At 39.8% G+C, this 72,089-nt stretch overlaps 1 protein-coding gene across 2 annotated transcripts; it reads left to right on the top strand.

Annotated features, from left to right (window-relative positions):
* Nucleotides 1–20,719: 20,719 nt before the first annotated feature.
* Nucleotides 20,720–44,210, top strand: ZBBX (zinc finger B-box domain containing). 2 transcript variants are annotated; one of them, XM_064457935.1, is made up of 18 exons: nt 20,720–20,803; nt 21,386–21,499; nt 23,080–23,173; nt 25,508–25,556; nt 25,690–25,799; nt 30,838–31,005; nt 31,471–31,597; nt 32,519–32,639; nt 33,184–33,308; nt 33,525–33,625; nt 33,925–34,031; nt 34,974–35,005; nt 36,306–36,529; nt 37,377–37,536; nt 38,069–38,224; nt 39,187–39,423; nt 40,989–41,124; nt 42,497–44,210. In XM_064457935.1, the coding sequence occupies exons 1-18, from the start codon at nt 20,736–20,738 to the stop codon at nt 42,570–42,572; spliced, it is 2,205 nt and encodes a 734-aa protein (XP_064314005.1). In that variant the 5' UTR covers nt 20,720–20,735; the 3' UTR covers nt 42,573–44,210. The 2 variants fall into 2 exon arrangements, with proteins under 2 accessions (XP_064314005.1, XP_064314004.1); XM_064457934.1 differs by having other exon boundaries at nt 36,306–36,550.
* The last annotated feature ends 27,879 nt before the right edge of the window (nt 44,211–72,089 follow it).

Here is a 72,089-nt window from a genome sequence, read left to right as displayed (position 1 = left end):
ATTGTGACTTTCACTTACATCGATTTTTGCATGATTAGCTCTGACATTCATCCAGATGCAGAAGTTTGTTTTAGCGGCTGATATACAGAAAGACCTGGTACAGGTCAGAGATAATGCTCCCGAAAGAAGTGCACAAGTTTCTTACATATGAGCTAAAGGCACTGAGCAATAAAACTTCAGAAAAGTCAGTACTGTTTTATCTAATTTTCTCAGACAAGTGTAGTACCCTGAAGATAAGTCATGTGATTTCAGTAATTTAATTGATTTCAACCATTTGGAGGCAAAAAAGTGCAATAAACTGTGCTGTAATGACAAGTGCTTAATAGCAAAGCTCTGCTTTCGCGGTTATTGCAATGTCCCTGGCTTGGAGACTAGCTCTGTCCCTGCGATGCTGAGCGCTGTGCAGCTGGTCCATCAGGCTCTTCATGCTTCTTGGTGTTGCTCTGGTTCTTGAGATGGGGCAGTGGTGGTTGGGGGGACAAGCACTTAAAACAAGCTGTGAGATGGTGGTGAGTATCTCCTGATCTCCTGTTGTCTGTACTGTGTAACAAAGGTATGGATTTTCTGCTACTGGCATAAATTGGACTAAATTCTTAGTTTTAACTATTTTTCATATGATAACAACCACAAATCAATGTAGCAAGTAACACTAAAGAAATGGATTAATTTAAAAGTATGTTGCAGATGACACCAAGTTGGGTGGGAGTGTCGATCTGCTGGAGGGCAGAAGGGCTCTGCAGAGGGACCTGGGCAGGCTGGATCCATGGGCTGAGGCCAGTTGTGTGAGGTTTAACAAGGCCCAGTGCCGGGTCCTGCCCCTGGGTCACGCCAACCCCAGGCAGCGCTCCAGGCCTGGGGCAGAGGGGCTGGGAAGTGCCCGGCGGAGAAGGCCCTGGGGGTGCTGGCTGACAGCCGGCTGGGCATGAGCCAGCAGTGCCCGGGTGGCCAAGGAGGCCACCAGCCCCCGGGCTTGTGTCAGCCCTGGTGTGGGCAGTAGGGGCTGGGCAGGGATGGGGCCCCTGTGCTCGGCCCTGGGGAGGCCCCACCTCGAGTGCTGGGCTCAGGTTTGGGCCCCTCAGGACAAGAAAGGCCTTGAGGGGCTGGAGCGTGTCCAGAGAAGGGCAGCGGGGCTGGGGCAGGGTCTGGAGCACAAGTGTGCTGGGGGGCAGCTGAGGGGGCTGGGGGGGTTTAGCCTGGAGAAGGGGGGGCTGAGGGGAGCCCTTCTCGCTCTCTGCAGCTGCCTGAGAGGGGCTGGAGTGAGGGGGGGGCTGGTCTCTGCTCCCAAGTCACCAGTGACAGGACGAGAGGAAACGGCCTCAGGCTGCGTCAGGGGAGGTTTAGGTTGGATATTAGGAAAAATTTCCTCACTGACAGAGTGGTCAGGCCCTGGCACAGGCTGCCCAGAGAGGTGGGGGAGTCACCATCCCTGGGGGTATTTAAAAGACGTGTAGACGTGGCACTTCAAGTCACAGTTTAGGTAGACTTGGTAGTGTTTGACTGACAGTTGGACTTGATGATCCTAGAAGTCTTTTCCTACTTTAATGGTTCTGTGATTCTATGAATCTATGATTCTATGTTAAAGATACCTGTTAAAATGACCATACTTGACTTCAGAGACAGGCTGATTCTGTAGACGCTTCTGTTGAATACACTGTTAAAGAAACCAGCCAAGAAGCGCCTGGAATGAAATACACAGTGTCTAAGGCTTGATCCTACATCTTGGAAGTCAGAATTTTTTGCCATTGCCTTCGATACAGGCAAAATCAAATTCTTTAGGTGAGGATTTCCTGACGCAGAGTACGAATGTGTTTGGTGCTCTGCAGGCACCCTTCAGCCACAGCCTTGTTGACGGTGGGACTGGGCAGGTGATGGCTGGCGACCTTAGTCCTTGACTGGTGTGCTGCATTTGTTCAGTTCCAGCTTGCACAGGGAAGCTAACCAGAACACCCCAAATGACTTGGTCCTTGGTTATGGCCACATGTGCAACCACAATCTGATATGCAGGGTTACTGTGTGTACAAACTTTACCCATGAGCTCCTCACTAAAATTACTGGGGGAATGAAACGTTAATTTTCTGGTGTCAAATTCTGGTCCTTTGTCAGAAATTGGCTGTAGCTCCATTATCTTCTCAACCTTCCCTAAGTATTTTGAGTATTTCCAATTGTCTTGTTTCACAAAAGAAAGACAGACACTGAAAGTCTGAAAAATACTTCAAAAGTCAATTCTACAGGTTTTAATGCTTTTAAAATGTGCGCAACCTGTAAGGAAAAGATGGATTCATGTTTTTAAAAGCAGGAGTATCTGCATCTCAAAACTTAGAAAGGCGATAAGTCTTTTTTAATTACTTTTTATCATTCTAATACAATCTTAACAAGTACAGTTGCTGCTTTACACTTAGAATAAAAAGTCTGCAGCATATTTAAAGCTGCTTTGAATCACTGTTTCCTACCAGAGCCCCTTCTAGACTCTCAAAAAAATTAACTTACTAAGGGTCAACCTGGCTTTTATCATGTATTCATAGACCAAAGGTCTACGATGCAAATCCATTCACTCAGGCAGGTGATTATGTGCTATTACAATTTGTTCCCCCACCTTTAGAGATACTTAAACAGACAAGTTGCATTAAACTCCATGTCTCTGGCTGCTGCCAAGTGTCCCGCAGTCAGTCACTGGCAGAAAGGTCTCTTTTCAGGCTGCCTATTGATACAACATGGCACGAGCAGAGCACTGACGGTAGGTGGCCACAACACTAAATGAATTTTGTATCCTGCACATGTTGTAAAAACAACATCAGAGGAATAGAATAAGGTGAGTACAAAACTTAAGAGAGGAAAAAATCAGCTGTAATGAACAGAGCTACTGATTGATTGGTATAAAGCAGTTTAGCTGTAGTGCTAGTGACATCAGTAGAGATGCTCTGGAACTGCAGAGATTCAGGCTTCAAAAATAAAAATTAGAATCAAATATGTAATTAATAAGTTGAAGATTTCAAAATATGAGCACTCTCAATAGTGAGAGTCAAACCACACAAGTGACTTAGAAAATCACCTGTATCTGTAACATGCCACCCACACTGAAAAACAATCAGTCAAACACTATATTTTCAGCTCCTGGCTTCAATTTATTAGACAACCAAAAGATCTCATTGGTATGCTATCTTTAAATTGCTTTTTTTCATGTTTTAGTTTTGAAATTAATTTTATTTGGTATTTTGAAGAAACTCGTAAGGTTAACAGACAGATTTGCCATGCTTATGCTGAGCTGTGTTTTAATTTTTTTGAGTAGACCCTGAGCCTGTTTGTGATGTAAAGTGCATTTTAGGGGCGGAATGAATTTGGTTATAAATCACTGCACATGTCTGAGTTGTAGAAGGATAGATTAGGTATTAATGCTGAAGGGGTGGCTTCACTTTATTTTCCACTCTACACAAGCAGGGTCGATACTGGCTTCAGTAGCCATTGGATTGTATTTATAGGAGGGCTCTGAGAGGGGCAGGATATGGAGCATTACTGTGTCTGTCTTTCGGTTGTGCTGTTCATCTTGAGGGTCAGGTCCGGGCTACTTTTAGCTGGAGGTGTGTTGGCATGCAGGCAGAGAGTGCTTGAAAAAATAATGAGGGGGGGAAGAGAAAAAAAAAAGACAGCACTTTGCTATCACATTCTTTTCACAGACTCTTCAGCCTTCATTACTTTGCCTGTACCTGCACGTAGCTTCGACCTGCTGTGGTTTGCCATCAAATGATGAGGATTCCTCTTTTGTGTGAACCTGACAAGGATGTTGCCAGTTTTCACAGACATCTAATTTCCTTACCTATCACCTTTACAAAGATCGCACTAATGGGCTCTTTGGAAGGGGAGATTGTTATTGATCTCTTTCAACTTTCTGTTTCATTAAAACAGACCTCCAGGCATAAGGGCAACGTTCAGAATGTGGCAACCCATTCGCCAAGCAGCATCGGTGGTACTGTACCACGAGTTTCAGGGGATTATGGATGCGTTTTGTGGATGGCTAACAACGCTATTACACAGCTGCTTTATGTTGTTCAAATGAAGATGATACTAGTAACATTTGTGTAGGGGGTGAGGCATTCTCCCGGTTCCAGCCACTTTTGTCTGTCAGACCACCAAAAAAAAAAAAAAGATTTACATTTAATCTTGCCAATGTCCTCTACCTTCAAAAAGGATTCATTGTGAAAGAATGGTATTGCTATAGCAACGAGGATTTTTTTTTCAGACGGCTATAAAACTGGTGAATTTCCAAGACACAAAAGCTTGTTCAGAGCCCAGAAGTACCTGGATAGAAAACAAAACAGATGGTAAATTCTCTACAGCTTTTGCAGAATCATTTTTTGCCAGTTATTCTCCACTTTCCCCTATGTCCTAAATGTTTGTTTTACAATGAATCTGTGATCCGTGACAGATTCAAGACTTTGCTCAGCGGAATTGGAAGTCGGCACCACCATGGCCTGTTCACATGAATGGCTAATCTGTAAAGGGCAGGAAAGCTGCTAAGCTGCTCTGAAAACATCAGTGATCTTCTTTAGATTCTCGGCCATCAGAAGCATTTCTTAATACAGTTATACAGAATGATATTTTCTAAAGCTTAAGGAGTTGCGATATTGGGTACTCACCAAGCAAAAAGTCCCTGTCTTGTAAATGACTTCTGAAGATGCACCTGGCCATTACTGCAACCTCAAGTTTGACTCTTTGCAGGGAAGTTTTGACTATAAATGGTTTTAAACTCCGCAGGACGGTGCGCTACTAATGCACAAACCATAATCTACTTCTCTAAAAGGATATGTACCGCCAGGTATCACAAATTCTTGCCAGAAACACAAATTATTTTCACATGTATCAACGCTTCTGCTCACACAAGCACAGAAATTTTTTCTTCTGATAGGAGTGACAGGCTTCTGTAGGCAGACTCCATGTGGCACATGCTTTTATATTTTAATTCTATTTAAAAGTTAATGGCTGATACCGTTGTGATTTTTCATAGGAAACGTTTGCAAATTTTGTTACCACTCTGGGCAAATAATAATAACAACAACAACAACAATAATAATAATAATAATAATTCTGAGTGCAGATGTTGGTCTGGTTAGGCTTGTTTGTGTGAGTTCCAGTGCCCAGGAGACTGAAACAGTGTCAGCTCAGAGGCTGCTCATAAGCAGCTTGAGTAAGAAAGAGTTCTCCGTGACTGAGGTATCAATGCAGCATTTTCCCAGAGCATGAGAACTGGCGTTTTAATATAAGCAGCAATCTCCACATATATTAATTTTTGCCTTAATCACTTACCAATTACCAGACACAACTTTTTTGCCTTTATTCTAGCCATTTTTCTGACAATCATGAGAACCATCAGATTTTGCAACAGCCACCAAAGAGGAGGAGTTCAGCTTACTCTTAACACTTCTGCATAATGTATAGGAGTGGAAGTGGTAGAAAATAGGTATGACAGTTCAGCTGACTTGAGAATGGCTTACTGAAATTCAGGAGGAAGAGGTAGAAAGGAGTCTTCAGTTAAGCTGACAGAAGACAAGGACCCCTGCTCCGCACGTACCAAGAGCCCTGCTTGCTTGACTTCTGAATATTGCAGACTGGGAGCAAAGAATGCAAATAGTCCTTTGCTGCACAGCACCAGTAAATCCGGGACTGCTGGGCCCTGACCCTTCGCGCTGCTTTTGTATTACACCTTGGGAATGTTAATTTTGCCTTTTAAGTTAATTTCTGCTCTTAGGCTTCTGGTCCTTAAGCTGTTTGTGAACTTGTTTTAACACAGAAAAAGTTATTTACTACATCTAGCAAGGATGGTAATAGGGAAGTGGAGATACCTTGACTTTATTTTTATGATGGAGTTTGCCAGTATCAAATTTTAATTCTTAACCAGCACATTTTCAGTTGTAAACCGCTGTTCTTGAGCATATCTGTTGTGACTTAAATGGGCCATGTTAAGTCTTCCATTTGCCAAATGCCTGCAGGGGAAGTAATAACTTCAGTTAAAACAGAATATAGTTACAATACACCCTGTGCATAAGTTTTAAAATTAAATGCCACTTCTTGAGTGGAAGAAGTTAAAACCACCCGCTATTTTGAGCCAATTACCATCAATGATTATTTGTGCTAGGTCCTTAAAGAAAATGTGTATTACACAGCGTGCATATAAAGCCTGAGGCAGCTTTTCCTCCTTCTAATTGTTCAGTTGCCTTTAACTTGTGATTTAACAAAGTATTTTACTAAGATGGGTCACTATTCTTTGCTGCACAATGAGCTACAACACAGGAGCGATGGGACAGCGGCCTGTGGTGGCAGATTCTGACTCTTGACCATACATCCAACTTACAGGCGAGAAACACAGCCTGATCTTCATGACCCAATGATGCATCTTGGGTAGTTGATTTAAAAAAGGGAAAAATAAAAGTTATTTCTTCATTCAGTGGAGAAGTGACTTATTCTTACAAAAGAACAAATCACAGGCTCCCGTATTAGAATACAGCAGTAGTCTACTAGGTTATTTTCTTTATTACAGCACCATATCATGGCAATCAGCAAATAGGTGCTGAGGGGGAGACAGGAAATTCCCCCCACCCTTTTACACTGCCACTTTTAACAATATGCTTTTACTGAAAAAAAAATAATAATTCTACTGTTTTATGATCTGTGTTGTATTTAAAATGTGAAAACTACGATACCTCTTAAATTATGGGTTTGAATCTATGACAGGTCATTTGTAGGAGATGCAAATGGATGCCATAAAAAGAAGATAAATTCTTGGTTTTAATGATTACACAATTGGTATTTTTATTGGAGTGTCTTCAGAAATGAATTATGGAAAGTCTCGCATAATGACAAGCATTTAGAGAACTATTTAGGTCTCTATGAAAGCAAGCAACTATATGAAGAATGTAGTATCAGTAATTGTACCTTAAGTAGCAGCTCCCTACTGAACAAAAGCTGAATAAGCCCCAACGTGGGGCACAAAAGCAGTCAACTCTCCATCAGCCTGAGAGATTTGCAATAGTAGTTTAACCATAATACACATTATATGTTTAGACTTTTTCTTGTTAAAATAAATAATAAGGGCAGGTAAGGTTAGCTTAATTGGTAAGGAAAATGGAATTGTTAATGTTCTGTGACATTACCTTTCACTGTGTTATTTTCTAATGCCAAGGACATTTAATAGTTGATGAAAAACCAAAGTTCACTGTAAGGATTAGCATTAATTTTTCCTCTCCTTTGAATATGTAGGTTTCATGCTTTTTGGGGGAATGTTGAAAAAGCCTGCTAGATCACAAAGCAGAAGAAATATGGAATAATTATATAAAGATAGAAAAAATTAATTTTCTGACATTACAATCGAGTTATTAATAGTTAAGTACTGTTTTTATTTTTTAAGTGTTAAAAAGATGAGAAAACCTGAATTTCAGAATAAATATTCTGTTTCTCTAGTGGCTCGTTCTTTGCTCATGCAATAATTGGCTATTCATCTTAATACAACTATCACGAAGATGTATTTGAAATCCGTATTGATTAATTCATGCACACTGTGACTTGATATCTAATTCGTTCTTTTGTCAGCTGGCTAGAATTGGAAGAAAGTGTCTGATCTTATTCCTCTGCTGGAATGATTTTTACATGTATTTTCTAACAGTGAGATCTTCACTTGCATTTACTTGCAGAACTAATATTTTAGTCCGTAACTCTGGCATGTCAGCAGAGATGATTAATTTCTATTGCTTTTTGGGACAAAAAAGGATTGCAGTGAAGCTCTTCTACAGTGAAGCTTTTTTTTTTTTGTCCTTTTTTTCTTCTTTTTCTTAATACAACAGCTGTTTTGTGCTTGCTTGTTTATTTGTTGAATTTTTTTAGCCACAACTTGAATCTTTTTCTTCTTTATTTGTGGTATTGTCAGCAATTTCCTGATAGATATTCTGTCTTGTCTTTTCTCAGTAATGATCCAATAACTAGACTACAAAATTTACACTATAAAGACATCTTTGTTTATAGCCAAATATCTACCATACGCTAATTGCTTCATCTAAAATTCTGGTGGAGCCATGACCAAGGTTGTAATTTTAACACAGATGTAGCTAGCAGCCACCCCCTTATGTAGTTGGGAGATAGTAAGTACTTTTTTTGTGGGCTCTACTAGGATTTTACTTGAAGAGAGGGCTCATTTGTAGGGTACCAGTGTTTACAATGATTACATTCAATTATGGCATTTTGTAAATAGGTTTCTGTGAAAAGCACAGCAAGAAATCTATCTAATAAAGACCTTTGGCATCTCTAGCAGTATTCAGGCAGAACTGAGATACTTAAGTCCAAAATCGTAACGTAAAAACATGGAAAACAGATCGTTGATATTGATGCTGAAGTTCCCTAAGCATCACAGTTCAATTTCTGCTCAGAGGTGTCCCAGTCTGATTAGCTTGCTGTTCACAATCGCCTAACATAACTGGGATCCAAAAACCATCTCTTTTTGAAGTTCATAGGCTTAATCTCTTAATCATTATCAAATCAGACACAATTAGGAAAAAAATAAAGATGGTCACTTAAAAAGAGGCCAGCAATGACAGTTCAGAACGAAGCACAGAAACAAAGCCTGAAGGAGACTGGGGAAAACCCACTCGCTAACAGGAGAGCCAAGGATGCTTCTATCTAAATTGCTAATTATGGAATGAGGCTCTGCTGGCAGGTCAAAAAAGTTCATTTGAGACCTCTTTGACTGAGATGATCAAGAGACAAAGCTTTCCCCTTTTTTTGAGAGATATGGAGCAGAGTATTTTAAAGGTGGATATATTTACACTTGTAGTTCCTAAAATGAGAAGAAGAAAGAAATTCTCGCATAGAATGAAGAGATTTGCGCAATCGTTGCTTTAGACCAGCTTCCTGAGATGCTTTTCTCTCCCACCCATTGTGCCCCACGTTTAGAGAGCTTATCCAGAGACACAGATACCGCTCTAGGAGCTACGTGCCTGAAGGGAGTGAAGCATATCTGTTATTAAATTGTTGGAGGAGAGAAATCTTTTCAAAGTTCACATCTTGCAAACTTGTACAGAACTAACAAAAGTCATTTCTCTAGACTTTCTGAATTCTGGAGGCCTGCCGCAAACAATTCAAGAGTTATTTCAACAATTCAAGCTGGAAAAGTTGCAAAGAACTTTTGTAATTAAAAATTTCCCAGAAACTTAAACACAGGATTCAGGCAAGTTCTTTTTTAACGTAACAAATACTTCAATCATGCACAAATCAGTTTTGCTCCATCACCTTTTCTGACCCACCTAGCACCAATTTCAATGTCAATGACTCCAGTAATATTTGTCTGTTGATCACAGTGCTTTCTGCACAGCTTGTTAAAAGTTAGCCAGCAAGTTATAAATGATACCAATATGGCATGTGCTTCTAAGAGCTGGTATCCCTACAAGCCTAGAAAAACAGGATCTGAGCTTTTGATTTTTCTTATTTCAATATGCCATTGCAGTGGTTTAGGAACAAAAGGATTTTAATACTAGCTGACCAAACATCCTCATCCCATTTTGCACATAGTCTACTAAATATACAGGAGCTGGGATAAATGAACAGTAAAAGTCTAGCAGAAGTTGGCACGACTGCAGTCTTGCAAAGCATAGCAAAAGCAAAACTGCAAACTTTTGCTAGATGGACTTATTTTAATGATTATATTTAAAACCTCCTTCTCTGGAGAAGCATCTCTCTCTTTCCCCTACAGACATGCTAAATAAGCAATATTTCCTCACATTTGCAAGCAATTCCAGTGAAAGTTCTTTAAAAGATGATATGTTGGCATTCTGGCTGTAAAACTTGACTGTGATCTGCATTCCCTTTTGTGTCTTATTCTTTCGCTTTTTTATATATGTGAAATAGTTGAGCTATTTCTACTAGGGCTATGGGAAATAATTTGGTATTGCTGTTAAAGCAAATCATTATTCATGTATAAACTGCCCATTTGCTGTTTCTCATATCCAATTTTTGAAGAAAATATTGATGATGACATAGAAATACTTTGGCAAGGCTTTGAAGAAGCTTGACAAAGCTATTAGAGAAATAAATTGCAAAACTGAGGTGCACTCACTAACCATGTCAAGTGAATGTCAATATATAAAGTTCAGTCGAGGATTTCTTAGTTTCAGTCTTTCTAGGAAGTTTGTGCGTGGTGCATGTTATTGCAAACAAAAATAATATATTGTCTCCTGATTCCTCTTTTTTTTTTTCTTTCATTCCAGAATGGAGAGAAACTGAGACACTGCGGTTCTGAAATTTGAAGGAAAAGGTTATTAACCACTTCAAACATCAGAATTGCTCAGTTCTGTTTAGGTAAATGCTGACCTAAACCAGCTAAGACCTATATGAGACCTATATTAATGGAAAGTCATGGAACGGCAGCAACAGTCTTACGACAGCTCTATGATAAGCAGCATTGACAGACTTGGGATATCAGGTAAGAAAAGTAGTGCTGTGAGTCTGAGGAAGAGAGGAATGGATGCAGGGTGAGTTTAGGCTCATATTTGTATAACTTTGGGCACTTAAAAAAGTCTTGTCATAGATCGGTAACTGGGGAGGAGAAGGAGCAAACCAAATTCAGCCTATCCTTCCCTAAAAACCCAACTGCCAATTCCCTGTCTACCCAGAAAAAAATTGCTGTCCATCTGTTTGAATATGGTACTGACATGGTCATCTTCAGGCCTGATGGCTACATCTCATGATGCACATGCTTGGGAAAAGCCATTGCTGGTACTAAACCTGATGGCAAACCTCTCTCAACAATGGATATCGCTGTGCTTATCTTGCCATCCTGCTCTTCGCACCAATTCTCTACTGAAAGCCTTAATGAAAAGGCCTTTCATATCCAAGGTCCCCAGAGGTTTGGGCATAAGAGACCATTTTCACTTAGGATGGTGAAGGTTTTGAGCAAAAGTGAAGTATGATCCTGGGCACAGGTGGAAATTTTAGAGGGCTGAAGTGTGGAATGTCAAGGCAACGCTTGCCACCTGGCCGCACCCTCCGATCAGCGAGTAACTCTCTTGCTTCTTCCACTATAATACCTGCATACAGACAAGAAGTTATGTTTTCTCTTTCCTACAGTTTGGGGAAAAATGCCGTTTCTATTTTTACCTATTTCTAATACCTGAATATGCCTGAATGCTTTGACACTCTTTTATAAGAAGAGCGAAGACTGTCTAACCACCCAGATGAACAAATGATTAGACAAAGGAGAATGGTTGTGTTGTCTTTGGCTATGAAACAGCAACTAAACGGTTTAATTTCTTAAGCCATTTTAATATGTCTATAACTTAATTTGCCTTGTACAGACACCAGCAAAGGCTGCTGTTTTCCTTCTTCTGGTCTTTTATTTTCTTTTATTTTCTTAGGGCTTTGCCATGAAAGCTACTTTAATCTTCACAGATAAATCTTCAGGGTTTGGTTTTTGTTTTTTTTTTAATTTCTCTTAAGACTTCAGCTGTCTTAAGTTTTTCCATTTCATCATGTTTAAATATTTCAGACAATTTGAAGCCCTATTTATAAATGGATATGATTAAGATTAGGCTCTAATAAGTGCTAATCTTTTCATTCAGCCAGGGAGATAAAGCCTGTCTTAGACCTGAATGGCTTAAGACAAGTTCATTTTTTTTTATCCTTACAAAGTGAACAAATAAAACACTCTCCAGCAGCTGTATTCACTGGAAGCACTGAAGATAATCCTTTCCATTTATTACTGCAAAGTGCTTTTCTTTGGAGGTATCAGCCTGCTTTACCTTCAGATACGTAGGCTGCAGATTATAGAGCTGCCTGAAACTTGGTAATGAAACCTGAAGCTCACCTGGTAAAAGTTCAAACTTGGCTCCATGTTTTGATACTTTTGATTGAATTTTGGGTGAAGCAAGGCCAATAAAGGCACTAGTGTTTTTTTCTTCAAGGCATTTGTAAGCACAAATTAATTACCTAGTTTTCACACCACTCAAGGTGAACAATATCTCTTTTTGTCAGGTAAATGCCGATGTTTTCATGTGCATTCCTTTGTGCAGTTTTGAGTTCATTTCTGCATGTGCTTAGCTGGGCCCAAGGTTGAGCCCAAGGTTTTTAATCAAACAAGTAGCTCTGGCTGAGCAAGGAAATCCCTATTCATGAAGAATGCTAAAAAATTATTGAACACGACAATGTAGCCCTGGAGTTCTGGGAAGTGTGAAGGACAGTTTTGACAGTAAACCAAACATGTAATAGGGACTTTGATCTCACGGTTTTTAATGAATGACAGGCTGAAAAGCTGGACTATTTTATGACACGGAGCATGAGCTTCAGCTCACTGACCACAAGGGTCAAGTAAGCTCCTTGGAAAGCTGGCAAGTTTCCACCACCACCTTCCTTGAACGTGCACCCTGCTCGGGTTTGTCTTCCCACCAGACTTAACCAGCCCTCTCCTATCAACCAAAGGGGATTATGCTGTTCAGGGGTTGGCCTGCATTTAAATAGCTTTAATACTGCAGACCATCTTAAATGGGATCTGATGTGACTAAAAGTATAACATGCTTCAAACCTGGTCAATTAGTAGCTTTCATCCCATATATGTACCTGCAGCCAAAAATGGTGGAGGAAGAGGGAAAACAAGGTTCTCGCTGTATGACAAAACAGAGCAAATAATTTCCAACTAACACAGTCTCCTCTTGAAGACTAAAAATACTCTGCTTTTATTGAAAGTGTATTAGTAGTGCATGGTCAGGTAAGTAAAATTATGTTATTTCCATTTCTTGCCTAGTCATAAGAACAAACTGTTCCAGAGCAAATTTGAAGCTCATTTCCTGCAAATATTGGTTTATGAGATTTTAAAACTGGCTTTTGGTAAATGTTCATGAAAGTGGAATTTGAACTGCATGAATGTTTGTGGAAAGTGAACAAAGGGCGCTTCAGAAAAAACAGAATTATATTTTCTGTTCCTTCTTCATTTTTAGTATTAATGTAATTCATAGCTCTCCAACCTCAGAAAGCTTGAAATCTTGGTTCTGGGGCCTCACCTTCACAGGAGGCAGTATCTCCCTATCTATCAGCCTCTGCTGTAGGCACAGCGGTGCTACAGCCCACCGCGGACACACAAAGGATGGGGAGAGTGACTTTTCTGAAGATGAGCCTTCTCTCCTCCGTTGGCAGTGGGCAGCTTTCCCCTACAGCCCACCTCTCCAGACTGGCACGCAGCCGCACCCAGCAGCTCACATCCTCTGGGAACAGCAGGAAGCTGCATGGAAGTAAAACTGGGGAAATCAAGCCTGAGGGCCACAAACTGTCGAATACTCCTCTATCTCACAGGCTGAGCCTTTCAGTATGGAAATGTGGTTGGGATGTGAGGCAGGGAGTTGACTAGGAATGCCCAAATGCCTGGTCTTCACCTCTCTGTAAACTGCCCAGTGCTGAACTCAACAGACCTTCTTACTTTCCCATGCATCTTTCATCTCTGCAATGAGCAGGCTAAGTCCTATGTACCTTACCTAAAGTTAAAGAGGAAATCCGTTTAAAAACATCTTAAGAGTTTCTGAGTTCCTCAGTCCTGGTACAGCAAAAGCTGCACCCAGTTATTCCACAACAGGAATAAACAGCCTTTAATTTTTGTTTGAAACTGAAGCTTGAAGCAAATTTAAGGGATTGCAAATCAAAGCAGGAATATGAGTTGGTACGAAACCCTAAAAGTCAGGCTCGGTAAGGTTCTTGCCTCTGTGCTCAGATGTTCTTTCTAACTGCAGCTTTAAATACAGTTTCAAACCCAGTTTAAATATATTTTAATATGGACTGAATAGACAAAAGGCACCACGTTAACAAATCTGGTTTCCCTTATTGTCAAGAGCCGTATAAGAACAAAGGTAGGTAATGGCAACAGGAATAGCCTTAAGAAACACAGAAGGCTTGTAACTTATAGCACAACTCCACCAGATGGATTTTAGTTGAATTTCAGTTGGTTTTTCTTCCTTATAAACTTTACATTTACTTTCAAGAAACGTGACTGTGGGAGAAATTAGGCATGCACTCCTTTATTTTGCCTGATCTACATTTGTGAAATTTGATTGCAAAAATATGAAATCATGTTTCATTATGAAAATCAGATCTAAGAAAATGAAACAAGGAATAGAACTGAACACCAGAGAAGAAACATAAAATGGCTCAAACTTAAGTAATCAAATTATAAATATGGTGATGTATAGAATGCCAGCAGCAAATCTGCATTACTTCACCTCCCATGTATATAAATCTAACGGCCCAAACCTCTCACAAAACAGGCTCTTGATACTCTTCCAGCTAAAGCACACAAAATCAGTATGAATCATGAAAGTTTTGGAAGTTGAATGCCAATTTTTCTGCAGAAAATTATCTTACATATAAACTGAGAGTCTGGCTTTTTTTCCTAGTGGAAACTTTGTGATTAAAGGTAGTCTTGAGTATTGTAACAATGATTGGGACATAATTTATCTAGAATAATGTATTACTTTTACATTCTTTAAAGATAACAGGTAAGCATCCAATGTACAGTGCCTTTCAGTGAGGCATTATTATGGAATATATGATGTGAAGAACTGTATTTACATGGCTACTAACATTTTCGTACAGGAAATAACATGTTTAAATGCTGCCAAATAAGGCCCAGGCTATTGCTAATGGCATAGTTACGCTGTGGACACTGCTCTGCTCTGTCACAACAAAGACAGGACAGAAGGATGCAAACACTGGGGGTTAGGACGCCATAGCCTCCTCTGTTCAGCTACTGTTTGCCTTTAAAGGTGAGGTTTGTGTAAACATCTTCTAAGGATAATATTTTTTCCTAATGCTGATGTCACTTTTTATTCTGAAGTACTCGTTTACTGCCAGGTAACAGAGCGTAAGCTGGCTCCAGTTTGTGTGGTCTTTGGAATGGCTTTGTTAAAACAGAAAATAATTTATTTCTACCTTTTCGCCAAAACATTTTTTGTCAAACAGAAAGCAACTCCCAATTTGTTTCAAAAACGAGAGCATTAGGACGTATTTTTAGATTGATACACATTATGCAAACTACAGTTCCTTCTCAAGATCAAAAAATCCATATGTGTTTCCACAGGCTCTCAACACAAATTGCCTGTCAGGGTAAAATCTTGAAAACTGTACTGTAACCAGGATGATGAAGGAAAATTACTGCCAGACAGATTATATAGTCAAGAAAAACTGTTTAAGTTATTTTGTGCCTCCTAGCTTGAATACATATGGGACAAATGCAAATTTTCCAAATGAAATACAGCTTAGAGTGCATAAATTTCAAACAGATAATAGTTTGCACTTATTAAAGCTTGGCTTGGATCATAAACAGAGTGCTTTTTTCAGAAATGCCAGCTTTTCTGTAAAGGCTGTTTTTTCCCCTCAAGGACCATCAATTATAAATAATGGTCTAGCCACCAAAATTGGAAGGGCTAGACTCAAAGCAAATACACTGAAAAAATATCATTGATTAAAAAATTATTATCTCACCATGTACTCTAGGTATCCTTTGAGGCAATGTCATGGGAGTTATTGCTTATTGGCGGACACATAAATACCTGGTCTGGAATAGCCAAGAAGCGATGCACAGACCTACAACTGCACATATCTACAGGGTGCGCATCGATAGAGCTTTTCTGAAAAATTAAATGTCATGAGGAAGCCCTATAGCTCTCTGGGTCCTGAGCACTAACTAAAGGTTAGTGTTAGCAGTGGATAATGGGATAACTGGTATGAAAAGCTATTGGAAGCCTCCTTGCACTCAGCTAGGTTGATTTAGATTTACCTGCTTAAAGCATGGCACTAAATCAGCAGGAAGAGTATATTGGTTCCTTCAGAGGGGAAGTTCAAATAAATAATAAGTTAGAATGAAAACACAGAAGAGCCCAGATACAAAGACAAACAAGAGGCACGTTTTGCTGTGGCTTGGGGAATAAAGGTTGAAACGAGATGGGAAGACGCGCAGCAGCAGCAGTATGGGTGCTGGGGAGAGGACAGGGCTGCCTTTTGCAGCACAGCCGCGTACCAGTTGGCTTTATCTACTGAAGGGCAGAGTCACGGCAGTGCTAACTCAGCTGGTACGGGGGGACTGTCCTTGACCAAGGAAAAACCTGTGTCAAAGACAATTTGAGGCAATTCCCCCATTGTCATGCTTTTCAGGGCGTGCCCTACTGCTTCTGCTGGGAGTTCATACAATCATTACCCCACGCGGTAGCATGCAACGCCAGCCACACATTTTTGTTTTTACTGTAAAAATGCCTTTGCGATTATTGTGAGGGAAAAAAACCATGAAGAAAGTACATTCGTGTCCTGGTTTTGGCTGGGATGGAGTTAATTTGCTTCCCAGCAGCTGGTATGGGGCTGTGTTTTGGATTGGTGCTGGAAACAGTGTTGATCTCACAGGGATGTTTCTGTTCCTGCCGAGCAGGGCTTGCACAGAGCCAAGGCCTTTTCTGCCCCTCACCCACCCCACCAGCGAGGGGCTGGGGGGGCACAAGGGGTTGGGAGGGGACACGGCCGGGACAGCTGACCCCAACTGACCCCAGGGATGTCCCACACCACATGGCGTCATGCTCAGCACATAGAGCTGGGGGAAGGAGGAGGAGGGGGGGGACGCTGGGAGTGGTGGTGTTTGTCTTCCCAAGTCACCGTTACCCGTGATGGAGCCCTGCTGTCCTGGGGACAGCTGAGCACCCGCCTGCCCGTGGGAAGGGGTGAATGAATCCCTTGGTTTGCTTTGCTTACGTGTGCAGCTTTTGCTTTACCTTTTAAACTGTCTTTTTCTCAGCCCACAAGCTCTCTCACTTTTCCCCTTCCGATTCTGTCCCCCTTCCCACTGGGGAGGGAGTGAGCGGCTGTGTGGGCCTTGGTGTGGGGCGCTAAACCACGACAGCCCGGAACGCTTGGAAGTCAGGGGGCAGAGGTGCTGTAAGTGCGTTATTGTTTTTGGCGGGTTTTCGGAGGGCCCCGCTCCTGCCTCGCGGCCCGACGGCGGCCGGCGGTGCGCATGCCAGCGGCAGCACCGCGCCCGCTCCATGCAAAGGGACTTTGCGGGGGAGCTTTACCGCCCGTGGGCAGGCGCCGAGGCCCGTCCAGCCGCAGGGGGCCGGCGGGGATGGGGGGCCCCGGCCTTGCTCCTCTTATCGCCCCGGCGGGGGCCTCCCGCCGCCGCCCGGCCCCGCACCCTCCCCCGCAGTGGTCTGTCTCCACAACCCACCCCCACTGCGCCAAATGGACTCTCCTCCCCCCCCCGCCCCAGTGCGTCCGGCCCGGCCGGTGACGCAGGGCGCCGGCGCTGCCATGGCAACGGCGCGCGGCGGCGGCAGCGCTGAGGCGGAGCGGGCCGGGGCCGGGGCCGGGGCCGGGGCCGATCCAGATCCACCCCCGCGGGGTGAGCTCGCCGTTCGGCGGCCGGGGGCAGCCCGGGGAGGAGACCCGAGCCTGTGCCGGGGCGGGGGTGGCGCGGCCGCGCGGCCCGGAGAGCCCCGCCGGCGCCCGGAGGCGGCCCCCTCAGGGTCCCTCCGCGGGAGCTGCCGCCGGCCGAGGCCGGTGCCGAAGGGCTGAGAGAACGCTCGGGGCAGGAGCGGGTGCCCGGGTGCTGCCCGGGACGCCCTCCCCGCCGTCCCCTGGGGTTGCAGTCTGTGTTCCTCCTGTCCGCGTCTCTATTCCCCGCTCCTTACGGCGGTCTGGGTTTAGGTTACAGTTCTAGGCAGTTTCCTCCTTCCCTGTCCTTCCTACCTTTCGTCAGCGTCCGTGAAAAACAGATCCATTGGTAACGAAACAAAAAACAGCACCCATTGCCTTTACAGTGTTAAAAAAGAGGTTTTTTTAATACTTTTTTTTTTTTTTTTTTTTTTTTTTTGTCTGCCTTGTGCGTTGTTCTCTGTTTTCCTAGAGCTGTCGTCTGGACTGGCTGAAACCTAAGCCTTGCTTAGCAGAGAGTAGAGTTTGACAGAAGTATTAAAGGGAAGTACTGGCTTTGCTCCATTTATTCACCTGCGCTTATCCCCACCTGCGTCTTCCTTTGCTCTGCTCGCTCCTGGGCAATGCTTCTGCAGTTCACAGGGCAGCTGCTGCAGGTGTCTAGTGTGGTGACAAGGCATTTATCTCATGAAACATACCTGGGAATGTGATTTCTTTTTTTTTTGGTAGGTTATGTGGAGGGACAGACCATTCAGCTAGTGTCTTTTGTGTTTGAAGTTACTTAAAATATAGTTGAAATCATAATTTTTCGTTAAACAGTGAAGACGCACAACTGGTAGAAATAGGTGTTGACTTGTAGTCATTGCTAGGTATGGGAAAATAATTCAGGGAAAGTATCACTTAACTGTTTTAAACTGGTTTTCATGATGTTACTTTACGCATGTTGTATGACATGAAACATAGAAATGAATAATCTGTTTAAAAACAGAGAGTGAAGTTTGAAATGGCCAATGTCACTTATATTGGGACATGGAGAATATGAGTTTATCCCAAGAGACTACATTAGCATTCCTGACTGCTGGATTTAGAGTAGCTGTTAGGAGCAGATTTACAAGGCAATCAAAGTTTGTGTGATTTTTCTTTTTTTTTTTTTAATGTATCTTTTTTTTAACCAATTAGTGAAATGTTAATAGGAATTATTGGGAAGGACCAGAAGTCTCTGCTGGTCTAATTAACAGCAAATGGGTGGAGATCGGTGCTAGACAAATTCTTCCTTACACTAAGAATTCTTCTTCAAAGGATATAGTTTAGTTTGAATTATTGGTAAGTGGATAGGACTCAATCTAGCATGAAATCCATGTTCATAGTTATGATAATTGGATGTGAGCTATTACATATACGGTAGTATCCCTTTGGATTTTATGGGTTTATTGATGTGAGAAAGCTGTTGGAATTTAGTCTGCTCTCCTTAAACTCTTGTAGTTTGAAATAAACTGTGCCCATCTTCACCTGTCTTTAAGTTATAAAACTATCTTTAAATTGATTAGGAAGAAATTTGAGCTAAGCTGAGATACAGGGTATATGGGATTTGTGTTCATTTAGCTGTACAGGCTTTAAATTGACTTAATTATCTTTCTGCTAAATGAAATTTTTTTGTGCGCCGTATATCCACTAGCAGCACAGAGGAATCTGCTAGAATGAAGAAATTTGAGTACTACTGTGTGTAGAGGACCTTACAGAAAGGATGTGGATAATTAATGCTTGATTTGTTTATGTTGATGAGTTGCTTCACTCTCTGCCTCACTGGAAATTTGCCTCACCTATTAGAAAGAGAAAAGGATTTGTAGGTAAACAAAAAGCACACAGAAAAAAAGAACTCTAGCCTGTATTTCAATTACAAGTCTATTTCCAAGTACAGTTTGTTTCTGAGGCGTTTGGGTTTGCCACTTTAGTACTTGCCTTTGGTGGGCTTACCTGGCAGTCCTGACAGCCCACCTTGCGGGTGTTTGTTTCCTCAAATGGTGTATGTTTAACTTTGAATGTTACAGTCTCAGTGTTTAACAGCTGTTCTGATAAAAACCAGAATTACTTTCTAATAGCTATTAAATGAATTAACGTGTTTTCTCAGAACAATTCAGGTTTTGATCGCCGTCTATGTCCCCTGTTATCTGTAACTTTATGCTTTTTTTCCCCACCTGGTATTACTGTATTCCTGAAACTTTGTAGATGGTTTTATCTGTGATACTATCACACTTTTAAGCTACCTCTTTAAATATTTGCTTCCAGTGGAATAAGTTGAAGTTTATTAAAAATATAAGTTTATTAAAAATATATTTTTCCTTCCTTGAGCCTGGTAAGCTGGCTTCAGATGTTTTCCTCCCTTTTTACTGTTAGGTAGTACTGAACTTTTGCTCCTGAGCTCAGTTATACATTTGATGTGTTTCAAATACTAAGTTTCTCCACATCATTTCAGTTAGGTCCTGCTTTCAGCTGGAATCTGATAGCCAACAGCTGAAGAGCAGTTTCCAAATGTCCTGTCATCTATAAGTCTCGGGACTGTAAAGGCTTTTTTTCCCTTCTTCCATATGCATCCCAGCAGCACGAGTAAATGTGCAGCTTTGGCACTGCGCTTGAAGTCGAGTGTCAGCATGTTTCTTCCAGCAGCCTGCATAGCCCGTACTAGTTATACAGCGAACATTCTTGCACAGGGAGCATGTGGATGTTAAGCTTCAGTTTGGACTCCATGCTGTATGAACTTGCTTGTCGGAAGAGTATTTTACAAGCTGGGGGAAAAACTCGCTTTAAAATACTACTGTTTTGAAGTCGGAGAATAGGGAATAACTCTGCTCTGTGAGTTATTGTATTCTTTTGTATCAATCTGTGTATGTCAGAAGACATCTGTTCAAATCAGTTGAGATGGTTTGAGTTCATAGCCACTGATACAATTTTCTCCTTCTCTGTGCTTTCTATGGGCCTGGTTCAAGAAAGCTGTGTTTTATTTAGTATTAAACTGCTTTCATTGAACTTTAGGGAATTGCCCAAATGAAACAGACAAGTAAATCTTTTCCCTGGTATTATGAATGTAATAAAAAGTTTTTCTTCCATTAAATTTAATTCAGAATTGCTCTAGGATTTTATTGGCACTTCGTATAAACAAGTTCCGTGCTTCATTTCTCTCCTCGTGTACACTAATATTTTTAGATTTGTAACAAGATTTTACTGTTTTAATTTCAATCAAATTCCCATTTCAACATGTTGCTAACTGTAGATAATTGAAATTCCCTTTTTTAGAAGAGATTATACTGGGAATCATGAACATCAATGATTTTGTAATACTCCCAGGCTCAAAAACTGGAACCTCGGTGAGATTAAAAGCAAAGTAAGTGCATTTTATCTGATTGTGATAGAGATGTTTTTGCATTAGTTTTAATAAGTTTTAATGCAACATTAAGTAGAAGAGCTTATTTGTGTAAGAGCAAGAAGAATCATAATGTGTTTCTCGTCTAGTATTTTCCCTACACTTTTATCCTTAAGCCTTTCTTTTCTTAGGCTTTAATCTACTTTCTGAGTAAGTTATAGGTCTTATAACTCTGTATATCTAAGATATATACTTTGTAAACAGGCAATACTAAAGGATTCACTGGGATAGTTTATTTTAATATAATTAAGCAACAAATCTTTCCGAATACAGACACGATTGTACCACTCTAAAGCTTGCATTGAAGTAGCCATATCACTGTCAGCATACCCTTCTGTAATGAGATATTCTTGGGTCCAAGGAGTTCGCACCTGACCTGCCCTAAATTTTCCAGAACTGTTTTCAGTCTTGCTGGGAGGTAGGAGTGACGTACCTTTAATGACAAATTCTTCAACTTTTTTTTTGTTGCTTCTTCAAACCTCAGGTACCTTATTGTCTTTCATGTAATTTCTAATGAATATTTTACTACTTTAACTTCTCCAGAACTGTCAGAGAATTGCAGTTGGAGAAAGTGCAGTTAGAAGCAGAAAACAGAGAGATGGAGAAGAAATTACGGCAACTACAGTCAAACATGAGTAGAGAAAAAGAAGAGAGAAAGTAAGTTAAATATCTGTTTCAAGAAAAGGAATCCAATGAGATGCTCCCTCCACCCCATCCCACCCCCACCCTCCCCAGGTGGGATCTCTTGCAAAGTTTGGAATTCACAATTGCGTTCAGTCTCGCCAGTCTTTCTTCCCAGTGATAGATTTGCTACCTTACGTCTTTCTTATTTTTAAACCCCCATGTGAAATTTTGATTGATTTTTTTTTTTTTATTTTTTTGAAGTAAACAAATCCTTCCTGGCAGGAGTGTTCTTTCAGAGGCAGAGATCCTTTTTGCTCAGTCTCCCTTTTCCCCCTGTCTGATTGGATTTATCACCTTCATTTTAAAGCAGGAGATGGAAAGTATTTTCTCTTGCAATATTTTCATCTTATTTCTGACGTTTCCCAAGAGGATGCTGTTCTTAATATTGCTTTGATCCTGTTTTACATGCATCTGTGTAGCTTCTCAGAAAGGCATTTTGTGTATGATGGCAACACGGCTTGGGAAGTAAGCATAATGTAATGAAGCAAGTGCTAGGGTGGAAGTTTCAGCCTCAGCTCTGTTACTGGCTCACTCTGAATGTTAGCAAATCCCTGCAACATCTGCTTCCGTCTCTTTTGTACTTTTGCCTGACATGTTTTGTCACCGGGGGTACAAGTGCCTTGGATACCTTAGTGCCTTAGTCTTGGTAATGCCAAGGGCCTGCTGTTTGCAGCTCTGTTAACTTTTGCTTGAGCTGTTGAGGCAGTGTTTTCCAGATAGCGCGTGGCACTTTTTCTCTCCGTATTGTTCTCACCTGTGACAAAACTGTTTTTGTATTGCTGTCATGGCCTTGACCTGCAAACCCTGATAATGTTGTTATGGTGAGTTAAATGACAGGAATAATCGCCGTTTGTGCCACTGGTAGGGAGATCATCCCTCCTCTCTCCAACACATTTTCCTTTCCCCTTGTTTGGCATGCTTTAGTTTGTTTTGCACCATGTTTGGTTTTCTGCAAAACAAAGTAGATCAGTCGTTTGAATTCTTGCTAAACACTATGCAGTAGTGCATTATGCAGTGTGCTAAAGCTGAAAATCACTGTTTAATCTCCCTCAGCCTTAAATTCTTCCCCACTATCTACCATGTTTGTCGTAGTAGTTAATATCTAAACTGATATTCACTGAAATTTAATTGTAGGTATCTCTTCCTGGCTTATTAAAATTAAAAGATGCTGCATTTTAGCTGTGCTGGATGAACGCCCTGGAGTAAACTGGGACAATGAAGACTTATCTAAACTGTACTTCTGTTACATTTTTATTCTTCTAAAACCAACCTTAGAGAATTGATGGGATTTTCTATGTTTAAAACCTTAGACCAAATTTGTGTAAAAATAAGTACTTTCTTATAGATCTGATGTTTTTACTACTATTAAAGTAGATGTGAAACAGGTTTCAGTGGAAGAGAGGTGTTTGTGTTTTGGGGAACTGATGATGCTATAGACAAGTACTTTCTTTGTGATACTCTGTTTTTCTTTAAAAACCTGAAGGAAGACCTTTGTGCTTCTTTGGTTTACAGAAGACTTAATTTGTAAGTTCCTTCTTGCTCTTGGTTCATAGGAAATCAAGTGCTTATCACTGGCGATCTGGACAGGCAGGACCAGTGGCCATCCAAGCCCGAGTTTTGTCACAAAGCAAAGCAAACAATAATAAGGTAGTAAGCTATCAGTATATTTGCAGTTAAAGCTATTTAAAACAAAACAGGTTTTAGAACATCTATGCTACAGAACATGGCAATTTTAAAGACTCTAAAAATAAAAGGTTAAACAGCTGCTGAGTAAAATTTCTGATTGTTTATTTTTCCGTGCCAAGCTTGTGTTTCCCTTTGAGCTGGAGGAACATCAGGTTCTGTTTGGTGATCTGTTGTTTTATTTTAATTGCAATAGACAGCAAAATATCATTGCTTCTACAGATTTAATATTGTAAGAGTCTAATTTGGTAGCGATGGAAGTCATCGGGAGCTTGTCTTTCAAATTAATTAGGCCTTGTCTAATGTCCATAATGAATCTGCAATACAAGGCTTCACGTGAAGTTTTGAGTACACGTCCTCTATCTTCCTAGTTAAAAGCTATGAAAAAGGCACACCACATTACAAAAATACTACAGTTAAAGTTTTCTCTTTATCTCAGTCACTGCGTAATGGCATCTGCATTCACAGTAGCACTCCCATATAACTCTGTGGTTCATTCTCTCTGCCCACCCCCACTTCTGCATGTCCTATAACCTTTCTCAGGATGCTTCTGGATTTCCTTCAGTAGTACAGAGGAGACTGAGAACCTGACTTGCCACGTGGTGCACAGTAGCTGGAAAAGTCCTACCTTCATCCTCTACGGACTGCTGCTAGTTGGTCAAGTGTGGGTTAAACATCTTGGAAGCATTCTCTTGGGCAAGGACTGGACTCAGTCCGTTCTCTTGGACTGAGATGGAATGCTTCTCAGTGTTTTAAAATGTGGATTAGGTTTATCAATTGATCTTTGTTCTGTGAGGTCCTTGCTCATAGATAAAAGGAGGGATGTAGAACTTCCCTGCTAAGTCATTGAAATATTTTCTTTTTAATATGTACACAGTGGGGTGTTTTCCTTATTTCCTTTGGAAATGACTAGGGCAGTTTTGCTCAAACTCTCAAAATATTAAGGGTAAGGCAGACGTGTGGGAATGGTAGCAGTCAGTCAAATTTGTAAGTAGCTGAAGACTAGACTCTGTAGGGAGTGTTATGGCTTCCAACTGTAATAACCTAGTCTTAATATTTCATTTTCTGGTGAAATAAATTAATCATTTGAGCAGCTTAGACTGTTGTCCTTGAGCCTTTATACATCGTGGAAGCAAGCATTAGGTGTATCCAGCATCAAATAAGGTTCACGAGTGCTGTTAAAATACGAGTTTCTTTAGCAGAGCTTATGTTCTTTACTTGTTCCATGAATTATTACAAAAAGTCTGTAGGGGATCCCCAAATCTAAACTAATTCAACTTAGAGATACTTCCTCTTTCCTTTAGCAGGCATTGATGGGGCATGCAAATTGGGCTGAGTGGGACATAAAAGGAGGGTTTTCTCTTACAATTTTTTTTTCTGGAAGCCACGCTCCGTAAGCTGTGTTGAAATGAGAGCTGTTAATTAAGAGAGACTATTTGAAACTGGCTGAAACTAAACTTATGTAAGTCTGAAAGAAAAAGAGACAATGACAGCTTCAGACTAAGCTGTGGCAGTTGCTATTTGAAGTCTTTTGAAGCAACAGCAGCTTGGTGTGAAGGTCTCCTCAGCCAACACACTCAGTTTCAGTAAAATTGCCTACTTGCCCATGAGTAGAAGAGAGGATTAGAATGAAAAGATTTTTTTTAACCCACCTCTTTCTCATTCCCCTTCTGTGAGACAAGTAACTCAGAGCTGTTACTACTTCAAAGACTTCAAATCTCAACTGTGAGGGCTGGGGAGAAGATGCATAGGGCACAATTTTCAAAAGGGCAAAATTAAAATGCCTGCAGATGCCAAAGAGTGGCAGGGGAAGTGAGGGTGCAGTGTGGCCTGCTTGCAGGGAAAAACCAAGGAGCAAAAATGTTGCAAATCTGGCACTGGGGTGCTAGATCGTGGGAAGGTAATGAGGAAAAGCAGAAGGAACACAAACTAATGCCTCCCCCCACTCCCAACAAACTGTAGGTAGATATATGTGCAGATTATGTATGCAGTAGACTTGACTGGTTGACGTTTGAGCTTAAGTCACTATGGTTATGAAAGTTCTGAAGGTCAGTGCTTGCGGAAGACACTTGCTGCATACCTGGCTGGGCAAACAAGGGTGGTGTAATTTCATTAATGGGGAGGGATATTGGTCGCAGACTGAATGGCTGTCATGAACAATACATGGAGTTTTCTCTTTAAATACAAGCTTAGCTATTTTCCTAGTAACATCTTAATTCTGTAAAAGTTATGCTTTTATTCATTGTCATTAGCACCTTATATATCTATCTATATATATGTAAATACTCTTCCATATAGGTTTCTTCAGGAAAAGTGAAGTTGCAAATACTCAAAGGACAGAGTCAAGGTAAAAACATCTTTGTTAACTAAATAAAAACTCACAAACTCCTGGTAGAGTACCTGGTTCTTGGAGGTTGCTGCGATTAAGAAATCAGAGACTATAGTACTGCGTTTGGGTTTGTTTTGCTTTGTTTTCCCAGAGCCAGTGAAACAACCACTTAAGCGTGAAATGGCAAATGCTGTAGCTCATGAAAAATCTGTAGTGAAGGGGATAGCATGTGGACTGTGTGAAATTAAGAGTGCGCTGCCGGTAAGTAAATGGTTTAAGAATTACTCTATAGCAACAGAATATAATGTGTATGTATGGTAGCTTTGTGGCAGTGTCTACACATGTATTGTGCAATACAATATGTTGTAAAATGAATTACCATGGGTTTGTCCAGGCTGGAAGCTGTGGTCTGCACAGACAAGCTGTCTGACCTGGAATTCGCTTCCAGGCTCCTTTGTGAAGAGACCTACATATGGAAATATATGTGTGCATCCCTAAAACACAGGTGCAGGTGTCTAACTACGACGTTAGCTTTCTGCGTGTTAGCTTTTCTGTGTAATGGAGTTGTGCTATGGTAGCCTGTGGACATCATTGTTCTAGCTGCCTCCACCCCTTCTGTAAAAAGGAACCTTTTCGATGGCAGTATTGCTGCTTTGAAGTAATAAAGTCAAGGAGCTCATTTGAACTTTTAACCTTACTTTTCTGGTGAATTGAAGATTTCTAATACCTTATTTTTGCAGTTTGTTCTTCTGGGAAAATAAGACTTCTCTAAGATGGTCAGCTTGAGGTGCTATATTGACTATTAGATGTGCAGCAACTTAAAGAGAGGAAAAAATTATTTACATATTTGGGATTAATTTGATCCTACTTTATTTAAATATCTTATCTTGCTGGAATTGGAATTAAAGTAATAGTGTTTTTCACCTGTTTCCCAAAATATATTGGTGATATCCACTTTAGTTCTAGGATTTCTTCCTGTGATAAAGAGCTCATAAGGTAAAAGTGAGGTTTTATGTGCTGATCAGCCTGAATGGCAAGGAGACATTAAATGATTCTGTTATCAGAATTATTCTTTAAAAGGGAGTTACTTTAAGCTGTATTTTTATTAATTTTCCCAGCATGTGCGTGTGACTGAAGGAGGCTGATCTCTTGCTTAACTCAAGAACACTACCATACTATTAAAACACGATGTATGGTTGTAGGCAGATAGGGCAAAATTCAGCAGTCCATGAATATTTTGTAATTTTAAATACTTTGATAAGCACCAGGGCATGTTCCTAATTCTGATTGCTTTCTGAGGGGGTACTTGCTGGTTATGATAGAGTGGAAATTAGTATTATCAAGTATGAGGTGATTTATATCTAATAAAGTGATTTTGCCTTTTAGCAAGTATAAATATGAAACCTAATCTCCAAAACACAATATAGCCACGCACTATTTGGTCTTAGGAGTAACTTATGCAAATAAAGTAGCTCCACTGTTGAATAAGAAAATAGCATTTTAATTCTAAAAAAGTCATGCCTCTCTTAGATTTCCTGCCCCATAACCCGTGCCGTGATATATTTGTATGGCACTCACAGCGAATTAAAACAGTTGGAGCTGCTAACACTCAAAACAGAAGGAACAGATATTGTATTTCTGTGTGTCTGTTTAGTGGTATTCAGTATAAAGTTTTTCAGTTAAAAAAAAGTCTTCATAGAAGCAAATAGCATAGCTGTTCTGTTGCAGTACATACTGAGGAGAAAATCATGCCATCTTTTCTTGTGTCTTGATGGGTTTTATAGTTACGCACGCCTCATGGAAATCTTGAGTTAAATTGAACCAGTGCCAGTGTTACGTGGTTGGAAATATGTGACAAATTGCTGGGTCAGGAGATTTTTTTTACACAGGCTCTTTGAGATACTGTTATTGGTATATTGTTTGAGACTTCTTCCAAATTGCTGGATGTCAGGCATGTTAGGAAAAAATCTGTAAGTATTGAAAGTGGCCAGAGGTGTTTGTTCATTCATCAAAGACAATTACATACCCTTATGAGTATATTTAACAGGCTATGTTACTTGTAATTTAAATATAGTTATAAGTAAGCTTGAAACTCTGAATTCCCACTTTAATTATGCCTGTTTGGTCAGATGCTGCTTTCAGCATTCAAGCATTTCATACTTGGGCTCTACTCACAAAGGAATAAACTGCAATGGAAGTAAAATGTTATACAGTCCTGTGGAGACCGAAGTTGCGTGTAGTTTTATTATTCAGCTCAGTAGTATTCGGTGTCTAACATACAAATTTATGTTGCATATCTGTTATGAAACAATAAAAATTTTATAATTTTATAATAAGGGTAGTAAAGATTCCTCCTAAAATTATTGTATAACACTTAATTGTAACAAGCTTAAGTTCCTCATGCGTTATATTTGATTGTATTTCATAAATGGGTTGTAACAACTCTTTTTTTTTTTTTCTTTTTTTTCTTTGGACCAAGTTGTTAGTGCATTTTAGATTTTATCTTTTGGACAAAACCACTGTTTTTGTTCTCCTAAGGTTATTCCAAATTTGATTTTGATAAATGCCATGATTTGCTTTTTTAAATGCCTTTCTAAATATATATTATTATGGTTGTTCTCATTTTCTTTCATTCCTACACTAAGGATAGCTGCTTGATAGCTGGACTTAGCGAATCAATGACAAGCCATGCCAGGCACTTTTTATGAAAATAAATGTTTAGATTCCTTATGTCATTGTTATGATTACAGAGAATCAAAGTTAGTTTATCGTGAAACTGCAAGCTAACATAAATACAGAAAGTGAAGACAGGGTCTTGATTAAGTGTAAGTTGATTTGACTATTTCAGTTCTACCATATGACGTTTTCCTCAAGGCAAATTGCACTTTTCAGTGATGTCACTGGATATGTCATTCTGTTATCCCACTAAAATTTATTTGATTATCTCATTCTTTCTTTCCAGAAATAGAATCCTTTTAGTACTGCAGTAAATTGTCAAAATTATTGGTCTGATAAATACATCTTTATCAAAATGATCCTTGCTTATAGTATGTCAGTAGGAAGATTACATCATTTGATGAAAAACTTCAGGTTGGAATCTAAGGCGGTTACAGAAGGATGCACCATCCCGTGAGTAACAAAAAGCCAGCAATAAATCATCTTTTTGGGATGATGTGCTATCCTGAGTTATGCAGTCAATAGAAAAGATTTTCCATGGGCTGTTTTGCTCACGTATAAAAATATTTCACCACACACATGTAAATGCAGACTACTTGGGATTTATTTTTTTTTTATAGCCTGTAGCAGATCTTTTAGACCTAGAACTGAAAACTGGGTGGTAACAATAATAAGGCAACAATGATAAATCTTGACATTTGTAATGCATTCTCTTTGATAGATGCATTTTTTTTTTTAAAGGGATAAGCCACTTATTTCACTTTTGGTGGTAAATAAATTCCAAAATGTCAATCCACTTTATTGTGGGGATTCAAGGTCATATACAGCAGCAGTTGACTGGAAGAATACAAGGATTTAAACTGAGAATCATGGCGTGCTGCGATCAATCCATCTGCATCAGGAGAATTCCACCTTAAGTTGCCTTGATTCTTGGCCCCTGCCCCCTTGTCATTGTCTTACTTTCTCCAGTCCTACTACGAAACTAGTTAGAAACTTCCTCTCGTAATAAAGGGAGCTAACAAAAGGGTGCAGAGATGGCCTGTGATGGTTAGGCATCAAAGTAGGAGAAAATTAGCATCTGAGTTCAGCTGCTAGGAAGTTTAACATGAGGCCAAAACAAACAGGCTTTGAAAGTATTCTCTAAACTCGGCTTGGCAATTCTTGTTTAAGTGTTTTGAAGCAATTGAGCAAAATCTCAGTGAAGATGATGTTTGTACAAATAACACAGCAGGGTGAGCCTTTCAAGTATTGATCATCTGCTATTACATACCGGGTGCCAGAGTACTAGAAGGAACCATACGTAGTGCAACTATGCTTGCTCAAAGAGAGCAGGTGTATGAAGCTACATCTCTTGTTCAGAGGAATGCGACTGCTACTGAATTCTCCTGTAATGTTAAGATTATTTTGCTCATGTGGTGAAAAAGAAATCAGTGCAATCTTTAGCTATGTACTTCTGAATGCATGTGCCATAGGAAGCAGAATGAGCTGAGGAGAAGGGCAATTACCGAGAGAAATTCCCCTCTTTAAGTATACATCTCTGTGATCTCCATGTGTGTTGGCAACGTCTTGGTGATGCTGAGGAAAAAAGAATTGCTGTCAGTTACAGACTGCTAGCTTTGAGGAAAAAGGCAACGCATGTGTCTTCATACAGTAAACTTTGAACCTTATTCATCACTGCAGTGTAAGGATCAGGGGAATACTGCAAAGGGAAAAAAGTAACCGCTGTTTGCAGTGGTTAGTCTCCGCACATACTCACTGGCGCGTCACAAGTACCATTTAATGTGCAACCAGCAGCTGCAAAGTCGCTGGGTTGATTATACCGTAGGGCGGGTGGAAAGGAGGAGACATGAGTACATTCTAGTTTTGCAATGGCTGTTTGACAGATTTGACTCTCTTTGGTTCCACTCTCTGCCTGTACCTTCGCTGTTCTTGGGTTTTCGTGGTAAGAACGTGTTCCTTACTTGAGGATTTAGTAGACAAAGGATCTTTCCTTCTGGTCTCTGTGCACAGGGAGGCAACATAGGGAAAGGATGAACATAAATTTTTTGTTTTGGCTTGATAATCATTCAAGAGTTGACAACCAAAACCTTCATATTACATTTCCACAGTAATTGTCTGTGTTCTGATGAAGGTTGGAAATCAGTGAAGTCCCAGTGTGAGTAAAACTGTTATTCTCCTTCAGGAGCTACTTTCAATCAAGCTTATCTAGTTCTTTATAGTTTGGGCTTTCCTGGACTTCTTTTTGTGTGTGAATGGATATTCCAGTTAGTTCCATAAATGAATATTTTTCTCTTGGTGACCCCTACAGATGAACTTCTCTCTACTGAAAAGCTTCAGTAAGCAGAACTTCGTTAATGAAGTACTTAGCTCATAAATTTGTTTAAATGATACATGCTGCATAAAACGCCTCACTTGGTCTGTCCTGTGTAGTATCTAATGGAATATTCAGATTATTGAATTTTTGCTCACACATTCGCACACTATTGATTATTGCAGTTGTTATTTACTTATTTCACCATCACTCTTCAATATGTGGTTACCTACCTGCTTTTAATGGGCTGTTTGCTGGCATGTTTGTGTAGGTTTATAATAAATTAATGGTTTCCTGATGTTTCACTAACAGACAGAAGCCGATATACATGTTGGAAAACTGGAAGTCGTTGATCACTTCATCGAGGAAGTAAATCTGAATGAATCAGAAATTAATCATGCACAGAAGAAAGTAAATAGCAAGCAGCAGATCGCATCAGACAAGCTGTCGTCTCGCCTGGTGTCAGTAGGCAGTGCTGAGGTAGTGTACGGTTCTGGGGGTGGGAAATTCTTTGTTTAGGATGTTTTAGGAAGAACAGCCTTAGGTTTTTCCTCAGCATGCCAAGTGAGGGATCAGGCCCTCAGACTTGCACAGCCTGTTCATGTCTGTCAGCATAATATCCACCCTATACGCAGGATGTGGGCTATCCATGGCTACTGCCTTCTGCCTGCTAAAAGCATGTAAGTTAAATGATTGGGAGGTTTTTGTGTGCTTATACAAAATTTTTAGTTCTTTTTATTTTGCTCTTGATAGAATGTTGCAATTTATTTGTAAGACCCCATAAAAATTGAGTGATCTTGTTTATCAGGGTGGCTAGACTAAGCCCAGAAAACAGGGTGCTGCATTTCCGTAGCTGACACTAGAAGTATTGTTGCTATTGTACGTAACTGGGGAGAGGGTTATCATCAGAAGTGTTGTATTAATTATGTTGCGGCACTAATTTAGGAACTGTCCTCAGAGTCAACCTGTTCAGGCCTTGAAAATCAGGATAAAGGATTATTACTAAATGGTATATTTAATGAGGAGGAATCGGCAAGGTCTTCTGAGGAAGCTTTGCTTCAATGGAGAAAAGGTAATTGTGATCACGGAGAACAACTGCGTGGCAGTGAGGTTCTATCAGGTACGATATTTTTCTGTTTTAATTGCATTTTAAAAACATTAGGAGCCATTATGGTGAGTTAGTAGATTTTTGATTAGTGAAGGTAGATTTTTCTCTTAGAATAGTAAATGTTTAAGTTTTCTCTCCATTTTCCTTTATAAATTAACAACAACCTCTGAAGTGATTTTTTTTCTTTTTTAATAATGTGCAGATTAGTGTTTACCCCCATTCTTGTAACAAACTGGCACTGGCCAGATTGTTTAGCTTGTGTCACTGTCCAATTCTATGGCATTGTTTCTCCCATGAGACTTTAATATGAACTGTAATGCTCAAGCATAAAGTCACAACTTTTAACTGAGACAGGGAATGTGCATGGCTCAGGGTTTCGTATGTTGTATCAAAGCACATTTTCTGCTTGCCTTCCGCAGGCTCTTAATATTTCTTTGTCCCTGTGAAAAGATGCAATCAGTTGAAGTATGCATGGAAAAATAGGAAAAACCCGTCTTGTCTGATGGCATTTGTGCAAGCTAGTGGTTCCTCTGGTCCGTGGATGATGTTTGTTCTTTGTGTATTTTTGTACAAAAGCTACTATACAGATTTCTTTTCTTTTTTTTCTTTCTTCCTGTGATATGGTGGGATTTTTATCTGTGGAGTCATGGATTTTCCTCTCTCCTCCCAATGTGGTAATCTTCCTTTATCTGAGAAGCTGTGATACATGAATTTTTACTGGCTATGTTGTGTAAATATAATGCTGCTGGCCATTTAAATTTGGAAATTATGCAAAGACTTAGCTAGGCACAGACTACTAATGTGACATTCATTCAAAAATAATGTCATTAAGTAGTAAGTTTATAAATCTGAATAGCTGTATATATATTTTTTTTAATCCAACAGAATCTGTAGGAATTGGTGAGGTACAGACCAATCTTACTGTTACGAAGGAACCTATCCAAATTGAATTCAAGAAGGATGGCCTGAGCTACATGGAGAAACTCTTGCTTAAGAAATACAGAAGGTATTGTTGAAGTTGCTGGTGCTAAAGAAAGACGTTAGAAATACTTAAAAGCATTAACAAATGTTCTATTGAAACTTTTAAAATATTAGATATATTACCAAGAGTTAAAGTGACTGTATACAGGGTGCTTTATTTTAATAAAATAACAATTATAACCAGACTTGATGACTTAGTATTTCAGAATTGCTGCACAGGTAGTATTTGGAGAGATTCTCTTTGCTGTCAGTTTATTGTAGAATTTGAAGACTAGTAATGATACATGGTTGTTTGATTTTGGGGCATTTGCTACAGGAGTTTTATAGAGAAAAGGAAGTGCGATCTTCAGGATACTTTAATAAACATTCCAGAGTTGTTTTATCAGTCCCTGAAGTGCAAGGTCATCTCAATGAAATTAGGAAGAGTTGCTGCTTTTCAGCAGCAGTTAATACTGCTGCAGTAAGTCGTCTGGTGGGGTTTTTTGTTGTTGGGTTTTATTATTTGTGAATGTAATATTATATATAAAAAAATGATGACTTTTAAAGAATTATTTCTTTTCCTTTTTTAGAACTCCTGTTGATCAAATGTTTGGTAGTTGCATTAAAGACTTAAGGCCTGTGCAAACACCAACCATACATCAGCCTGCGATTGGAGGAGGGGGAGAAGGAGATGATGATGTCAATGACTTAACAGGTATAATAGATTTCTGTTTATTGAATCTTAACTATTAAATACTTGTGATTTTTTTTGCTATGATTGCTGAACGGTTACATAGGCAGTTTCTGCTTAAAGTAACAATAATGAAAGGAGCAATTCAAGGTACTTCATAATAAATGAAAAGCTTGCATTTTTATAAGTGTATCTTGAAGAGGAAAAAACAAAATGCATCAAATTACTTATATTTTGTAGTTGAAGAGGTGAAGAGATATTGGACATCTGTTTTTAGAGAAGTACCTGACACTATTTCTGAAAGTGCAGAGTCCTCTTTGACAATTGAGTTTCTGGATGATGTAAGTATGTGATAAAGTATGTGGAATCTTCCCAGTCATTTGAAGTGATTTGTTTAAATATTGATCTGTTTAAAAAAAAAAAAAAAAAAAAGTTGGTGCATTGTTTCTTTTCCATACGAATGTGGAAAATTTATCTTTCAAAGGTTCCCTGTAATTTTTCCCTGTTGTGTCCAGGGACTTACTACTGCAAAGAAATTAGACAAAAATAAAAACTGCAGGCTTTTAATCACTTGAGTTAATGTTTTTTTGAATTTTAATCTATTGCTGACCATGGGTTTTTGGTTTTCTTTTTTAATTAGTCTTACAGCAAGGACTTGGAAGAATCATCTGACTTTTTGGTGATGGAAGCTGGGGCTGTGGGAATGAATAAGCAAGGAAAAACTGAACCACTCGAGCAGTGCAAAAGGTATCAGAAATGCAGAGATTATTTGGAAAAGGGAATAATCCTATCTTCTGATTTAGTTACACTCCTAAGAAACAGGCGCTGTTATCAGCAGTCAGCTGTACTTCATATGAAAAGGGAGAATCCTTGACTGTAAATTGTAAATTGTTTTAAGGCATGGTTAGGATATACGTCTTCTCATCCTTGGCACAAGATGTGGACTGTGCCAGTGTCATGACACTTAGTTACTGCTTTCCCTTCCTTTATGTTTCTGTATACTGTGTTGCTGTTCTTTGTCCTTGGAAGTTTTCATTTGAATGGCCTAAGGATTTGATGGCTAGTTTGTAAGACAGTCTAAGAACAGTTTGGTGGTTAGCTGCCATTAAGCATTTACCATGGAAGTTAGTGAATAGTAAGCTTGTGTCTTTGATTTTGTGGCAAGCCACCAAGGTACATTAATTGCCTCTAACTAGAGAGGCATTGCTTTGAAATGCCTTTATTTTGTTTGCTTGATCACTCCAATGTTAAATCATGTAAAATTTCTTTATATGTGTATGTCCTGAATTACAGGTAGAATTTCTTTTGTATGCTCTTACCTCAGAAGGAGCAGTGATTAGCATACAGCCAAGTTTGTAACTGGTCAGTGTTGTGTACTTTTGAGAGACTCTCACTTGACTAATCTTGTAATTCCAGGCAAAACTAAGAGCCCTAATAATCAATAATACGTGTGCAATTCTTTTGATATCCCAGAATGTATTTATGATGAGATATGATCTGTTTTTATGATATTGCATTCTTCTGCTCTTTCCTCCTTCCCTGTTTCAAAAGTGGTCCAGCAGTTGCGGAACAGAACAACACAGTACCAGACCTTTTGCCAAGAGAAACTGTAGGCATAATGAGAAAGTCCTCTTGTCATTTAACTTCCACAGCTGACACTCAATATTTTTCACCTTTTCTTCTTGACAGAAATCCTGTTGCTTCTAAAGAAATTTCCCAAGGTAAACTTTGGAAGTTACTTGTACAGTATACATAAGTGTATACAGTTGTTAGCATTCTCATATAGGATGTGGTAGTCAGCTATATGGTTCAAAAAAAAAAATTAAAGATCGTTAAATTAAGTACCATTCCCTGAGCTACGTGGGTCCCTTGACCACAGTTTAATGGGCTGTGCAAGCTATTTTGAAATGATAGGCATCTGCTGTGACAGTAATTTCACAGTTGTGAGCTCATATTTGAGGGAGAGACTGCCCCAATATGAGTTGTACGCCGAAAACAAACCCATTATAAAGCAGATGAAGTGATCTTACAAATCTCTGTTTATCTGTGCTGTATTGGTTTTAATGCATGGCATGCATGTGTCCTTTTTATGTAGAAAAATGCTTTTATGTACATAGATTGAGAAACTGTATAAATGATGTCCTGTTCTGCATGAAAGATTGTCATTTGTGTGTAAGTATTCCAGTGCCTGTTGCATGTCAGTGAAATCACCGTGAAAGTTTGGCAGTTTTATTTTGGGTCCCAAAGATCTGTGTCCTAAAAGTGTAAAATACATTGTCACTCTTCTAATATTAAGAAATAAGTTAGAATGTAAGGGTGCTTAATTTCTTATTCTTGCAAGTACCACACGATTGCTCCAGCACTTCAGAACCTAGCACTTGTTCCCTTTCTGTGCATAGTTCAGGAAACTGCTTATTTAAGTCTTCAAATGTGAAAAAGCAACCAAGAGCTGACTAGTGAGATGTGGTTCACGTGCTTCTTTGGAAACAGGATTAAAAAAATAAAATGGCAGTCTTGTATAAACAAAGAAAACCAGCTTGCAGAATCATTCACAGCCTGATAGTGTGTGTGTCAAACCATTGTACTACTTTTAAGGAGATTTTATGACATTGCTGCTATTGTAGTTCTTTCCCTGGTACTGGTTAGATTATAGCACTCCAAATGTAAAAAAAAAAAAAATTAAAAAAAATTACATCAGCCTGAAGAGGTAGTTGGAAATGTGTTAGGGTTATTATCAAGAGCTAATGTTTTCATAGACAATGAGGTACAGGAACGTATACGTTAGATATGGAACTGGTACTACCACCTGCTAAGTCTAGTCCATGTATGTTGGCACCTCTGGATGTTGGGTAGGAAGCTGATGAAAGGTAACTGTTCTTGTAATTTTACAAGGGATAACTTCAATGGAGGTTTCATATTGTAAGTTCATGAACAAAATACAGTAGACTTGCAGGTTGTAATTCATATTAATTGCCATGAAAAAAAACAACCCCTATTTACATTTTTTTTGTACTCTTGTAGAAAAAAAAGTTGTCTGCAGTCTTGAAAGAAATGCAGTGCAAAAGGAGAGTATTAAACTGAAGACTATGAGAAGATCACTTAGCTCCTGTAAACAACCTGTGAAGATTTCTAACCCTACTGAGCTAATGAGCAACAAATGCCTCCTTGAGACTCAGCTGCAGAAAACCAATAAAGATTCACAAGAACTGGACAGTGTCTGCGACAGTCAGAGTTTGGTTTTGCCTGTAATTACAAAGTCTTCATTGGTAAAATATTTTATCTTTGATTGCTAAATAGATAAACTATGTTGCTTAATCTGCTTTCCCAGTTTAGCATGAGGCAACGTGCCATGTGGCTGAATCAGTTGAGGGATAGTGATGGTTGTACAGTTACCATAAAATATTTGACCACTTTTCCCTCTTCTCCAGACCCCCTTCCCGCCCTCAAAGCAATCAAGAGTATTGTTTTAATCAGAGGATTGTCACTGCCTACCGTATTTCATCTGTAGGGCATGAAGGCCTCTGTAGTTTCCAGTTTGTAATTTCAGTCTTCTCTTGATGTTCAAAAAATGCAAAAGGAGGAACAGATGAGTCTCAGACAAAAAAAAGGTGTGTTGGGGAAGGCAGCTCTTCCCATGTTAGCATCAAGGTCACTTCACCTCTCGGTTGAATGCCAAAAATTGTAGATACTCATATTGAAGTTCAATTATTCAAGTGGGTTTTTTTTCTGAATATCAAATTGAAAGCTGATAATCATGGAGGAGGTTGGGACATTAGACTGGGAGTCATTGTTAAACAGTGTTACTTTAGCTGATGTACACAAAGATAAGTGGAAACAAAAAAATGCTTTTCATGTCTCCATTCAATCAGGGGAAGAATAAACTCAAACTGTCACAACATTAGCAATGGAAATTTATAGGATTTTAACGCATATATCATGCAAAACAGTCATCCTTATGAATATCTATTACTCCAGGCTATCAGAATCATTCCAGGTTTTATGAAGTGAGCACTTTATTAATATAAACTTACAAGGGCAATTTATGAGGCTTCCTGTTTCTTTCCCTGTTCTAATATCTTTCTTTGATTCAAGTTACAGGATGTAGTCAAGAGACAGAAATCTGTTCGTACATGGTATTGGGGACTTGAAGGTTTCTTTGTTGTAGGTGCAAACCCTAAACAAGTAATGCTTGAAGCAGGTTCTTCACTGTGTGCTGACTCCAGCCCCGTGGACAGTAGTATCCCATTTCCAGGTAATGGCCTATGAATAAAATCCTCAAACAATGTACATATTATCACTGTTTCTGTAAGGCATCCTTCTCTTCACGTAGCTTGGATCTAGCTTGCTTCTGGAAGTCACTTCAGGGTAACAGTCATGCCAACACACACAACTGGTGCTGTGGAAGGATAAAATAAACTTACTACCTTGAGGTAAATTACATCAATATGGTGCCATAGGTTTATATGTTTCTTTACATCCCCTGAGAATTTGGTTCCAGTAGGAATTTCTGCTTTTTTTGGTGCATAATATACATCACAAAAAAATGCTTTTAATGGTGTATATGAAACCACGTGTGAAATGATTGGTGAACCTGAATATTAAGTGTTTCACTTGAATTTAAGCTTACTAGTGTGTTATATGATTTTTTTATTTACAGTATGCATAGAAAATTTGTTGCATGACTTCTTTAAATCACACACAATAAATGCAGCCAGTATAGTAACAGTAAGTGCATATTAACACAAAACCTGCAAATAATTTCCTCTAAAACTTCTTAATTTCAGGCGATGGAAAGTGGGTTACTGAAAGGAGCGTAAGTGAATACGCTGATGACTCTGTAGTTCAAGGTGTCTTAGAAGGTCAGCTGAAGAGACCTTCAAGTGGTTTGGAGACTCAAAATAGAATTCCTCGCCTGATGGTAGCGTGGAGGTTGTACCCAGGTAAGGATAGAAACAGCTTTGAGGTCTTACTCTAACAGCTTAATTTTTCTTAGGTAAAAAACAGAAGCGCTGCCTGTGATAAAATTAAATTTTAGGCCATTTCTATGTGTTCATCTATGTCTTTGTGTTTGTATTTTGGGTGTAATGGCTTATATACCTGGCATTGTTTTCATAAGAATGGGCTTTTGACTTTAAAAATTATCTCTTTCCAAGAGTTCTTCTTGTTGTGCTTAGTTTCTGCGCCTGCCTCTACCCCATTACTCCCCTCTTTGCTTGAGTATTTAATAAACTGTCTAGAACAAGATTACGTATTTTTGTGTGTTTTGCAGCATCTAGTACAATGTGGATTTGATCTAATAAAAGATTTCTTTATGCTACTGAAATAAGACTTATTACATGAACTATAAGAAACAAGGAAACAAGTAATGCATAACTGCATCTGCACTTTATAGTTAGTTTTATCAATTTCAACTGTGTCCATCTCAAGGAATGTAGCTTACATTTATTTCTCTCGTCTTAAGCAACCAGTTTGGCATTTTAATTTTAAAAACACTGTGTGTGGAAATTGAAACTGTCAATTTTGAATCCCCCAAAAATATTTGGAAGTGTCTATATTTTATTCAAGTTGTCTTAAATTAAAAAAGAAGTCAGGACCAAACTTTTAAGCTCTCTACACACATTCTCAGTCTTTCTGCTCCTCCCAAATTTGTGCCATTGTATGTGATATTTAAATTGATATTTTTTTCCTGAGATACACCTGAAGTATGAGGTGCTACTTCCCAATAAAATTGTAAACCCTTTATTAACATTTATTAATTAATTTTGCTTAAGATTATGAATAATATCTTCAGATCAATTTGTAATTTTGGCTATAACTAATGTCACTAATAAGCTGAGATAAAATTCTCTGTATGTGTGAAAACCTGAATTATTAGAAGTTGTGACCTCTTCTGTTATTTCAGGGAGTGATTCTAGAAGACCTTGGTCAACAAATACGCTACAGTGTAAACTGACTGGAAGTTGCCCAGCAAACACACAGCCAACATCAAAGAGTTCATCTGTGCATATGTTGGGAGTTGATACTGAGATCTCAAAACAAAAGTGCCTTGATGTAACTGAAGATGATGAAAATCTTTGGGAATATATTGCTGACCAAGAAGCCCTACTTGCTCTGGAAAAAGAATTACAAAGTTATACAGGTAAGTGGCAATACTGCCTTTTTTTTTTTTTTCCTCCTGAACTTACAAGTAACGCAATGAAAACAACTCGCTATTTCATTTGCCTTCTCATATCTAACTGATTTTGGTGCAGAAATGTACTAAACCATTTGAGGATGCCAGACTCTCGTGGTTGAACAGTAATTTATTTCCATTTGATCATACTTTAACCTACCCTTAATTTAGTAGAAGCAAACTGTTTCGTGCAACTTAAATTTTTTGCATGTTTTGTTGCACAAATCTGCAGGATGTTCTATATCAGATCATAAATTTACTTTAAATGGGTATCCTTTCCTTGGATATTTAATAATGGACCCCAGGTGCTGTGAGGAGCTGGATGTGATTGGATGCAAGGGTAGCAAGAAGGGGAAGAGATGGGGAGGAAACTTCATAAATCTGTCCTGATGAGAACGGCTGCTAATAAGGTGCAATAGACATGGCATTACTTCTCATTTTGTGACTGACTCAACCCTGCTTCCTCTGACTTTTTAAACGCACCTCCTTGTTTTTCGAGGGTGGTGGAGGTGGCAGGTGGTCAAGGTCAGTTGGTTATGGTTGAATAGAACAGGTGTGTTCTGGTTTTGTTCTTTGAATACAAGAGAAAAAAATACTGGGATGCTTCTATTCCATCTCAGTGAGAAGATCAGCTGTGTGCCTAAGGCACATTGTGCCATAAGCAGCCCTGATGGACTCCATCTCTTAGGCTGTAACAAGGTCCCTCCCTCCTGAGTTGCTATGGTGTGTTAATATTAGCAGGTCCTGGCTGTGATGCATCTTCAGTAGACAGTAGTCTCGATTCCAGGGTGTTCTATCTCCTAAAATGGTTTTACCTTAGGCTTTGCTGTGTTTTTTCACACAGCTCTTCTGAGGCTTCCAAATATCACATTTCAGGACAGCTGCCCTTCCGTTTTTGACAGGTACTCATCAGAACCCATGTTTTTTGGAAGAGTTTCTCTTGTTAATGCTTGAAGAATGAACGTCCATGCTGAATATGCTCAGAGAAGAATAGGGAGGGAAGTTATTGAACTGTCCCGTTCTTTCTCTCCCTTTTTGTTCTACTTCCTTGGAATACTTTTCACTTATTTATAAGTTCACAGCGGAGTCTTACAGCTAGCTGGGAAAATAGTAACATACTTGCATCTGTGTTGTATAAGTAGCAGAGTCTGTGACCCTTGATGATCATCTCTTTGTATTGGCGGATGTGGGATATTACTCTGTTTTAAGTACGTGCTACCATTAGTCAGCTACCCGAGTTCTGCATTTGCTACTGTATTTTGAGGTTGAGTGGGCCCTGTATAGAAGGTTTCATATTGTACTGGCATAAATGTCTTAGAAGCAAACCCTCTCCGTTACTTCTTATGATACAGCAACCGTATAATAATAAGTCATAATTTATTTAAGGGCATGTAGTGACATCCTTCATCAGCTAGAGCTGAGACTTTTAATGGCAAGTTTTTGCTGATACTGTGAAATTCTTTAGAATTGATAGTGTAGGTACTGCATTTTTTTGTTTATATTTGTTGCTGAAATGACCTAAAATATTTCAGGTACTGAAAAATGTTGCAGTGTAATTTCTGAAGACGTAACCTCCTCCAGAAGACACTCAGATAAGATATGTGGAAATAATACAGATTTCCATAAAAACCTGGAGCTAAAAGGCCACAGCAAAGTTGATACTATTAGGTAAGTTACACTTGCTGAGTATGTTTTTCTGATATTGTAAAAGGCTCAATATGCCCAACATCTGGCCAGAACTGAAATTTGATTTTCTGCTGGTGCTTTACATGCTGATTATAGGTGTCAGAGCGACCTCTTTTTTTTTATGTTAGTATTCTAAGCCAGTACTCTTGGGCAGCTCCAAATTATAAATTTTGGATTATGTTTTTTTTAAAATGCATTATCTTTTGTTAATACACAGCACTGAGATTTATAAAGTATGTCTGTTAAAAATCATCTAGACTCTTTGGTTGAAAGGTAGCTTTAAAAAGAGTAGTTCTGAGCAGGTGAGCCAATAGCATTTAACTCACCCTAGTCTATGATATATCTCTTATATTGCCTTGGAGACTTACGGAGATGACTGGAAACAAGTTCCCCAAACTTCTGTCTGTCTTTGGTTTCTTATTATGAAAAAACAGTATTTGAAAATACTGCAGATAGTATAAATGAGACCCTCTTTTCAGCTGACTTGTTCTAGGATGTGGGATTTCTCTGTTTTTGTGGTTTAACACCAGCCATAACCAAGCCCCACACAGCTGCTCACTCCCCCCGCCCCCCAGTGGAATGGGGGACAGAATTGGAAGGGTAAAAGAGAAAACTTGTCTTTATCTCAACCCACAGTTTAACAGGTAAAGCAAAAGCCACGTGTGCAAGCGGAGCAAACCAAGGGATTCATTCACCCCTTCCCATGGGCAGGCGGGTGCTCAGCCGTCCCCAGGACAGCAGGGCTCCATCACGGGTAACGGTGACTTGGGAAGACAAACACCATCACTCCCAACGTCCCCCCCTTCCTCCTCCTTCCCCCAGCTCTATGTGCTGAGCATGACGCCATGTGGTGTGGGACATCCCTGGGGTCAGTTGGGGTCAGCTGTCCCGGCCGTGTCCCCTCCCAACCCCTTGTGCCCCCCCAGCCCCTCGCTGGTGGGGTGGGTGAGGGGCAGAAAAGGCGTTAGCTCTGTGCAAGCCCTGCTCGGCGGGAACAGAAACATCCCTGTGAGATCAACACTGTTTCCAGCACCAATCCAAAACACAACCCCATACCAGCTGCTGGGAAGCAAATTAACTCTTTCCCAGCCAAAGCCAGCACACTATTAAGGCACAATAGTGACAGTGTTATGTATCTCCTGCTTGTTAAAGAGGTGAGAATGTATGTGACAAAAACTGAGGGGAAAAAATGAATATGGTAGCTTGTAATGTATGTACACTTCCAAAATACACAGCAAAAGCTGTTTTCATACCTTTTAGTTCTACATGTGTGAACGTATGTCACTGAGGCTTAAACCAGAGTAGTCTGAGGAATTTGAGCTGCTGAAAATCACTGTGGTGTGTTTCTTTGAAGGGACTGGGATGAAAGCCAAATGGATGATGAGGAAGAACTTCTGGAGGATAAGCAACAGGTTCTTGCATTACAGTGAGCGTGCAAAGCGCTTAATGCAATTTCTGTCTGTGTATCATACAAAACCAAGAAGCAGACGAAGAGGTGTCTTGAGTTTTGCTCACTATATTACCTATTAAGGATTATTTTGTAAAACTGTCAATAAAAATTCTTAAATCCCTTGGGTTTGGCTTTTTTTATTAGTATGAAGAAGTAACAGAATAAAAGAAAACTGGACTTGTGCTATTATTTTTTAGGTTTTTTTAATTCATTAATTTTTATTCAGTGTAAGGTTCCTTGCCCGCAGATTACATTTAATGTCTCCAAATGCAGTTTGACATCGCTAAGCTGAGAGGTGATGTGCAAGAGGGTATTAATGGAATGTTCTTAAAGGGGGGGTGTCTCAATGTGGCCAAGTTCATAGGGTGAGATGCATAGCAGTAAGTGTAATAGGACTGGTACCCTTTGCTCTTTATCATATATTTTACCACTAAGGGGCTTTCACCCTGCAGAATAGAAGTTACAGGTTTACAAGGTATATTTTACTTCTCCTGCTACACTCCTTTCTTCTTAATTTCAGCAGGTAGCATACACTAGCAGTAAACCTGGCTGCCTCTGCTCAACATTAATGGGAAGTCAGTTTTCTTTCTGCACTGTATTGCTTTCACTCTTCCAGCGTGCCACTTTGGAGCGATCTGTGTTCAGCATACCAAATTCAGCTGTACTTGCCGTCTTACAGGCCTCTCAGGATTAAGAGAAGAAGGAGGAAATACAGTTAAAAGATGATCCTGGGTGGTTTTGATTTCACCAAACTATTTAAATTTCTCTATCTGATCATGAGAAGTCCTCAACTCTACTTTGGAACTTCTTGCATCTGTGTTGTATAAAAAGGTTTCTTCTTCCTCGCCTTCCCAGTTAATGTAAGGTTAAATTTAGTTAATATAAATTCAGTAAAAGGTCACTTGGCTCTTACATGCTGACACGGTACTTCAATGTAAACAGGGTTTGTGGCTTTCTGCTTTCTTTTTGAGGTGATGCATAGTTGTACTCAGTAGCTGAGTAGTTTTCTGTGGATTTGAAATGATCTGACTGGTGTCTTTTGCTAAAATCTTCAGGATTCTCAGACACAGCAGCATGCTTCAGATTCCCTTAAAGTTTTTTTCGTTCATTGTGTTCCGTGTAAATGTGGTGGACGCTTGTTTCCTCCTTTCACTAGTTTCCTCTACTGTGTTTAAGATGCTTTTCAAAGCATTTTAAAAGCTCCCCCCTACTGAGTTTTGATTAAAAAAAAAAAAAAAGGCATCAAACTGCTGTCATAAACGCTTCTGTTGGGGAATTTTGGAAGTGGGATTAATTAAAAGCTTTTGTCTGACAGCTATTTGTATCCATTTCTGGGTAAATCACCTAACAGGACTCTACTGGTAATTGTTCACAGAAATTTTCCTATAGAGGAGAAGCTTTATATCCCACTTTACATCTTCCATCTATGTTCCACAGTTCTCTCGTAACCGCTTTAAATGAGTTTATGGAAGATGAAATTCAGAGAGCAACACTGTGTGTGCTTTTGACCTCGTTGTTATCCATTTTATATCTAATGAAAGGATTATGTGTCTACTTCAGTCATTTTTCACCCCAGCAACAGCGCTCAGTAAGTTATGAAACTGTGTGTCAGGTGCCTTTTATTAAAGGTCATGATTTCCGTCACTAAATTGGTTAATTAGGAAATGTAGATAATATTAAGAAATCCGTTTTGCTTATAGTCTCAAATGTTTAAAGCGGTCTCTGAGTGCTCGTCTTGAAAACCTTGTGGCTCTGTGTTCAGAGGTGGCAAGTGACCTCCGTATCAGTGGAAACATTCCCATGTATTACTTCTCTGACAATTAAACATGTGCTTGTTTGTATTCTCCCCGTGCCATAGAACTCCAACTTAGTATGCATTTGCTGTCTGACATCCCCATCAATTATGCACTAATAGTAGACAACAGAGACAGTAATCTTTTCAACAATTTCTTTTACAGGAACGGTAACCCTAATTCATAAAAACTAGAGCCGTCAGGCTGAACAGACCATTGATTTGATTGTCTGCCTCATTTCTTGTCTTTAAGGTGAGGGCATATTTTCCAGTTCAGTTTTCTTTATAGAGTTTACCATAATATTGATGTTTTATTACAGTAGTTCTTTGCCAGGAGTTCTAAGAATAAAATCAGAAAGCAGGTGTTCTACTCTGTCAATTAAGGCTAGTGCTTTTCTCTCATAATGTAACCTTTTCCTTCTTTTTGAGTTATTTTTCCAAATATTGCTATTGTAGTCATTTCCCTTGCACAGACAGGCTGACTGCTTCCATGCTGGTCCCGACCATTTTTAACTAGAAAACCGATGAAGCAGGTGCTGCTGTAGTCTGTGCCTAAAGCCCGCAACAGCCAGGTTAATCCGGTGTGTTTGTGCTTGTCGGAGGTAACTAGAAAGTCACTGACTCTTTTCAACATCAGATCTTAACAGTTTTCCCTTCCCATCACTTTTTCTTGAAAGAAAAAGAATGCTACTGATAATACCTCTAACAAAGTTTGGACTAAAATTGAGCTTACTTCAACGTGTTAGTAATCTCTCTGGTTAGTCGGTGATGATTTAAACGCATCTCAGTTTAGTATTCGGAGGTTTAACACACGTGGAGATGTCATTCTGGTGTAGAATTTCTTTTTTCTTTCTTCAAGACATAGTGGTAGAACTGATACCCTAACCAGAAGACCAAAAAGAGCATCTGAACTGATGCAGTTCTGTGACATCGCTTGCTTTTCTGTTGCAAGTAGACCAAATCTAGCGTTGCAAGCTTGCCGCTAAGGGTTACAGGTGTGGTTCTCTGTATTTCTGCCTTCATACAACATACAAATGGTTACGGTTTGGTTTTAAGGGCTTTTTTTCTTTTCGTTTCTATTTCCTCCTATGCCTGTTGTAGGGATGGCTAGAGCTAAACCAGTGTCAAGGGATTTGCACAGAATAATGATCTGTTCTGCCCAGTTAGACAAAGGGAAAAGGGGTGGTGGCGGTGGTGAAACACTAGTTCATTTTTTTTGAGCTTCTAGGGTGAGTCTACACGTCTTCCTGTGTACATCAACTTTTAGTCACCTGACTTTACAAAACATAGATTCTATGAACTAACTTGGCAATCAATTTGGATTTTGAAATAGGATATCACGTTTATTGTATTGAAGTATTCTAGGATTCATGTGGACACACAGCTACTTTTCAGTAGTGTGGCAGACTCTGCAGGTCTGACTCTTTTTTTAACCTTTTTGGATGTGGCCATTTTCTGCTTTCCAGCAACTCCCAGTATAATATGCACCAGTGCAAAGGACTGCTTGGTGGGAAGGTGGTCTGGCCATTTTTGGTAGTTACACAGTACAAGAATGGGTGAACCTGGCAAGGATTGAATTAGATTGTGGGAGAGATTTTGAGGGCTCCTTTGTTATCTTGTGAGCAAGTGTTTCCTTTTTCTCCTTTCAACTAAAGAAAACACACAAGGAGTGATTTTGGTGTGTAATCTTTAAATATTAGTTTTCCAACAGTCTCGGGGTTTTTTTTCCCCATGACTTTTTTGTTAAAAGCTTGGTGTGAGATGCAGGAAAAACTTGGCTCCACCACTCTTCTGCTTAGAGCCTTGTTATAAAGATATTTAGTGCCAGAGAACGGAAGAATTGGGGAAGGCTGAAAGCCTAGGAAGTGTCTTCTGTCCATTGTCAAGCTTCATGTCCTGGTTTTGATAACAAAAGCAATTTACTTGTAAGTTTACATATCAGAGTGCTGCTGACCTAAGCAGGATTAGCATATGGCAATAATCAGATGTTTCTCGATGCTTGGAGGAACTCTTGTGCTTCACAGAGATTATCTGCCCATCTCTGACGAGGAGACTCTACCCACGTATTGACAATTCCATCAAGAGTCCATCAAGACTCCTGTCTCATACTGTTCTCATGAAATTACCTTTCCCAGTGGACCTACCAGATTGCCTGGCACCAGTGTGTGACTTCTACAGGCAAGTATAGCTGGTAGCAAGTTGCCAAATATTTTTCAGTCCATTTCTGTATCTCATTGTTTTAAACATCAGTTCTTCCTCCAGCTTGCCAGAAGAGAAATATTTGGCATAGTGATAAAGGGATGATGTGAAATTTGTGTTATTACCAAGTGCTATAGTTCCAAGACTTCTACTCTCCTTGTCTTCCACTAGGTATCTTAGTGTGTTTCAGGGAAGGTCACAGAATCACTGGTGAGTTATCACCAGACTGGCAGTATCCAGCAGGGTGCTGTGCTGTTATGCCAGATTCTGATGTGTGTATGTGAGAGCTTAATATGAAACAGCCGTGTTTCCATGACCATTAATGAGCAAATCCACAGTGTAAAATGAATGTGCCTCGTTCTCAAAATACAGACAGTCTTAACAGCTGTTTAGTTCAGTCGAATGCTTATTTCTAAAGCACTTACCTGGGAGTCCCTGAAATATTTTAATTGGCTGCCATTTGGCTGCCTGCCTCATAATGTCTAAGTTTGTTGTTGGTTTGTTTTTTGTTTTTTGTTTTTTTTTTTTTTATGTAGAAGGGGCACTCATCCAAGTAGTCAAGTTCTAGAAACCACATCAGGTGCTCTCTACTTCTGCTAATGTAGTTGGCTGTACACACAAGAATATATTAAGATTCCAAAGTGAGAATTGAGATTTTCCTGTCCATGCTTCATTTCAACCAGCTCTGGCATTGAACGAATTCAACTCAAAACACTGTTGGGGACGCTACTCGTGCTGGTTCTGTAAAGGTCTCTGGTACGTACCCTAGGACACTTCCTCTAACAGAGCAGAGCTCTGTTCTACTGTTTGTTTCTAACCTTTGATAGACTTTAAGATGCTGTCCTTTGCTGCATCTCATTTATAAAAATTAAGGTTGTTCTTTCCTCCATGATCACTGGCTTACGTGCACCTCATTCAATTATCAGAAACACATAAACCCAATTAGTTTTAATTTATCCAGACCCCTTAGATCAGGGAAAAATACATCTGTCTTTTTCATTTGAAAAATGGATTCTGCAAATTGCAAGCCATCAACACAAGGGCATTTCTAAATTATTTTGGTCGAGAGAAGTGTTCCGTGACTGTTTAATTAGGATTAATTAGGTTGTTGAATATGCTTATGCTTTTTGTAAGGGAGGGAAACATGATAATCTACTTTGTACTAGTACTAGAGATCAGTTCACAAGCACAAGAAAAGGAAACCTCAAAAAACCACCAATATGTTTCCAGATATTGAGGGATGTAAAGACCCTTGAAAATAAAAGCCATCTTTGATTTCAGGAAAACAGAGGGATTTTAAGTGCTGATTTCCAAAGGAAGTAGAACGATGTTAAGGAAGAAATGTTCAGCAGAATACCTGTTCCAGTGGTTTGGCTTTATTTCACTCAAACTTGGCACTTGCACAGGCTTTTTGAGAAGCAAAGGTCAGTTTCTGCAGTCAATCAACGGGTCATTTCGGGTTTGCTTCCGAGCAGTAGCTAAGAAGGAAGGCAAAGTTTGCAGGGTGGCAAGTGTGAAACCTTGGTAGGTTAGAATTAGGTTCTGTTCAGCTAAAAGTTCTGGAAAAAAAAACCCAAATCCTCAGTAAATCCTTTACGAATATCCACACCAAGTAGTACTTCAGGATTTAGCCAAATGTGTACATAAAGCATTTCTCTAAACCTAATTCAACATGAATTATCTACTATTAATATACTGAAGAATGCAAACTGTTCTTTTTTTAACAGCGTTGCAGTTATGGTACGTTTTCTTAATTATTTTGGAAGAAGGAATAGTAAAACTCCTATAAATTTCTTCTATTTTCCTTTGTCTAGTGTGACATGCAAGACATGGTGTCTTGCATGTGTTACATTTGCTATAGATTTGTCTACACAAGGTTGAAAATTCCTGGCTGAAGAGCTCCTTATTCCCTTGGAAAAGAGCCTCCATGATTTTCTGCTGTGGTAAGCTGTTTTTTTCTGTACCATAAATCAATGGCAGTGGATGCAGGAACTTTTAAATAAGTAGTTACATAAAGATATAGAGGTGAACCTCGTGCATTGGGAGTTACTCTTGGATCTACTTCAGATTCTGTTTCTAACCATAAATGGCTGTAAAATAGGCAATCCATTCTGTAGGAGGAACTCGATGCGATAAAGAAATGGCTGAGACAGAGGAACGAAAACCTGTCTATATTCTTCCACTGAAACATGGAATGCACGCCAGCACGGCTTTCCACTTTGCACAGATTTTCTTCCTAGAAAACTATTTTGAGGGGAGAATGAAGAGGGCAAAGCATTTCTCCAGTTTTGTTGCTGGGACAGCTTCAGTTTTTCAACTGACTAGAAGACTGACAATGGCTATGTATTAAAGGAGGATGCTTGTCTAGTTTGGAAACCTGTATGAGGGAGAAATAGGAGCTAGAAAAAGCGTAGGACAACCTTTGCTAAAGGAGTTGGATAAAATCAATCCAGATACCTGTTGGGGGAGAGGTATATGTAGTCCATAAATGGTTCTTTGTGTCTAAATTTCTTTGTTTTGTCATACTGGTGGATTTCTCTGCAGAAATTGTATTTCCTTGCTTTGTGTCTGTGCTCCCAGTAGCTCTGTGCTCACACTTCCCACGGCAAGGTGAAATTATAAGGGAACTTGTCTGAGCAGATGTGTCTCAGAGGTGTGAGAGACTCCTTCCATTGTGAAGGAGGCCAAGAACACAGGGTCTGGAAAGAAATAGCCCCTGAGCCTGTGTCGCCGTGACCTGCAGATGGTACAGATGCACTGTTCAGGCTCAGAGAGCTCACCTGTGATAGTCTCCAATCTTTTCATAAATAGTGGCCCATGATGTGGTGCACACAGCTATTTCTGCCAATGCTGTTTCTGCACCAGAGCCCTGACAAGGCATTTTTTTTTTTTAATTGTAAGTTTGAATCATTTCTACAGGGGGAAAAAAAAAAAAAGAAGAGTTAGTTTTCTTCTTGCTGAAGAAAAGTTAATTGAATGTGGCTCTGTTTGAAAAATGTGAACGCTTTTCTTAATGTATTATGAATATATAGGCCTGAAAAAGCAATGCTCAGTTGCATTGTTTCTGCCTGGCTACTGCAGCTTACCAAATACATGTATACTTTCTCCACTACTATATTGCATTTTCCTATTTACTATATTACATTAGAATTACTATTAAATTATCAATTAGAGCCATCACGTGTTGCTTAAAACACAGCTACTGTTCTTGGCATTATTTGCATTTAGACGTTAAAGTGCTGTAAAAACAGTGTTTATGATCACAATTAGAACACCAGCTTTGTAACAGAAGGAACAAAGAGCTTTTTAAAAAAAATCTCAGAGACATTTGAGGCAAAGAGGTTCCATATCATCCGTCCTCCTTAATTCCAGTCATTAAGCTTTCACAGATTATTTCTCTCTTGACTAAGATGTTCTTACACTGGGTTTTGGGTTTTTTTTCTTTCCCCACCACTCCAAATGGCCCGGACACAGACAGGATTGACAGATTGAGAGCTCTTTATTGATTCCGTGGGTGGTGCTGCAAGGCCGTTCTTAGTTGGTGGAGCGACTTGTGTGGTTAATTCCAATAACGAACGAGAGGCTGGCATGCTAACTAGTTATGCGACCCCCGAGCAGTTGGTGTCCAGCTTCTTAGGGGGACAAGTGGCGTTCAGCCACCCAAGATTGAGCAATAACAGGTCTGTGATGCCCTTAGATGTCTGGGGCTGTGTGTGCGCTACACTGACTGGCTCAGCTTGTGCCTACCTGTTGAACCCCATTCGTGATGGGGATCGGGGGTTGCAATTTGTCCCCATGTCATAAGATCGTGTTAGTTAAGTCCCTGTGCTTTGTACATACTGCCCATCGCTGCTGCCAATGGGATGGTTTAGTGAGGTCCTCGGATCGGCCCTGGGGGGTTGGCCCCAGCCCTGCTGGAGCATTGGGAAGAAGGTTGAACTCAAATATCGAGAGGAAGTAAAGTTGTAACAAGGCTTTCGCAGGTGAAAACGGCTTCGAGCTGTGTCAGGGGAGGTTTAGGTTGGTTATTAGGAAAAATTTCCTCACTGACAGAGTGGTCAGACATTGGAACAGGCTGCCCAGAGAGGTGGGGGAGTCACCATCCCTGGGGGTATTTAAAAGATGCATAGACGTGGCACTTCAAGGCACGGTTTAGGTGACATGGGGGTTTTGGGCTGACAGTTGGACTTGATGATGCTAGAGGTCTTTTCCAACCTTAATGATTCTGTGATTCTATATCTGTGAGAACAGTACTAAAACATGCTAAACAAGGCTAAAGCCTCATCTGCTACACAACGTTCTTTGTAGGTGAGGTGGCCTGTGCCTCAGAAGCAGGCCAGAAAGGAGTGAGGAAACAGAATTATGACAACAGTTTTTAGAATAGGAAGAGCTACGGTTACAAATACAACCTTTTCTGCTCCTGTCCATCCCCCCATTTTCACTTACCTTCTAATTTTGGCATTTTTAAAGGTGACTTTGTGAGTGTACCCATTTAAAAGATTACAAGTTGATTTTGTTGAGGGTTTTTTTTGGAGAAGGTCAGAACAGGAATAGAGACAAGGACTCTGATGACTTTTTACTACCACTGCTAAAAAGAAGAGAATATCCTGGCCTGTCTTTCAGCACAGATTATGCAAATTTTGAATGATGAAATCTTACCAACATCCAAGGACAGCCTATCTGTTCTTAATAAAGTCTGTGTGGAGTCTTGCCAGTGAAAAAGCACATAATGTTCTTAGTCACATTTTTGCCTTCACTGTTTAAATGACTTTGGAATCCATTTTATAAAAGGGACTATGTAATGCAGTATCATTCTCCATCACTGTAATGGACCCACTGCCTGCATTAGCTACTGCATCCTGGGCTTACCTGCTTTCACCCTAGTCTGTCAACCTGCTGTACATGGTTGCTTGGAACGAGGGGCTTGGAGTGTCAAGAGCAGCACCCCCATGTATCGTTTGTTAAGAGAAGAGCTCCTGGAAATGATTTCTAGAGTCTTTCAACAGCTATGAACTTTCTCAAGTGTAAGAGACAGGGTTCAGGCTAATAAACTGCCTGAGTAATATAGAGCTAAGGAAATAACGTTCTAAAAAAATGTTCTAGTACAGGGAATATATTCTGTGCCCAGCATCATGTGGTGACTGGCTTGACTTCTGCTGTGAGCTAAACACCTTTTTAGATTGCCCAGTTTTTACAAAACACTATCCATGTTTTTGGTTCTAAAATAATTCCCCAGACATGCAAAATTTCATCCCTAGCAGGCATTGTCGTAGTAGGTGCTAACAGCGACAGTCTAAAAGTTCTCGCATTCCGCTGTCTCAATTTCATGTGCTTATTTGCAGTGCTTGTGAGATTAATGTGGAATGAAATAACATCTTCAGCTTGGTTGCAGGTAGACTAATATTTCCCATGCAGGAATCTCTAGTATTTGATTTCCCATGCAGGCTTGATTATAAATTAGCCTGTCCTCCTTGTGTTGTAGCCAAGGTTGGGAAATCTAGAACTGGACACGAGCAATTCTAAATGATGTTCATGTGTCTCTATTTCCCTTTTCAAACTCATGCTGTTGAATGCTTTGAAATCTCATGCATTCTGTGGGTTTGGGATGGGATTGGGGGGTGTGCGGAATTTCCATTTTGATGGAGTACAGCACTAAACTTCAATGTCAGTGTAGGTATTAAGCAAGCTAATTAGATTTTTCAGTTTTCAAGCTGGAAAGCTTCATGGCCCATATGGAAAGACATTGCTAAATTAAATAGATCAGAATTTGCTCTGTCTGTAGGAAATGCAGTATGGCAGGAGACAGTACCCTGCTTTGCATGGAATATTTTTTGCTAGTTTACATTTTTAACAGAGGTATTGAAGCAACCTCAGGTGTCTTCTGCTGTATGTTTAAGAAATGGTTAGGTCATGAAATTCTTAAGTGGGCTTGAAGGTTTAAGAACTGTTTCAACCATGACGTTATTCGCCAGGCCAAAGTTAAGAAGGAGTAAACTATTGTTCCTGGGTCAGCTTTAATTTTACTAGGAACTTTTAAGGCCTTGTTGGCAAGAACTTATTTTCATGGAAAATATTTGAAATTAATATAATTTGTATTTAAAGGTTACTGGAGATCATCCTGGTATTTTACAAACCACTTAAAAGAATAAGGAGATTGCTGTTCTGAGGAGTTTGCTGTTTAAAATGCTGTTCACTTCATCAAAAACCAATACAGAAATGTCATGATTACCCTTTATTTTTTTTCTATATTGCACTGGGAGCATGAAGTATCTTTTCATAATTTAACAGACATTTGTAACTTACACCACTTCAGAAGACAGTGTTTTATAGCTATATGCTGTTCCGTTCTGCAGTACAAATTAAAACTTGCTTAACTCTCTTAGATAAGCATCGCCAGGTAACATTTCTTATGCTGCATGAGATGGCTGTTCTGAAAGTCAAAATAGCTTTCTAGGGAATATTTCACGTGTTAATTTTCCTACCTGAATATATTTGGCAATGTAATTCTGGGAAAGTTTATGAGTTTGCTTATATAACTTATGTGTAATGCTTGAAAATACCAATAATCTTAAAGTAAACCATTTCCCCTCCGCTTCCCTGCAGCATTTTATACTGAAACTTTAAAAGTTGGGATGTTCAACTTCTACATTAATGTCTTTTGTATTTACATTTTCGCACAATGTGAAGCTGCAGAAAGGAGAGCTGTGTAGCAGTACTAGGACCACGCCTTATGGCGTGGTGTGCCGGGAGCCGCGCATAGGCGTAGGATATCACGCTACATAAACTGTTTCACAACAGTGGGGTCTGTCTTTCACTTACAGGACTTCGACCTGTCCGCAGGGTGTTTGCCATTGCTACTTTGTACGGCGTTGACATTGAACAAGGCAGCTGAAGAATGATGAGGTTTCTTTCCTGACAGTTTTTTAAACAAAATAAAATGCATACTGCTCAACAAGAGTTTTTTCATTTAGTCAAATATCAGGAAAAGACATAACCGTAGAGTGTTGTTAGTTGCAGATAACTTGCCCAGACAGCTGTACTCCCAGCATGTTGTCAAAGACAAACTTGTCTTGGAAGCCAAAGCAGCCTCGGAAGCTGAGCAATTTAAAACACACAGCAAAAGTTCTGGGCCACACCGTGGTATTAACAATGCTAAGTAGTCTGCCAAGGCGTAGGAAACTCACTCTCAGAGTAACGCAGTTATTTTTCCTGCTTGGCGTTAAGACTCTATTACTCCTGTCTCCTGTGCGTTCTGGAAAGCACGAAAACAAACAAGTGCAGCGGTGTTTAATAACAGTTCATCTCGTGAAGGAAGATGAATAAGGCCAGATGTCCTGTCCAGGAAAGATCTACTGGAACGAGGAAGAGCTCTGCTGGAAAACCTCAGAAGCCCTTAATGGCAACTCCTTTGCATCCTCCCTCCAAAAGATGCATCTTAATGATCTTTGAAAAGCTGGAAGAGACGAGCAGGTTTGTTGCGGTTCTCTTGGGAGCCCCCAGCCCTGTTACCCACATGGTTGCCCATGCTGGTTTGATGTGTGACTGCGTCCTGAACTGCTGTTTCCACAACGGTTAGCAACAGGCCTTAAGTTAACAATGCTTTTAAAAAATGTTTTATAATCTCTTAAAATGTTTCTGTATGAATGTAAATAAGAAAAGGGAGCTAAGCCTTGTGAGGCCAGGCATGAGCTTTGTTTCATGTGAAAATGTTTGATTTGTCACTTTTGAGTGTGTCCAGAAATTCAACAGGTGTTTAAAGCAAATCACGCTGAAAAGTGCTAAATATCCTGACACGTGCTATTGCTGTTTCTTCCTAATTAAAACATAATTCCAAACAGCATAATCTCTCCTCCTTTTGGTGATGCCCATTCTATGTTTGACTCTTCATTTTGATTCAAATTCTGTTGTCTTCTAATATGAAAATCTCTGCGCTTTTAAAAGTCACTCATAATTTACAAATCACTTAAACATTTTTTCATGAGTGACAACTAAGGGTTTGTGCCTGCAAGTACCACTGCATGAAATGCGCTATTTAAAGCAAAATCTGTTTGCTTCAGAGAGAAGAAAAATGCTCTGAATTTGAACAATGTGTCAAAATGTCAACTGAATTGTCAGGCAAATGTGGCAGCTGTTCCATTCTTAGGTTCATGTTATATAAAAGATAACTGAGGAATGTTGTAGCTGGTTTTATTTGTTTTGTTTAGTGAAAGTATTTTTTATTAGAAATTACTTTTTCTGTAATCCTCTATGACAGTAAAGAGCCAAACTTTTATCTAGGCTTCTGAATAAACGGCCTCTTTCTTCTATGCACGGGTGTTGACTGCCGTGAGAGACCTAGCCCAGTTTCCTCCCACATTTTTCTGTGCTTTCTCTTCACGTTCTCCAGCTGCCCTTGCCCCCTTTCATTCCAGGAGTGCTCATCGAGATGCGCTATATTGCAAGTTCAAGTAAATAAACCCTTCTTGTGTAAACATTCGCAATTCCTTCTCCTTGTCTTTATCTCCTGTTATAGGAGGCATCTATGGCTTGTTCCTCAAACTTTGCTTCCTGTCCTTAATTGCTTCTCTTCCTTTCCATTGTAGCTGGTAATGAACAAATGGAGGGGAGAGAAGATGAGAGAAGGAAAAGATGTGGCTGATTGCACAGCGGAATTGGTCTTTAATGATGAGTTTTCCATTTGGGGCACTTTCTACAGAAATTTCTGGTCTCCGGGCCTCTCCCCCCACCCGACCACCCCTTCCATCTCAACCCTTGCTGCAGTCAAGGGAAGGTTCTCCTGATTTTTTTCTTGATTCCCTACTGTTAGGCAGTGCCTTGAGCCCTGTTCCTCAGCAGGCTCTCTGGCTCCAGCCTTTGTTTTGTTCATCAGTGTTCCTTTTTGGTAGGCAGCCCTCAGCAGGGGTTTTGCTAGTCCTTCTCAACGCTTCGTATAGATCTCAGGTCAGGAAACTAAAAACAATCAATTGCTATTCTTTTGTGTGTGTGACAGTCAACAACTAAAAGCTCCCACAAGGTGCACACAACATGATTCTTCCATACCAATTCTAACTTTGGAAGATGCGTACATTTTCATCAAATGAGAACGTTTTACTTATTTTGGGTGATTAGAAACGTAGCATCCAGTAGACAAAATCCTATTAAAGTCAGCTTCGGTTCCAGGCTGGTTTTCCAGAAGGTGAGGGGAGTAGGGAAAGGAATGGTAGAGAGAGAGGTAGAGTAGGTTTAATTGTATGGATGCATACAGTGCGTGTGTATGACTGTAAAACTAAGGAATTGTTTCATATTTTGTCATAGGGGAACTAGATTTAAAATGAAAAGATTACATATTGCAAGAGCAGCGATGTACTTATTGATGCTCAACCTTATGTCCATACCTTTTCAGAGTGTGTGAGTATAAAAGCAGCATAAATGGCCTAATAAAGGCAAATGATTTGTAGCAAGGTTGTGGAATATATAGGAGCTTTAGCATTATGACTTCGGTCAGATTCCTTTATTGTACCTACCTCACTTAACCCAGCGGGAAAAGTGGCAAACAAGCTACGTCTTGTAGAAAAACAGACACCACATTAGTAGTTGAGGTTTTTTTCTAGGTAAATGAAATTGCAAAATGTGAGTTTTCTGTAGGGTTTGTTGAACTGAATTGACCTTTGTAACACAGCTCTATTCTCTTTAGCGATCCTCAGGTTTTGAACCAAATCAATAAATTGAGCAGTAACACTTTGTAAAGACCAGATGGTCTTCACCCAAATCTTCTAAGGGAATTAAAATGTGAAATTACCAGACTGCTGCTGGGGTATACCACTAAAATCTGCCTCAGTGCAGAAGGAATAGCAGGGAGTAACTATTATACCAGCTTTCATGGTGTTTCAGTGTGTAGCTGAATTCAAAGACCAGTAAGTCTGACTTATTAGTGCAGCGTAAGAAACAAGTAAGGTAGTCAGAGGAATGGATAAACATATGTTGGAGAGTTAGCACTGTAACTTTTTTAAACAGTACCTGAAAGATCATAGCTGCTTGGAGAAGTTAACAAGTATGTTGATGGGGGTGACATAAGTTACCTATTGTGTGTAGATTTTTCCATAAAGCCTCTACAAAATTATAAAAAGCTTTTAGAAGATTAATCCAATGCTGGTTCAAAGAGCAGGCTTTTTATGCATTTGCAACTTCTTTAATAAAAAAAAAGAGGACCCCAAGGATAGGATTGTATGTTTTCATGTTGAGGACGATTATAAAGCCTGAACAACGTAACAAATGTGATCTGGAAAAGGAGGTAAATAGGTGACAATTTGCTCTTGATACAAAATGACTCAGAATATTCTAATTAAAACTGACTGTGGAAGCTTAGAGAAGTGATTGGATGGCGGAGGAAATTGAATATTGATAAATGAATTACTGTCTCTGGGTGGGAAGGAACCTGAGTCAAAGTCATGGATGAGTTTTAAATTTGCTAGCTGGGGAATAATCATTGTCTATCGTTCCTTGAAAATGTGAGCTGAACGGCAATCAGGCTGCCACATATGTAATTCTTTATGTAGATGCTGGTTACGCTGCACGGTTCAGTGTACAGGGGTAGTGTTGATTTAGTGTTAGAAGGAGGATTCAAATTCCCTGCCTACTCTAGGAAGAAGTTTCTCCAGTAGAGGCCCTAGAAGAAGCAGTCCTGTATCAGCAAGTCTAACCCTTATTTTGCAGGCAGCACAAAAAATTTACGTGTGTGTGGTTGGCTGTTTTTTGCCTGTTGACACCATGTTTGGGAGGTGCTGCCAGAACCTCGCTGCTCTAAGAGTCAAGCTGGAACCTTCATCTCACTTCCAGATTAACTTTGATTTTATTTTTTATTTGTCCATCAGAAATGTATTTATTTTTAAACAGTATTTTTAGTTCAAATGGATCTTCCCTCCCCATTAATGCATTTCTTCCAATTCATTGTATCTAATGAGAGAGCATATGACTAAATCACCTTTTTATGAGTGCAGCTATGCTTGGTATAAAAGGTGTGCTAGATACATTGTTTAGTAACGTAGTTAAATGGTTTAGAAGAGGTTTAGTGAGGCCAACCACATGCATGATGAAGTGAATGACTTTTGAGATGCCATGAAGACTGACTGTATAATGCTCATAAAATTCCTTATTTGTTGCATAGATGCAAAATCTGGCATTTGGCAGAGCTAGGAGAAACCATGTGGATGATATTGATCAAAGGTGCTTATGGAAAATGATACTGCAAAGCATCAAGTAAGTGATAAGAATATATAATGGCACAGTTTGAGAAAGAATGAAGCTGTCATCAACAGAAATTGGTAAATTTGGGGGCAAACTTGCTGTATAGTTTCTTTTTTCTATTCCTCCAATAAAGCTTGATGCTTACATTTAACATTCAGATAAGATGCATTAAATAATGGCATTTTAAGACTGGCACTAAAGCCCAAATTATTCTAAAATTAAGAAAATTAACTACAGAAGAATGGTCTATAACATGTGTCGAAGAAGTTTGTAAGTCACTAAGTAAAAGCTAAATAATTTTCTCATGATCCAGTGCTCAACTTTATGTAGGGATAAATAATTTCCTTTTCCAGTAGTTCAGTAACTGGAAACACTCTGTGTCCAAGCTAGAGGTTTAGCTTACATTGCTTTTTGAGGGCTGTATTACATTGCAAATCTAAGGCTAATCAATAAATAATAAAGAATTTGGGTGTTTTTCAGGGATGTGATTTCTGTAATTTCCTAAGGAAACATAACAATGGAGAGAACCCATTCTCTTCTCCTATTGAACAGAGAACAGTTAATCTTGCATTTGACAGTTCTGTAATCTGATTTATATCCAGTTTACTGCTGGCCACCTGTGAACAATTTTTTTTTAATCTTGAGAGCACTCATTTGTCCGTGAAGGATGTGGCTCAGGATCTTCGGCCTGCCACAACAGCTGGGTGCTTAATTCAGACATTTGGAGTTATTGAATCTTGATTTTTGGTAGGGATTTCAGTAGGCTTGTAGAATGACTACTGCAGTCTGTTAGAAGGAAAATTGCCTTTCATGCTGGGGTGTTTGCTACCGTCATCTCCTGTGAAGTTTGTCCCATTGCATGCCAAATGAAATTTAACCAAACTGCCTGATTAGTCTGCTAGATACTAAAATGAAACAGTCCTTAGCTTTTGATAATGGTGTTAATATTGTCCTCTTGATTTAGTAATTTAGGCAAAATGCTTTCAGCTGTTCTAATTTTTTCAGGGGGTCGGGAGGGGTGGGGCATTCTCTCCTGTAAATGTGGTACAGGTCATTCAGCTCAACTATTTACACTCTTTTTTCTTTGTTCACTGTACTATTGCCATCAGTATGCCTGTGATGCACTGCTCTGTCTTGCCTTTTCATCAGATTCAAACTATTCAACTACTTTTGCTTGCTCAGTGCTTCGCTGAGGTTGGCTGAAACTGTAATGCAGTGGATAGAGTGAGGTTATCTGAGATACTACAGAGATTTCTGCTTCCCCTCTTGGTAGGACAGCTTATTATTCATTTGAATAGCTTGCTTTATCAGGTCCTTGTTGGACTCAGAACTCTTTTGAACTTACCTGTTGCACTGGTAAGTTGTACATTTGTGTGTACATTTTGGGACTCCTCCTTTCAGGACCAAACATCTGTCTGAGGTGACTTCTAAGGCTTCTAGTTTGGCCTGTTGAGGTGTATGGTGCGTGTGACTGTATAGGGTTTGCATAGCAAAGTTTTTGTGGGGGAGGGTGACGAGTGGCTTCTGTCAGAAGCTGCCAGAAGCTTCCCCCAATATTCAACAGAACCAACACCATCTGGCTCCAAGATGAACCCACCACTGGCCAAAGCCAAGCCCATCAGCGCCAGTGGTAGCGCCTCTGGGAAAACATAGTTGAGGGGAAGAACCAAACTGCACAATTGTAGCCCGGGAAGAGAGGACTGAGAAGGTGTGAGAGGAACAGCCCTGCAGACATCAAGGTCAGGGAAGAAGGAGGGGAGGAGGTGCTCCAGGTGCCAGAGCAGAGATTCCCCTGCAGCCCCTGGTGAAGACCATGGTGAAGCAGGCTGTCCCCCTGCAGCCCGTCGAGGTTAACGGGGGAGCAGATACCCACCTGCAGCCCCTGGAGGTTAGTGGTGGAGCAGATACCCACCTGCAGCCCGTGGAGGTTAATGGGGGAGCAGATACCCACCTGCAGCCTGTGGAGGTTAATGGGGGAGCGGATATCCACCTGCAGCCCCTGGAGGTTAGTGGTGGAGCAGATACCCACCTGCAGCCCCTGGAGGTTAGTGGTGGAGCAGATACCCACCTGCAGCCCGTGGAGGTTAGTGGTGGAGCAGATACCCACCTGCAGCCTGTGGAGGTTAATGGGGGAGCGGATATCCACCTGCAGCCCGTGGAGGACCCCACACCAGAGCTGGTGGGTGCCTAAAGGAAGCTGTGATCCTGTGGGAAGCCCATACTGGAGCAGGTTCCTGGCAGGACCTGTGGGACCGTGGAGAGAGGAGCCCACGCTGGAGCAGGTTTGCTGGCAGGACTTATGACCGCATGGGGGACAGCTCATGAAGAACTGCAGCCCGTGGGAGGGACCCCACGCTGGAGCAGGGGAGGAGTGTGAGGAGTCCTCGTCCTGAGGAGGAAGGAGCAGCAGAGACAAGGTGTGATGAACTGACCCCAGCCCCCATTCCCCATCCCCCTGTGCTGCTGGAGGGGAGGAGGTGGTGAAAATCGGGAGTGAAGTTGAGCCTGAGGGGAAGGGAGGGGTGTGGAGAAGGGGTTTTAAGATTTGGTTTTTATTTTCTCATTACCCTACTCTGATTCAATTGTTAATAAGTTAAGCCAGTTTCCCCAAGTTGCGTCTGTTCTGCCTGGGATGGTAACTGCTGAGTGATCTCTCCCTGTCCTTATCTTGACCCATGAGCCTTTTGTTATATTTTCTCTTCCCTGCCCAGCTGAGGAGGGGAGTGATGGAGCAGCTTTGGTGGGCACCTGGTGTCCAGACAGGGTCAGCTCACCACAGTGACATTTGCCTTCTAAAAGCAGAGATTTATGTCCAATATGTAATTTTAAAATCTGTGCAATAAGTTCTATGTGTCTAACGTGATTATACATCACAAATTCTCTTTTCACTGTGTGACTATGTGCCTGCTTTCATGTATAATATAAATAGTGGCTTTCAGAGGGCATTTACAGTGAGATTTTCAGAAGTGTTTGAAATGCATATTGCTCAGCGTAGTTTTCTTGGTCTAACACTTCTTGAGAGTCTCTCAATCCACATATTCAGATATGATAGCTGAAGTGATAGGTGTCTGAGTAAACAGAACTGTTGATAATAGTATCTTCAAAGTTTAATTTTATAGCAGAAATCTAAATTCTACACTCTCACCCCATGCACTATTGTCCTGTCTGATGTGGTTGATGTTTTCTTTATATAGGGGTGGCATATAAAGCAGAGGTTAAAAGCTATGCTCAGACTTCCCTGGAATTAAATCACTATTTAGGAGTGCTTAGTTAAATATAGGGGGAGGATTTGTAAGTGCATTTTCTTTAGATCAGTGCTGCATATTTTTATAGTGTATTCTGAATATTGAGATGGGACTCAAGGCTGTGATTTGTGAAAAGAAAATGAAGTAAAGGAAGGAGCGTGAGCTGAATTAAGTAAGCCCATTCCTATCTTGAGTGATAAAAAGAATAGGAACAAAATTTTACCACAGCCAGAAAGTGAACCTGAAAGCCTCTTACCGAACAAATCCACCATGATGATTTGCTTTGGGGGAAGATGACATTATGCTGGGGTCTGGAGGTGCCAATATTTTGGTTGCTATAAGTACAATGAGCCCTCTCCAGGCATCCGCAGTCCAAAGCCTGCAAAATGAAGAGCAAAAGGAAGCAAATCAAAATAAGTATAAAGCTCATTTTACAACAAAGACAGAGGCCTGAGAATGATGCTGTGTAAGTTCTCCTTCCCTGTTGCATAAGATGCTAAACTGCCGTAAACAGACCCAGATGTGATCAGTTCAAAAGAAGAGCTAGGTGAGACATCTGGGAACAGAATTTTTCCCCTTTTATTTTATCATTGCTGCAGGATACTGCTTTAAAATACTACACAATCACAAAAGCTGTTTCTCCTGGCTGCAGAGATGGATTAGGAGAGGAGGAAACCTAATAACTGACTCTTCACCAGCATGAGATGCATGGAAGAAAATTAAAGCAGTCAGAAGAGATAATGGAAGCTAAAGCAGCAATATTTTTATGAGAGTTGAGCCATAAAGTAGAAGCCTCAAGGCAGCTCTGCTATTTGATCCAAAATCAGTCACAGCTCTTCAGATACTGAAGTAAATGAAAAATCTGCTGACAGAGAAAATACTGTCTGATGCGTGATGGACGCCTAGTGCCATCAGTGCTTTAAAATCTCAAACACGTCCACACCCGTGCCTTTATACAAGCACCCGCTTGGAAACTTGACTGCATTAACTACAGCGATACAGTTCTTCATGAATACCACGATACAACTGCGCTGAGACACGCAGGCGGGCAGGTGACGTAGGGCTTTCGGGTATGGGGGAAATAACGGGCAGCACCGGCAGACGGCTGTGCGAGGAGGAGCCGTCGCACGCCGCGTCGCGTCGCTGGCTCCAAAGCTGCCTTTGCTGCCATAGGAAATGCAGAGATACCCCGATGTTCTGATCAGAACATGGGGTAGAATAGACAGGTGAGAACTATCACTTCAGATGAACCGTGGATTTGGATTCCACATAACCACGCTTGCTTGATGATATTTTTTAATATTTTTTTTGCTTTCTGTGTCTGAGAGAATTGTTAAGATGAATTATACTGTACAACAAACTTTGGGACGCCTAGGGCAACACTCAGGTTTTTAATATTTTAGCTGCAATGTGTCTGTAATATGTAAAAGGGTTCTTTCCTTTCTAAACTGCGAACATTTTATAAACCTGCTGATAGCAGAAATACCTCTGCTTCTGCTGTGCTACCACCACTGACACTGTTGTCACTTGGTTTTCACTCACCCCAGCCTCAGTCAGTTATTATTGCTTAAGGGCTTGAAGGAGATGATTACTTAAGTCAGGGAGCAATTTAACATAGGTGGAATGTGAGGAGCTTTCGAAGGAAGGAGATAATGGAGTTGGTTTTAACTCTTGCTGTACGCAGCAAAGATTCTTGCCTGTCCTTCACAGGCGGTGCCTGTCTCTGTCAGAAATGTCTCTGTGCATCTTGCGGATTTATTCCAACTTTTCCATTTCAGTTCGGGTAGGGAGTGAGGTAGCAGTAATCTTTGTCTCTTACAGGGGTAGCCACATAATTTCTTCCTTATTGTTTTTTTTTTTTTTTAATTTATTATTCACTTTAGAAAGAACCATCTGTGACTCTGTATAAACATTTAAGTGCAGGGATTAATAAAACAACGTTTTAAGGATGGTAACTATTTTGTGACTCTTTATTCAGAGACTCACAGGAAACTCTAGAGAGGCCTGCAATGATTGCAGTCCTAAGACCAGTACCAGAGTACCAGTATAGAGTCCTTACGGTCTGCTCAGGCTGATGAGAGTGGCTGCTCTGTGCAAAAAAAATGCCATCGGTACAATTTAGCAAATACATGTCTAGGACAGGCACAACTTGAGATCATGTTAATTGAGCAAACTCAGATCCCCTATTGTGTCCTAAAGGAATAGGAATAGGTTAACTGGATAGGAGTGAATAACGGCGACTACAAGAGCTGTTTGTTGTGTTGTAGTTAGGTCCAAGTCCAGGTATTTAGGTCATCGCTTCTGGTTACATCCAGATGTTGAACATGGGGAAGAAGAAACGTTAGGCAGCCTTTCCCCTCTGGTTGTGGAACTGTTAGTGACTAAAGAGCAAAAGTATCCTTCTTACACCCAGGATACCTCTATTAAATGCGAATGCTGGGAAAAATCAATGAAACAGTAGATTCCTTGGTCTCCAGAGTGTGGTCATTCACTCTAATCCCTTGTCATGAGATACTCTGAGCCCCTGCAAGATTTCTGCCCTGCTGAGGTTGGATATCACTAAGATCTTTTCTATTTCTCCATAGTAGAATTTCTTTGTCTGATGGATATGCCCAAATGGTATTTTTTTAACACACTGTATCTCTTTCTTATAATCTCACCCACTTTGGAAAGTGTGTGTCGTAGTTCTTAAAAAGCAGGATTATTCTGTATGTTGCATTTTTATCACAGAAAGCTTAGTCCTACCCTCAGTACTGAATTTTCTCATATAAAAATTATTTTAAAATATACTAATTGTAATTTTATGTTTGGAAATGTAATGAAGGCTTTTTCAAATTGATTGAAGATTTTCTATCAAATCCTTTGAAGAAAAAGGCCTCTTCATGGAGGCATTTGATATCATGCTGCTCTTTAACTCTTCATTAACTGTAATACCTAAAAGTGTTAAGGCCCACTGGGAAGAGAACAGAAAGAGGAGGTTGTACTTGCCAGATTTTTGTTGAAAAGTAAAATGAAAATAGTCTCTAAAGTGTCAGGCTTTGTGTGTTCAAGAATGTGGTATGTGATATTGAATGAATTAGAGCACTGAAAATGGCTTCTGATATTGAAGACAACCTTACCCTGAAAAGATGTGGCATAACTTCCTAGAGCATTTTGAAGTTATTAAAGGAAAGGAGGCCTAGGAAAAAAAGGGAATATTTCTTCCTTCTGCAAAAGCAGAAGTCTTGAGTACATTTTGAAGAGAAAACACATTGTACAACATCAATGCCATGATACAAAATCAATAGGAGATTCTGAAAATGTTTCTTTTTGTAAATTCAGCAGCGCTTCAGGGGAAAAAGTGCTGATCCTTTGAAAACTCTAAAAATTACTGCCTCTGAAGAAGTGTTAGCAAAATATATTCAGCAATTATAATAACCAACTTTGCTTGGAAACTTGCTATTAGCATGATTTTCTGACATGACTACCATGAAAACATTTATAAAGTGGGTCCTGAGAGACTGGCATACAGTGTTCAAAAGCTTCCTTGTTGGATTTGAAACAATATATATTGCATACGTATGCAAGTGTGATTATGCAGCACTTAAAATTATTTCTAATCCAATTCCTTCCCAGGTCCTCCATTTTAAATAATTTTTTTCTGTAGGTGTCACTACAGCATAGCAGATAGAAAACATTTCCTTTAATGAAAATGTAGAGTAGACACAGCTGAGAAGCAAGCTGTAATCTGGTTTACTGTGCCATGGTTGTCATATCAACAATGAGGTTTCCCAGCAACTACAGAATAAATTATTTTATAGATTTATTTACTTATTCTTTCTAATAATGAACCTGATGCAAGAGAATTTTCTTCTCCTTTATAATTATGTGGCAATTAAGAAAGGCTTCCCAAATCATTTGCATTTTGTCATCATATTAATACTGACAGTTAAAATGAATCTTGTTAATGAAATTGAAGCTGATAGAGTTCATGAAGATCTTCCGCTTGCGCCAAAATGTAGCCATTTTATGTGGCAAAACTTTTCTTATTTCTTCTTAACTGATTGCTGAGAGAGGAATTAATTATTAGTATGTGTGGATTTGATGGTGTTGCTTTTCATAGCTATTCAAGATGTAAACTTTGCTGGGCTCCCCTTTGTGTCTATTGGTCTCTCTGCTTCCTGAAGACGTGTTGAATAAGGCTTGTGATTTTACAGTATTGTTGAAGGAGGCGCCTTGAACCTGCCTCTTACAGCCAGTAGCAATACGTACTTCAGCCTAAGTATGACTTCACATCTCCAAAGGAACGAATTGTTGGTAGTCTGGTGGTAAAGGCGCAGCTGTGGAGAGCGTGTTGGAAGCTGTAGTTTAGTCCTGGCTTTCAGAAAGACTTCTCTGTGTGGGTTATTTCCTCTTTAATCCGATGTTTGTGCAGCATAAAATGTATAAAACAGCAATGAGAGCAGAACTAGGGTCACCGTTCCACCTTTCTGTAAATCTTATGCTCTTTCCTTGTGGCACGTTAATTTGGCATGATTTTGCAGAAAGATTTGCCTCCCTCTTCATGCTTCTGTGCAGCCTACTCTACAGGATGCTCACTTGGGGTATCGTCGTCAGCAGTGAGCGCTGTGGTCTTGAATCCTCTCTGGAGGAAGAATGTATTGACCTGCTTTAACTTCCCTGGAGGGCTGTTCTAATTGTTAAGCTATTATCTAATAATGTAGAAGTGATACTCTGGCAATCATTTAAAGCCAATACAGTTGCTCTTGTCCATTAGCTGTGCTTGGAGCATGCTTAATGGATTGGGGTCTCAAGGGTGTGAAGAGGCCCTCTGCTTAATTAGAGACTTGGGATTTATGTATCTGGCTCCTAAGGGTTGAATCCTTCAGATGCAACTTTAAAAGCTTTCAGGCAAAAGGGGGGATTTTGTGAGTTTCTCACCTAGGCAACGAGTAAGAATGTGGGGTTTTTTTGGATGGTGGTTTTGATTTAAGCTCTAAAAATCTCTCCAAAGCCTTTGGGAGCTTGCCTTTGTGTGCATACCTGATGGATCAAATTGGAAGAGGTGCTGAGGTATCACACTGCCGTGCGATCTTAAATAAGAGCTGGAAACCAAGTTCTGGCCTTTAGCCTCTAAAGCGGTAGGTGTGTTAAAGAAAAATTTCTTGCACACAGACTGTCTTGGATTTCCACTCTGTTCAAATTACTATGTAATTTATACCACACCTCCTAATAAACTCTCCCTCTGCTTCCTTGGAGAATACAGCACTTGAAGTTAATTAAATAGAGAAGCTATGTGAAGCCCAGAAGAAACTAGAACAGCTCTGATTGTCTGACTGTAGGAGATCATCTCAAGTAGGCATTTGGGCGCTTATTAGCAAACTGGGAAATTACATGGTAAGAACCAGGGATTGTATATACTGTGGGAAATCTAAGGAAGGAGCTTTGTCCACTTCTGGGGAGGAAAATAAAGTGTTAAGTGAATGGAGAGGAAAGAAAAACCTGTTTGATGAACAATCAGAAGAAATTTAATCTGTTTAATAGAAACAGATACTAGCTCAGTTTGGGCATAGAAGTAGAGCTTTTATTTGCATAACATGTACACTCTTTGGAGCTTCAGCTGCTTGTTTTCCTTCCATACCCCATCCTAGAGCCTCGAGCACTATCTTAATAAGTTGATTGACAAGATTTGACCCTTTTATTGATTATCTCTTTTCCTCACTCCTGGAACCTGTCCAAGACTTATTCCCTGTTTGGTCTGTGTTTTTTTTTTTATCCCCCGTCTGACCTTTTGGCATCTGTAGGTCTTAGTTGCCATGTAGTTTACTACTGAAATTCTAAGACCCCTCTCAGTGTGTAGCCTCTACTCATTGTTCCTTCATGATGGGCTCGTTTCTCTTAAGAGACGAGCCCTAGAATATAAATGAGTATAAATCCCCAGAAAGAACAGGACACAATAATCTTCATAGTGGGAGAGAAGAGAAGATGTTGAAGTCTAAGTACTAATTATTAGCTGTAGGCACCTTCTGATGATTTCCAGGAACCAGGATAAGTTTGAGTAATTCAGCTAAGCCTCTCCTTCTGGGAGTTGTGTGGTAACTTTCCTGTAAAGTGTAACCTTTACATATGTATTTGACAGATGTGAATGTTTTTGAAGGACTAATAAGTAGCATTAATATTCACCAAAATTGTTCAGCTGCTTATTTTGTGTTAAAGCTCCGCTATCTGCGATTGTCTTTATAATAAATAGTATATGAAGGAAACATGTTTTTGAGAGTCTGTTCTACTTAGCCAAAAGCAACGGAGTCATTTGTTGTTGGCTAAGACTACTTCATCTCTGTTTGTCCCAATAAGACTCTAAATCACTGGTGGGGTAAATTCATTTATCATGAATATAAGAATAGAGTCTGCTGTTTCACTAGCTGGGATAAAATTACCAGGCTATTAGTTCTTCTGCTTCAGGATATAAATAGATCATTAGATAGGTTCAGTGATTTTTCTTCCTATACTAGCCAGATTCTTTATGGTTTTTGTCAATATTAGATATTTTACTTCAAGCATGTGATATTAGCCAGTGCTGCAGACAATTTAAAGCTACTAGGCATTTCTTGAACCTTCACACTCCCAGGGCTACTTCATCAATCTCAGATTCCTCCCTGCCTCATTCTCTTTACTCTATCCTCCCACCAGATAAAAAGAAAGAAATTAAAAAGGAGGACAGATGAAAAAGGATGACATTGTATACAGTGCATTGAAATGGCAGGCAGGATTCTGTACGGCACTTAATTTATTATACTTTTTTGGTGGAAAAGTCAAATGTGGTAATTTTGAAGAAAGGACTTTGTTATAGAGGATATAGAGCATTAATATAGTACAGCAAGAAGAGAAGAAACTAAAAAATAGGAGAGGAAAGACATGAATAATTTATAAGAAAATGCTTTCTTCAACTCATTAAAATGGCCTGACAGTCATGGAAACTTAAGATTTTCCTTGTTCAAGAAGAAAGTGGAACACATGCAAATGAACTTTTGAAAAACTAATCAAATGAAACTTTTCCCCCCTCTTTAAGTCTTTAGAAAGATAAAAATGTTAGTAAGATAGTTCAGATCAAAGTTTTTACTACAATATTTATATTTCCATGGACAGGTCTAAAACTGACATAACAAAAGTAACTAAAGTTAGGTGCTTTAGTAACTAACTAAAACTGATGCTTAAAAAAGTGACTTCATCCCTTCAGTTTCCAGTGACGGAGGAGTGAGCGAGCACAAAGTAATGGTGGATATTTTTTATTTTCTTCTGTTTTAAACATTTGAATTTGTTCAATTAAAATTGTACTTGGGAAGATGTAATGGTTTCAGCTGGGACAGTGTTAATTTTCTTCACTGTAGCTGGTGCAGTGCTGTGCTTTGGATTTAGTATGAGAATAATGTTAATAACACACCGACGGTTTGGCTGTTGCTGGGCAGCGCTTGTACTAGTCAAGGGCTTTTCCAGCCTCCCATGCTCTGCCGGGGGCACAAGAAGCCAGGAGGGGAGGGGGCACAGCTAAGAGAGGGGATCCAAACTGGCCAAAGGGATATTCCACATCATAGGATGTCATGCCAGTATTTAGCTGGGGGGAGCTGGCAGCGATCACGGCTCGGGGACCAGCCGTGTTGGTCGGCAGGTGGTGAGCAGTTTGAGCGGTTGGTGTTGCTTGTGGGTTCCCCCCCCAGCTTAATTTATCTCTTGTTATTTTCCTTTTTGTTATTATCATTATTATCATCATAATAATTATTATCATTACTATTTTATTTTAATTATTGAACAGTTCTTATCTCAACTGACGAGTTTTCTTGCTTTTGCTCTTCTAATACCCTCCCCCATCCCACAGGGTTGGGGGGAGTGAGCGAGCGGCTGTGTGGTGCTTAGTTGCTGACTGGGGCTAAACCATGTTAGTAAAGTAGGGGAGGAAGCATGTTTTTGCTATACGCTCCTCCTTTTTAGCAGATCTTTCTGTAGATGGTGTGAAGACCTAAGAAGGGAGCATTGGGGTAGTCATCCTCTATAGCGGTGTCTTTCAAGGCCAAGGGAGTGGCCTTCCATTGCAGTGGTGCTCGGTGCCTTTGCACTCTCTTGTTTCTCCCCTAGCATCTACTTCTGGTGGCAGCAGCAAGTTCTCCAGGTATATCTTCTGCAAAAGCCGTATTGCCGTACAGCTGGAATAAATGGTGGGGAGGTGTGGCAGTATCGCATCGATGGCTCTTATCTCAGAAAGTCCCAGGATTCAGACTGCTGCAAATGTTGGAACTTAAAGCCCATCCCCAAAGTTTTCCATCTGAAGTTACAAAAACTGGGGATTTTCATGAGGCATTCTTTATTTAAAGAATGGGTTTCTTTTTCTGAACAACTTTCAGATCTTGATCATAAAAATAAAAACTTGAAACAACTTTTTTAACCATACTTTTTTCTTCAAATTTTGGAAAATTTCAGTTGTGATTCTTTGGGTATGTAAAACTTCTAAAGGATGGGGAGATATAAGAGAAAGTGTGTTCTAAGCCAATTATTTAATGTTACCATCCACAATTCAGGACAGAGTGACTATAATAAAATTAGCCTTTAAAGAAACTGGGGAATGCAGAATTATGGTATGGCTGTTTTTTTTTTTTTTTCCTGAAATAAGCCACCCAACTAGTTCAACAGCACTTCATTGGAATGAAAACTCATTATGACTTCCCTAAAAGATTGAATCAGTCTACAGTCAACAAATGCAGTGCATCACACCACCATCCACTGTTAGCTGGGTGACCGCCCGGATAGTCTGTAGACAAGTTATCACATACAGATTATGAAAAGTTATAGAAGAAAGAAAAAAGAATGATGTAGTGAGGACCGGTAATAAGTATATAATCTGATCTACCGACTTAGGTTTTGCAGGCAAAGAAAGCAAGGTAATGTGTTCTATGACAGAGCAAGGTCTGAAGGCCTTGAAGGAACACAGTTAAGGCAGCTAAAAGCAGTGTTTCACTCTGCATCTTGAGGTTTTCTGATGGGTGAGATTTTAGATTTTTTTTTAAATTCTTGAAATATTCCATGAACACATTTTTAGCAAAATGACCCGTGGATTTTAACTTCCCCTTAGCACATTTGTTTCCACTTGCAATATAAGATGCTGCAATGAAACAGATTAATAAGGGCCGCCATCCTGTGGTAATGCCGAAGTATTAATCCTTTTGGCTTTTTTGACTGTTATTTCTAATTTTAAAGAGAGCGTGGGTATCTTTTCCTGTTGCTGTTGCCATCCAAGAAAACGCAGGGGGAAATAAACCAAAAGAAGACCCTTCCTGTTTTGAAAAGAAATCTTCCAGCTCTTATTTGATCCATCTTTGCTCTCATAGCTTAGGTTTGCATTCGGCTTCTATCCATCGCTTGAACAGGGCTATTTGTGTTACTGCTGTTCTTCCTGGTTTTGCTCTACCCTTAGAAAGTTTTTTTTTATTCTTCTGAATATTGTTCAAAAAAATGCCCTGAGGAATCATTCTTATTGTTCAGATAGATATTTTAAGGACTCTCTGTTCATCTGGGTGTTTGACATAAAGCGATCTGATCCCTCATAGCTGCTCTGCAGTAGCTGTAAGTGACCTGTTTGGCTCCCGAAGTCTGGGGTGTGTCTGCCACGCTTAGGCAGGCTGTTTCTCAGAGCCACAGCAGTTCTGGCTATTCAAGAAAGCAAGAGACTTAACAGTTAATTTGTGCATACACAGAAAATCCAGTGCCTCTCTGAAGTGCTGGATTTACTGCACAGTACGGAGCAGCTGTGCTCTCTTCTGCATATATCTGAGCCCAGGAAATCTCAGACCAGAAATATAACAACCAGTCCTAGAGCTGAAGCTGTTTCATTTACACAATATCTCTTAGCAAAAGAAAATACTTTAAAACATAAAATGGTTTGTATGTGATTGCTGTAACTAAATATGCTCCTTTGACATAACATTTTCCCAGCTCCGTGGCTTTGTTTTTCACTAAAGTATAACTGCTTGGAGAGCTGATCTCTTAACTCTACACAGCCATTTGTTCTACTAGTTTAGAGAAGAAATACTTGCAAGGAAGGGACGGTAATCTGAAGCGAAGGCAGGTTTTTGCCTTCTGGATTTTTGACCAGAAAGTTGACAAATACTGATGACTAAAAGAACAACTGCATCCATGTTGATTTAGATTTTAGGGAAATCCTGTTTAAGAGTGGGGTAGGTCACACACAATTGACCTGGGACTATTCTTTGCACATTTAGCTGTGCGTGGCCAGTTTGATCCTATTATTTTCAAAGATAAAGAAATGTGCATTAACACTTGCTGTTTAGATGGTGCCTTCAAAACAAATAAAAGAGCAACGGAAGCTGAATGTGTAACAATGCATGACGTATTACCAGGGCCCTAAGCTCCAGCCTTGAGACTGGCAGTCAGCTCAGCTTTGTGTGAGATGGGGGGATTAAAACTGTTGTCCAAAAACTGGACCCTGGCTGTCTCTGGTGAATGTTGTGACTGTGGCTGATTTTAGCCGCACGCTTAGGCAAAGCAGCTGTCTAATCTTGGCTCTGTCACGTGGCATACAATGAAACCGTGGCTTCTTGATTTCACACCTTTCATCCGTTACTAACAAGATACATGATTTTATGTACGTTGTTTTCTGATTGTACATGTCTTTAACTTGACATAGAAAGACTCCTTTAAGATCAAAGATTTCTTTAGCTTCTTTACGAGCAGATGATAATTAATTGAAGCCTAAATCCAACTCCACAGTTATTCCAAATAAGCTAAAAACAAAGAAACAACAAAACCCCTCAAGGTACTCTGTTTATCCATTAACACCGTCCGCTTTTATCTTTAACAATGTTGCTGATGTTCATCTTTTCTCCATTGTGAGTCTTTTGGATAATGTCTTACATCCAACCAAACATATGAACTTATTTTTTTCAATGTGCTGCACACTGTAATCTCTTGTGGTTGCGTGAGGAATTCATTTCCAAAATATGTGTTTGTAAAATATTTTTAAGGCTTACTCCAAATTAGCTGTGATAAATAA

This window comes from Phalacrocorax carbo, chromosome 7 (genome assembly GCF_963921805.1).
Source record: "Phalacrocorax carbo chromosome 7, bPhaCar2.1, whole genome shotgun sequence".
NCBI classification, from domain to species: Eukaryota; Metazoa; Chordata; class Aves; order Suliformes; family Phalacrocoracidae; genus Phalacrocorax; species Phalacrocorax carbo.
This window is presented reverse-complemented; position numbering and strand designations above follow the sequence as displayed.

What these genes read in the sequence shown, in the direction of transcription:
- ZBBX (XM_064457934.1), top strand. Translation starts at nt 20,736, where the DNA reads ATGAACATCAATGATTTTGTAATACTCCCAGGCTCAAAAACTGGAACC. An exon ending in ACTCAAAGGACAGAGTCAAG is followed by an intron (nt 25,557 to 25,689) that starts GTAAAAACATCT and finishes TTGTTTTCCCAG; the next exon opens with AGCCAGTGAAACAACCACTT. An exon ending in AGAATTACAAAGTTATACAG is followed by an intron (nt 39,424 to 40,988) that starts GTAAGTGGCAAT and finishes AAAATATTTCAG; the next exon opens with GTACTGAAAAATGTTGCAGT.